The 72,089-nt window shown below is 45.5% G+C and overlaps 1 long non-coding RNA gene across 1 annotated transcript; it reads right to left on the minus strand.

Annotated features, from left to right (window-relative positions):
* Window positions 1-16,239: 16,239 nt before the first annotated feature.
* LOC129382111 (uncharacterized) lies at window positions 16,240-44,956 on the minus strand. Its single transcript, XR_008610183.1, has 3 exons — window positions 44,831-44,956; window positions 33,719-33,830; window positions 16,240-16,502 (listed from the first exon to the last, which is right to left on the minus strand). It is a non-coding gene; the product is annotated as an uncharacterized lncRNA (long non-coding RNA).
* Window positions 44,957-72,089: the final 27,133 nt, after the last annotated feature.

A 72,089-nucleotide genomic window follows, 5' to 3' on the forward strand; every position in this document is an offset into this window, starting at 1 on the left:
AACTGAAAGTTCACTAAACTGAATATTCACTAGACCAACATAAGACATGCATACAGAGTCAAAAGTTTGAAGTGCAATTCATGGAGCAAAAGATATGGCATCCATAGTGTTAGAAATGTGTGAAATGGAATTTGTACATATCAACAAGTACAATGTTCATAACAGTTATAATGCTGCCTTTCTCACTCAGAAAAAAATCTGTAATCTTCTTCTGCACTTGTACTTTTAAAGCACAGGAAGTAACAAACTGTCCGAAGAGTCAATGTACTTGTACACTTCTTCTGGCACAGCTTGCTGTTGAGACACAAAGTCTTTCAACTTTCCAATGTACCCTACAACCTCAGCTAGAGTTATAGGGCTTGAAACTGGCTCGGCAGTTACCTCTTCTTCGTCGCACTCTTCTTCTTCTTCTGCAGGACGAACACTGGAAACAATCTCCAGATCCGTCTGTCCAGCACAGGTAATCAGTGCACTGTCACACTGTGCATAGTCTTCAAACGAAGTATCTGATCGTAACTGATAAGTTACGATCAGATAACTGAGTAACTGATCGTAAAAATAAGCCTTGGTTCTCTGAGCGAGTTTGTTAAACTGAAATATTGACTTCCGAAATTCGGTCAAGGGAAACATTTTTGCATAGAATCTATAAGAAAACTGCCGGGGACTTTTAAAAAGTTCGTTATTCTGAAATATTCGATAAACCGACGTTCGTACAACTGAGAGTTTACTGTAGTTATTTACTTTCGGCACCCTTACCAGCATACCAACGTGCAGCTCTCGTGATTTGTTTTCAATATTACATCCGGCTTATTGACATGGCATAATCTGCAATCTGTATATGAAATAGTGTGACTTGATTCCTTAGAATATGGCAAGATAACCACCTCGCGGTACACTGCAGAAGCTTTAAAGGCGTTTGCTTCAGACTACTGCTAACACGCAAGCTACACGGAAAGCCCGTGAAGTGTAGTCGATAGTGCCACGTTGAGTTCGCTTGATTATATGGTGTGACAACAACAGCCTCATTTACTCCGTTCGCTACCGACAGGGTTAAATTATTTCGTGCATTCGCCTTTAAGTTTTTTTATTCGGGATTTTAACATTCGTGGTGCAGGTACATGTACAATATTCGTTCCAGTAGTCGCACATCAGATATTTCCAGGTGTGGGGTGGCATCAGATAAGTCCAGGTGTGGGGTGCCATCAGCTATGCAGGCCTCGGACCAATTCACCGTGTAACACGTGGAATGATGTTTGATGACTACATGGACATGTTCCAATATACCCTGATGCTTGAAGGACGATGTCCTGGTGGTGTTATTTTGGATTTAGCAAGATGAGGCATCGGTGCACTAAGGCAGGTGCGTCAAAGAATTTCTGGACAAATTTCGCAGCTCAACGTTTGAGTGGTCAGCACGAAGCCCTGACTTAAACATAACAGACAATGTTTGGGACCTGATGAAGCAAAATTTTAGCAGAAGTGTGGGTTTAACGACAGCCACAGCTGACGGGCTCTGGGCATCTATACAAGAGTAGTGGGAGCGCATTCGACTGCTGCCCGTCAATTCGCTTTGCGATTCCCTCCCTCGAAGAATTGCGACTGTGAACCAACGGCAAGGTTCTTTACTGAGTTCATGTATTTCAGTGGTGCGCTTATATATTCTGTCTGTCGTTTCGCTTGATCAGATTTACTGAACGCGTTACTTCATTTTATTTATTTATTTTAATGAGAGGCTTAATCAGTCTTGTGTGTCATACCCACTTGAAACACGGCCTCATATATGTCTGCCGAGCTACTCATTTTCATTTGTTGAAATAACCGCCGAACAAATGTTTAAGACAGCAAATTGATGCTCGCTTGGAATGATCCTGCGTTAGCGCAAATCTTAACCGAAGGGCAAACCTCAGTTTTCACATTCAGTGGCTCGGAAATACCCATATGCTTTCAAAAATTATGTACCTTACTCGAATAAGATCGTTGAAACCATTGAAATAATTTTGTAAAGTGCAGAAGAATATATAATTATGTCTCCCGGCACCATAGCACATCTCCTTGTTTTGCCAAATTCCGTATTTTAGAGCATCGGAAGAGGATAAATTTGACGTATACAATAAATAACCGATGTTTAATGGTTAGAAAGCTTAGTACCCCAAAATTATATTCCCAACTTAGTGGTGTAATTACGAGCTCCGTATAGTGCACTATAATTCGCTTTATAAGCTTCCACAGATGCTACAATTTCTAAAAAAACTACATTTTTATTCCTTTGCTTCCTATTGCTTTTCTATTGGTGTTAAATTGTGCATAAGCATGCTCCCCTATGCAATAGTATTTTGAAGTGTAAGGGTTCAATAAAAGGTGATGAACTAAATCTAAGTGCAAGGGCTTCTTTTTCACGTATGACTCGCATCGAAATGCGACTTCCATGGATGGCAAATCAACCCCTCGTCTTGTGTTAGCAGCAGAATGCTATAGCCACAGTGCAGGTGAACAAATTGAAGAACATTTCTGTCTATAATTTTTTTCTTGCCTGTATGTAAGTAAAGTTTGGAATAAGTTTGTCATTGCAAAAAAGCCCGGTTTGTGGTCTTTTATTGAATAAACCACATATTGCGTATAGTTGAAATGCAGAAATTTGTTCTTAAATCCTCAGGTGATATATGTTCTTGCAAGTAGCATGGTATTTAATTACCTATAAAGATAGCAATTGCAGCGGATATCGTTATATGGGTTTACACACTAATACATGTCATTAAGGGTTACCGACTGGATTCCGAGGGAAGGGAAGCGTAGCAGGGGGCGACAGAAAGTTAGGTGGGCAGATGAGATTAGGAAGTTTGGAGGATCAACATGGCCACAATTAGTACATGACCGGGGTAGTTGGAGGAGTATGGGAGAGGCCTTTGCCCTGCAGTGGGCGTAATCAGGCTGATGATGATGATGATGATGATGACTAATACATGTGATCACAAACTTATCAGAAACTTACTAGAAACATGTAGGGACGAATGTTTCTGCACACTTGATCAGCTGTGAACGTGCAAGAACTGCTTGTACTGGCTGAACTGGCTGACTTCACTGCACAGTTTTGATTTACTTTTCTTCAGCGTGTCGTTTTATACTGTCTTATCCCCACAAGAACAGGCCATTTGCCTGCTTTTCGCATTGTTGCACGAGCTCTACATGATTGTGCAAGAGGGTACGTTGTCACTGTGCCACTATAGAAAGCAATTTACTTAATCTACTAGCTGTACAGTTAATTACCTTCCAGAGCAAGTGTTCACACAGATGCAGTAAGGATACAAAGTCCGCAATATAGTCAATGTTTATTGGTTTCTGTGCAAGAAAAAAAATTCTCCAGAGAAAAGGTGCAAGTTAACGTGCATTTAATATTTTATTCAAGCCGGATCGGTCGGTCGCAGCCGAAAATCTGGGGGTCTGCACTGCGACTGCGATTTTCATCGCAACGACGGAAATTGCACTTCCTGTGCTACGAAAATCGCATCATGCGAAACAGGCTTTGAAGCCTGTTTAACACCATGCGATTTTCGTCGCAGCGGAAGTGCGATTTCCCTCGTTTGCGACGAAAATCGCAGTCGCAGCGCCGACCCCTAAATTTTTGGCTGTGACCAACCTGTTGGTCTCACTGTCACAGCAATCGCCGTGATTTTCCGTCGAAATTGCGCGGAAAGCCATTTTGCCGGTTTCTTTTAGAAAAGACGCCTCGCTGAACCTGTGCGCGTAGACGTGTGTTGCCGAATTCAGTACGTGCGCGAAAGGAGAATAAAAAAACTACCGATTCCATTCCGATTTCTATGGGTTCGCCGACACGCTACGAAGCAAATTAACTGCGTGTTCATTTTTGCTTCGCATGCCTTTGCGAGTTGGGTGGTCGATGACCTTTTGGGATTGTCACAATTTTCTTTTGTGGAGTAACATAAAAAAATCGGGCGTACATCATCATCAGCAGCAGCAGCCTATTCGTGCCCATTGCAGGGGAAAGGCCTCTCCCATACTCCTCCAACTACCCCGGTCATATACTAATTGTGCCCATGTTGTCCCTGCAAACTTCTTAATCTCATCCGCACACCTAACTTTCTGCCGCCCCCTGCTACGCTTCCCTTCTCTTGGGATCCTCTACGTAACCCTTAATGACCATCGCTTATCTTCCCTCCTCATTAATGTCCTGCCCATGCCCCATTCCTTTTTCTTGATTACAACTAAAATGTCATTAACTCGCGTTTGTTTCCTCACCCAATCTGCTCTTTTCCTATCCCTTAAAGTTACACCTATCATTCTTCTTTCCATAGCTCGTTGCGTCGTCCTCAATTCAACTCGAACCCTTTTCGTAAGCCTCCAAGTTTCTGCCACGTAGGTGAGTACTGGTAAGACACAACTGTTTTACTCTTTTCTCTTGAGGGATAATGGCAACCTGCTGTTCATGATCTGAGAATGCCTGCCAAAAAAACCCCAGCCCATTCTTATTCTTCTGATTATTTCAGTCTCATGATCTGGATCTGCGGTCACTACCTGTCCTAAGTAGTTGTATCCTTTACCACTTCCAGTGCCTCGCTACCTATCATAAACTGGTTTTCTCTTCCGAGACTGTTAAACATTACTTTAATTTTCTGCAGATTAATTTTTAGACCTACCCTTCTACTTTGCCTCTCCAGACCAGTGAGCATGCATTGCAATTCGTCCCCTGAGTTACTAAGCACGGCAATATCATCAGCGAATCGCAAGTTACTAAGGTATTCTCCGTAAACTTGTATCCCCAATTCTTCCCAATCCAGGTCTGTGAATACCTCCTGTAAACACGCTGTGAATAGCATTGGAGAGATCATATCTCCCTGCCTGACACCTTTCTTTATTGCAATTTTGTTGTTTTCTTTATGGAGGACTGCGGTGGCTGTGGAGCCGCTATATATGTCTTTCAGCATTTTTACATACGCCTCGTCTTCACCCTGATTCCGTAATGCCTCCATGACTGATGAGGTCTCGACTGAATCAAATGCTTTCTCGTAATCAATGAAAGCTATATATACGGTTTAGTTATATTCCGCACGGCTCTCTATCACCTGATCGATAGTGTGAATATGGTCTATTGTTGAGTAGCCTTAACGGAATCCTGCCTGGTACTTTGGTTGACAGAAATCTAAGGTGTTCCTGATTCTTTTTGCGATTACCTTAGTAAATGCTTTGTAGGCAACGGGCGGTAAGCTGATCGGTCTATAATTTTTCAAGTATTTGGCGTCCCCTTTATTATGGATTAGGATTATGTTAGTGTTCTTCCAAGATTTCGGTATGCTCGAGGTCATGAGGCATTGTGCATATAAGGTGGCCAGCCTTTCTTGAACAATGCTCTCACCATCCTTCAACAAATCTGCTGTTACCTGATCTTCCCCAGCTGCCTTCCCCCGTTGCATATCTCCCCAGGCTTTCTTTACTTCTTCCGGCGTTACTTGTGGGATTCCAAATTCCTCTAGACTGTTCTCTCTTCCATTATCGCCATGGGTGCCACTGGTACTGCACAAATCTCTATAGAACTCCTTAGCCTCCCCAGGAATTGGCCGTACGGAGCAAGTTAAATAATTTCAACCTCGGCAAGGGCAAGTGACAAGAAAGTTGAGTACCCGAAGTTTCAACATTGTGGTGAACTCGGGGCTGCTCAGTTGCATTTTCTTTTCGGTTTTGAAGTGTGACTTTCCTGCTGCACATTGAAAGGTTATTTTACCTCACTTATTAGATTTGACATGACAAACGTGCGGGCAATCATAGTGCATTTTCTGGGATAGCATTAACTCTATGGCTTGAATAAAGAGCGTCATCAATTTGTTTTTTGAATATTTCATGCACGTATAGTTGCATGTCTGAAGATTTTTTTTTCCTGTACGGAAACCAATAAACCTTGAACATGTTGCACACTTTTGTATGCGTACTTCACCCATATTACCAGTTGCTTTGAACGGCAGTTAACTCTACACTTAGTAAATTATTGGCTTGCTTTAGTCATCCAGTGAAAACGTACCCCCCTGCACATCATATAGAGCTCGCGCAACAATGCGAAAAGGAAGAAAACAGCCTCTTCTTGTGCAGACTAAACAGTAGAACATAACACGTTAAGAAAAGTAAATTGGAACGCTGCAGTGAAGTCAGCCAGTGCCATTGCTTTCTGTGAACATTTTGGTATCGTCATCGTCACCCATCATGCACCTTTTCCCTCTTTCTTTCCCTCTTCCCCTTCCCCCAATGCAGAGTAGCTGGCTAGAGGAATATACCTCAGGCCGACCTCTCAGCATTTCGTATCATTAAACTTCTCTCTCTCTCTCTTGGTATAAACGGTACTCGCACGTCCATCGCTAATCAAGTAGGCAGAAACATCCATGGTTTACGTGTTCCTAATAACAGTTTCCAATAAGTTAGTGGTCATATTTATTATTGTGTAAACCCATATAACGATATCCTTAGTGATAACTACCTTTATAAGTATTGAAGTACCGGGCTGCTTGCAAGAGCATATCACCTTGGGATTTAAAAAAAATTCTGCATTTCAACTACGAACTATGTGCAGTTTATTCAATAAAGGGCCAGAAACTGTTTTTGGCAATGACATGCTTATTGCAAGTTTTACCTATATACACGAAAGAAAACATATCTGTGGAGAAAGAAATTGTTCAGTTTATTCGCCTGCCACTGTGGCTATAGCGTTCTGCTGTAAACACAAGGCGAGGGGTTGAATTGCCAGCCATAGCAGTCGAATTTGGGTGGGAGTCATAAGAAAAACGAAGCTATTGCGCTTTTATTTAGCTCATTATTATTTATTTAACCTTTCTACATTGCAAGATGATTGCATAAGGGGGCATGCATATGCAAACTCCAACAAGCAATACTAACACCAATTGATGTTTCAAATGTGAAAACATTCAATAAATCAATATTAATGGTTCAACACCACTGCACAAATGAGCATGGTAACGCATATTAAATACTTTATCAGGTAGCTGGTTCTACAGATGTATAAATGTCAAACGAGATGATGAACGAGAAGAAAGGGGGGTGGTTAACTGTGGGGCCCGTTTTATTAATAATATCATGAGAAGCTAACAAACACACCAAGGACAACAAACGGGAAATTACTTGTGCTTAATAATTGAATTAAAGAAATGATAAATTAATAGCAATGAAAGTGGATGAGAGAGAGAGAGAAAATAATGCAGAGAAAGGCAGGGAGGTTAACCAGAGGTAGTTCCGGTTGGCTACCCTGCGCAGGGGGAAGGGTTAAGAGGGATAAAAAGAGAAACAGAGTGGAAGGGGGAGATAGAAAGAAAGGGAGACAAGCACGAACAAAGCGCGTACACTACAGAACGGTAGGGGGCGGCATTCTTAGAGTCTGTCGTGAAGCCCCGTAGACCGCAAGAACGTTAATAGCGCGAGTAAGGCCTTCAACGCGGATGTTCTTTCGGAGCATTGGCCTAAAGCTTTTAGTTCTGAAAGTGGACGATTGTCCAGCTGGTCCAGTACCCTGCACATCACTTGTCTCTCAGCACTGTATCGCGGGCAGACACAGATAATGTGTGCGAGCGTCTCGACGATGTTACATGTGTCGCACGTGGGGCTGTTGGCCATTCCTATGAGGAAAGCATAGGCGTTTGTAAAGGCAACGCCTAGCCACAGACGGTAAAGCATGGTTTGTTCACGTCGTGGTAATCCAGGCGGGAGGTGCATCCGTATGTCCGGAGACAACGAACGCAACCGACACATGGTGAAAACATTTGAGTCCCACAGGGGCAAAGTACACTCACGGGACATCAATCGCAGCCCAGCCGCAGCGTCTGTTCGCGAAAGCGGAATGAAGACTCGTTGACCACTTTCATGTGCCGATCGGGCAGCTTCGTCGGCTTGGTCATTCCCGCTGATGTTACAATGTCCTGGAAGCCACTGAAAGATTATGTTGTGTCCCTTATCATAGCTTTGATGATATATGTGCCGAATTTCTGAGGCCAGTTGTTCATTGGGTCCGTGGCGCATTGGGCTTCGTATGCACTGAAGGGCTGCCTTGGAGTCACTGAAGACTGTCCATTGTTGCGGTGGTTTTCGCTTAATGAAATCAAGTGCAGCACGGAGCGCCGCGAGTTCTGCACCCGTCGATGTGGTCACACATGAAGTCCTTAATTTGATTTCCTCAGATTGTGCCGGGATGATGACTGCAGCAGCAGCGCTGTTGAGTTTTACTGAGCCATCTGTGTATACATGTTTCCGGAATCTGTGCACGTTGTGAATGTGCTCCAAAGTTGCTTGCTTCAAAGCTTGCAATGGCGCTCCAGCTTTCTTTCTGACTCCTGGAATTGTCAGTTGCACTTGCGGCCGGTGCAGACACCACAATGGATCTGACAATCGTGAAGCGGGCGTAAATTCTGATTGCAAGTACGACTGATGTCTTACAATAGTTTTAGCAAAAGTTGAAAGTGGCCTTTTTGCTGGCAAGCAAGCAAGATGGTGTGAGGGAATCCGAGTCAGGTGTCGGATGTGCGCTCTCAGGACATCTGTATCAATGTAGACTGTCAAAGGCGCGTCTCTGGCTATGGCCACTGTCGCAATCGATGACGTTGTTTTGGGAAGACCGAGACAGGTCCTGAGAGCTTGGGCTTGCACGCTCTGGAGTTTGCGAATATTCGTAGTACAAGTATTACCTATTACAGGTAAGCTGTATCGCAGGAAGCCCAAAAACAGTGCTTGATATAGTTGCAACATTGACGGTACTGTTGCGCCCCAGGACTTCCCCCCGAGAAACGCAAGAAGGTCCACAATGGCGGCCAAACGCTTTGTCATGTACGAGATGTGAGGGCTCCAAGACAAGTCTCTATCAATGATGACGCCAAGAAATCGGTGCGTTCGTCTATATCGTATGATTTGGTCATTAATCCGCAAAGCATACGGGGACATCGATTTACGAGTAAAAGCAATGACTGCACATTTCTCAGCAGAAAGCTCCAGGCCTTGTCTTCTTATATATCTTGACACAGCCGTTGAGGCTTTCTGAAGTCGTGCACGGACTTGTACACGTGTCACGCCTGAAGCCCATATGCAAATGTCGTCTGCATATACGGAGAGCTGTACAGTTTGCGGTAACGAATCAGCGAGACCAACGAGCACCAGGTTGAAAAGGGTAGGGCTGAGTACTCCGCCTTGCGGTACACCACGACTGGTATAGCTAGATGGCGTTGGTCCGTCTTCAGTCAAAATAAAGAAAGATCTTCCGTGCAAATAGTTGCATATCCAGCGAAAGGTGCGTCCACCAATCCCTACAGCTTCTAAGGCGTCCAGAATTGCCTGATGATCTACATTGTCGTACGCACCTTTAACATCAAGGAATAGGGCCGCAGTGATTCGTTTCAGATGTTTCTGTTGTTGTACGTATGTTACCAGGTCGATAACGCTATCTATTGACGAGCGGCCACGTCGAAAACCAGCCATTACCTCTGGATAGACGTTGTAGAATTCCAAGTACCATTCTAGCCATGCAAGTATCATTCTTTCCATTACCTTGCCGACACAGCTGGCCAGTGCTATTGGACGGTTAGATGATAATTCCAACGGGGATTTGCCAGCCTTGAGGAGTGGAACAAGCCGGCTGGATTTCCACGTTGTAGGGACCAAGCCGTCGCGCCATGATACGTTGTATAGGCCAAGAAGGGCATCTCTGGCCTCTTGACCATGGTTTACAAGCGCAGAGTATGTGATGCCATCGTGTCCTGGTGACGAAGATCGCCTGCAACCAGCAAGTGCGGCCTCCAGTTCTTCGATGGAGAAAGCAGCGTCCATACGAGGATCCCGGGAGCAAGGGGGCACAATGGGAATAGGTGGGCAAGGTGAATACGTGAGCGCCGGACCCGCGATCCTTGCGCAGTAATCTTCGGCCACCTCGACTTCTCGGCGTCCTTGATGTAGGGCTAGAGACTTAAATGGATGACGCTGTTGAGGAGCTGTTCGAAGACCACGGATTGTTCTCCAGACAACCGACAGAGGTTTACGTGGGTCGAGAGACTCACAAAACGACTTCCAGCGTTGATTGTGCAGTACAGCAAGGCGACGCTGAATTTTCTTTTGAATGCGTCTGGCCTCTCTAAGGTCGTAGAGTGATTTAGTCCGTCGGTACCGTCGCTCCGCTCGCCGGCGGATTGCACGGAGGCTCTGTATTTCCGAATCAAAATCTGTGTATTTTTCTAATGGCCGAAATGAGCGCATAGCATCCTGCATAGCCTTGGCGATCTCAAATTCTAGTGTGGACGAAATGCCTTCGTGGCATGCGTCTTCCATAAGGGATTTAAACACGGGCCAATCTATTGTTTGTTTAAAATTTGATGGAACGGATTTGGTGAGGCCTTTTATCTTCAGGTAGGTAGGAATGTGGTCGCTTCCGTGGGTTTCTATATCTGCGAACCAATGGACGCAGCGAGTGAGGCATCGCGAAACAAATGCTAAGTCTAAACAACTACTGTATGTCCGGCCGCGCAGAAACGTGGGACTGCCATCATTTAGACAACAAAGTTCATGGTCGCAAGCAAAGGACACGAGGTTTCTTCCTTTCGAATTTATCTTGTTGCTTCCCCAAAGTGAATGATGCGCGTTGAAGTCTCCAACAACAATCCATGGACCAGGTGTCGCATCTATAATGTCACTCAGTCTCTGCCTATCAAAACGTCTTGATGGAGAAAGGTAAGCGCGCACTAAAGTAAACGCAAGGTTTTGTTGTTTCACGGTCAAACACACATACTGATTAGTGTCATGTGGCCGCACTGGATGAACAACATAAGTCAATTCACACCGTATGTAGATGGTCACCTTGCTAATGTCAGTACAAGTCGATGACACATGAGGTTCATAGCCTGAGCTCCGGACGGGTGTCTGTAGCTTCGGTTCACAGACGACAACAATGGGGAATCGATTGGTGAAAACGTAATGGCGAAAATCACTGCGGGATTTCAGGCCACGGGCATTCCATTGCATAATAGATGCTTCCTTGACTTGTCTGAAGAACGGCTGACGCGGTAGAGCCATTGTGCGTGCTACTCGAGGCTCGCAAGAACCGGATCCAGGCCGTCCAGCACTTGTAGTGCACCTCGAGCAGATGGCGTCTGCATGTCGTTTAACAACACGCGAATGACATTCATTAGAGATCTTATTATGGCGATTACTTGCTTGTCTTGACCTCGCACGTGATCTGTGCCCTCATTGGTTCGTCGGTAGTCCACCGTCGACCTTTGTTGGGCTGGAGGACTTAATGTCGGAAGTGCAGGCCAGTCGTTTGTAGTAGAGGTATTCACTGCGTCATCAGACACCGTGTTGTTAGTGTGGGTGAGCGCCTTGGGAGCACCAGCCTCAGGAAGTATTGGCTGTCTTGCGACGGTATCAGCATTTCTAGTAGACGAGGATCGTCTACGGTGACGGCGGACACTACGCCGTCGTACTTTGGTGGCGGCCGCCCTGTGAGTTGAGTTGTCTCTCACCATTTGTTTGAGGACTTTCCGCTCTGTCTTGTGTCTCGGGCAGTCTTTCGACGATGCTTCATGGGGACCGGAGCAATTGGCACATTTGAAGTGAGTCGCACGGCAAGCATCTGCACTGTGCTGCTCAGAACATCTCGCGCACACGGTCGAATTTTTGCATATGCCGCTGACATGCCCGATCTTCAAACAATTACGACACTGAAGTGGTCTTGGAACGAACGGTCGCACTGGATGACGAAAAAATCCAACTTTCACGTGGGACGGCAAGCTACCTCCCTTGAAAGTTATCCTCACACAGCGTGAATCTCCTAGGCGACGGATTTCAATAATAGGAACATCTGCTGTGGCGGGTTTGACCAAAATAGGCAGATCGTTGTCGTCGATAGACTCATCGACATCATAAATCACACCTGATATAGTATTGCTGTCCTGTGGTATTATGGTGCGAACATTTATCTTGCCCAGCATTTTCACTGTACTCAAGATATCCAATGCTGCTCTGTTCTTGACATCAACCGCGAGAATGTTCTTACGGGTGTTAACTCTCATATCCGTGATCTAATTTGGAACAACAGCCTCTAGTGTTACAGATACGGCTTGCCTGTTTAGCCGATTCAGGTTGTCGGTCGGCGTCACGGGTAAGAAGAGGATGGTATGAGCCGTGTCATGGGCCTTTGCTGCCGCCGTCGTCCTTGTTGAAGACGAGGAGGCAGTGACGATTGTCCTCTTTCCTTTTTGCCTCACAACTGTCAAGTAGTCGCCGTCATCCGACAGATCTTCTTCTGAAGCAGAGTTGTACAGCAGGGTGTCCTCGCTGCCTGTGTCGCTCATCAGGTGATTGCGCTTCCTCGGAGCGCTCGACGCTGTGACGTCGGTCTCCTGCGGACGTCTAGCTGACTCCGCTTCCATCGCCGAAGGTCTCGGAAGCGGCGCCTCCCGAAGACACGCAAAAATACTCGCAAAATGAGAACAGTAGAAAACGGGGTTCCACACAAGAGCCACTTCTTCGTCTTCCTCTCGCAGTCATCAGTGGATGAGAAAACAACTTGCCGCAGGTGGGGAGCGGTCACAAGTCCTCCCATTACGCGTGCAAAGCTCTAACCAATTGAGCTACCGCAGCGCGGTTTCCCCATCCACTTTCTTGGGTATTTATGTGTTGTTATACCAGAACTAACCTTGGAAGTGTTAGCCAATGCCACCACTCACAAATCTTGGCGGCGGATGAGGGACATCCTTTCTGCCGCAGGCGTCACGACTATGTGATCTTTTGAGTGAAGGCAACTGGTCAATAAACCCACACATGCTGCCTGAAAGCATCAATGTTGCCGGATTCGAGACCCTCGTTATGTAAGAGCATCCCACGCGTAATGCGAAGCCGTGGGATTGTTCCCCACCTACGGCAAGTAGTTTTTTCATCCACTTTCATTGCTATTAATTTATCATTTTTTTAGCTTAATTAATACGTACAAGCAATTTTCTCTATGCTGTCCTTGGTCTCTTTTTTTATTGGCTTTTTATGAAAGACGTGAATGCTTGTAATAGATCATGCACAAAGTACACAGAAAACCTGTTTCAAGAGTTGTCCCTTCAGACAGATAAGTGTTGGCCATAAGCAGCAGCAAATTTACTAGAGAGCATTGTTTAATACCACTAATGGTAGAATAGAATGAAGAGGCTTTTATTGCAATACCTCACGCTACTCTAGTAGGAAGCACGATGAGCGAAGAAATGGTGGTAGAGCACGTAAGTTAACCCGTAACTTTTTTGCTATAACACTTCTTTCTGGGTGAGCACTTGTGTCTCGTCCTTGTTTCTCTGTGGTTGCATTTATTAGTGCTGTTAAATTTGCCAAATCACGTAACTTCTTGCAAGAAGCGAAATTCCTGGTGAGAGTTGGAGATAAATTTCACCCACCTACACTAACAACACAGGCATACTACAAGGAGTACTCCAGTCTATTGAGGACTACAGTGTATGGGGAAGCTATTTGATACAGAAATCAAGAATGATGCAACAAGCTATCGATAACATGGCAGACTTTCTTAACCAGTCTGTCCTCTCATTTTCTGATAAGTAAGCTTTCATCGACATCTGAAGTAAGACCAGTATCAAGAACTACCCCAGATTGCACATTGTGCGTCACATAGCTCGACAAATATATCCGCAAGTCAACAGCCCCAAATTCTGGGCTATCGTAAGGCCAGGATGGCAAAGCCAGCATGTGGGCGAAACAACTATGCCATGCCTGGACACAAATTCTTCACCCAGTGAAAAGAATAATATCAAAATTATGGAGGGTAGAAGACCGAATTCTACGGAAAATCGCATATGCTGTACTTGTGTCCAAGGTATTGTTCGGTATGAATTACCTGCAGGGCACTAAAAAGACAACTCATCGAATACAGGCGTCGGGTACTGAGAAGTCTTTGCAACTTTACCCTGCTTGCATGCCCTCTACGAGAAAGAGCAAACGAACAAGCACCTAGGCGGAGTAGAGTTGCAGTCTGCAGCCCAAATTCTTTGCCTCGAAAGCTCGGAACCAAGTTGCAAGTTGATATGCCCGCTAGCATGTGAAATGTAATAACGGCTACCACTCCATTCAGAAACGCAACCTCAGGAGCACCTGAACTTGAAACACAAGAAGGTCATACCGTGGAATATTGGTTTAAACAATTAGGACAGGAGACTATAGATAACATCCAAACAAACAGAAGAGGTAGCTAATCTTGTCGACACAAAGATCAGGCACATACAGTACACTGATGTCGCAATAACAGTGTAACAGTAGTAAGATAGTACGTAAAATGAAATACTATGCAGCCAGAAAAGCTGAACTCAGAGCAATAAAAGCAGCACTTTCAGGGAAACTTGCAGACTTCAGCATCCTGCATGCCTACATGAATTCATCAGAAACTGTCAGGGCCTACCTATATCACACAAGATTGTCAGGAAAATCGGGAGATTGACACATGACTTGCAAGTACATGACCAAGAAATTAAATTATGCGATACATAACCATGCAGATATTCCACGGCATAGTGGGCGCATGAGCACAACATAAGAAATGAAAACTGGACGCGTTTGCATGAATTCATTAGTTACAGCGAAACACCTAGACAACGGACAAGATGAAAGCAAGCTCTGCGTTCACTTCGTTCTTGCCTATTGTCTTTCTGTCGCGCTGTAATTAATGAATTCATGCGGCTGCACAACATTAGAACAATTACCCCACTGAAGGCCCTGATTTCACATCCAAATCTAAGTGTGCAAACACACACACACACACGCACGCACGCACGCACATACACACAAATAAATGTTGCAAGGACGCTTACCACGAAGCAGTATCAACAGGATGACTACTAGAGAGGGATGAGGGCTAACTTCCGACTAAGATTTATGGTGAAAGTGAGGCAATTTGCACAATTAACAAGAAAACAAAATTGCAAGAAGACAAGGTCAAAGTTTTTGCTTGTTGCAACGAAATGCAAGTAAAAATGTTACGGAAAGGTAACACGGATAAAAATTGCAAGTGCAGGAAAAAACAAATCACTACAATCGCCAATCATGCATGTCAGCTCCTTTCAAAAGACACTGTTCTTCTTCCAATAGAAAGACTGACACCTTGCTCATGCAAGCAGAATCTTCCAGGTCCATGCCACTGGAAAAAAAGAACTTCTTTCTCGGAAAGTAGTCGCATGCGCAGTTGGTGATCAGTCTTTTTTTCCCCTGGACTTATATAATTATTTGTTTTCTCTGTCTCCTGCTTTTTATTGTTTGCTTTCATCAAACACAGCTTTATCAAGCTTTCTTGCTTGAGTACTTTCTGGTAACCTTTATAAATCACTGCATTCTCACAATAAACAGTTTAATTAGAAGTTAGTGCGCCCTGTTCTTACTGCTTAACACAATACACTCTTGCAACATTGCCCAAATAAAAGATTTTCGTTGAGTGAATAGGTGTGTGACCTCTAATCATTACCCCTGTTCTCCAACCGTTTCCTCATCCCACCTCAGAAGATACATTGAATACTAATTATAGCTGGCGGTGACCGACTTTAAGATAGTGCGATGACGCGTCGACGGAGCACCGGCTCGATAGCGCCGGATCGCGGCGTGTACTGCCCAATCCGAAACGCAGAACCGCCTTCCTTCGGCACTGCGTGTTTTGTATGCGGTTGCCTGTTCTTGATATAAGGCAGCAGCTGCGCTCAACGAGCGCATTACCAAGAAGCGTAATCGGCGGCCAATTTGTTCGTTCCATCGTTCTTTGCGTAGTCCTGAACGTGATCGCGAGCTTCTTTGTTGATCTCCAAGGAGCTGCGCCATTTGTTTGTCCCAGTACAATGCAATGATTGTAGACTTGTCAACGACAGTACACACACATAGTTTATATATATATATATATATATATATATATATATATATATATATATATATATATATATATATATATATATATATATATATATATATATATATATATATATATATATATATATATTACTTACAATACCACTTTGACCTCTCATCAAGCGAGGCTTTTCAAGGCACACCTGCTTAGTTATTATGTTGTGCATTTGATATCACACACAACGAACGCAGCAATATAGGCAGTTGAGATGATGTGGATGCCTAACAGTCATCTTCTGCATGTATAGTTGGTCCATGGTCCACGCAGTCTTCACATTATGCTTCCAATACTCTATGGATCAGTAGTGCAAACACGCATTCCGAACACATGTATTTATCTTTATTGGTATCTGTAACAATAAACAGCCTAAAGAAAGCCTTATTCCGCAATTCACGATGTGTTTTGCAGATATTTTCGCTTCTAAACACTGGCAAATTGTTGAACACGTATGAATGATCACTTCCTTCCGCCTTGACGCGCAGGCAGTCGACACTCATTATTACAACACCTCGGCCACGAGGTTTGCGGTTGCACGCCAGGCGCACCAGGATGGTTGGCGTCTCCTTGCGGGGGTGGACACCTGCATTATTTCAATAAATTAGGTAGCCGTAAGCCGAGCAGCGCCATATTCGCAATTTCTTGCTATAGTGTTTTTTTACTGCGAATATATATATGTAAAAGCCTACAGTAAATATTAGGGTAATACGACCACAGGTGAATTACGGCCCTTTTATTACCTTATTTCCATGACAAGTCAACGCAATTCACTCGCTGACTTTACAATTCGAAAATTCAAAAGCTGATGGGTGCCCTCAGAGAAATCCACTTTGTATAGTTGAAAATGTCCATGTCACCAAAAATAAAGGGCGTAAAACAATTCGTTCAATTTACCAGATCGCAGACGCGGCACCTGAAAGCTGGGCTTGCCACCGACATCCTCCTTTACGTCGAAGGTTATATCAATATAGATTTATAGCTTAGCGTGTTTACAGCCAGGGGCCCAGCGGGCGAGTGAAGGCGCAAGTGCGCGTGTTGTACCGCGCATGCGCACTAGAGTATACGCTGGCCGGCTGGCCCACTGGCTGAGCTATACCTCTCTTATATCGGCGCCTCCTGTAAGAATGGAGTGACCTTTGGCTCAGTCTTCGCCACTTTTCGAAAAGGGCAGCGCCATAGTGGTTTTCTCGGAGGCGGTCTCACGCTGTTATTGCCGCTTGGCGGAGGCCTTTCTCACGCCCGGTTTTAGCTAGTTTTACGTGTGCACAAGCCTGCCATGTGCGTGCGCCCGTTATTATGCTTATGAAGGTTGGTCACATACTGAAGGGAATCGCAAACGATGCGCTCAACATATTACTGTATCGAAGTTGTGCCACCATCAACGAAATTATGCAAGAATGCCGGCGTTTTCAGCAGGCCAAAAAGCGAGCGTGTTGCCAGGACACTCGTTCGGCTACGTAACACTGGTCCGACGCCATCATGTGAAGACGGACAGGTTTCTCGTCTGCAGTTCTCACCGCCGTCGCAACTTACACGAATCGTCCGTCGGGAAATAGAAGGAATTGCTCATGCTCTGCCTAACATCGGCGATGGCAATTTAAATCGCCACATTTAACTGCCGCCGTATCGGTCACTTCACCCTCCATTGCAACAACTATTGGGTGTTACTGTTCCCCCGAGACGACACTGCTAGCCACACCGACAACTACTATCGTTTTCAGCGCATTCAGCCGTGAAACAGTGATAGCTATCGCTGCTTCCAGCCTCTTGAGCCGTACAACGTCGACGCCACCACCACGCCTCACAGCGGCTCCCCATCGCCCCAAGGTCACCAATTCCGCTCACCTATACCGTGTCTTCCATCGTCTCCTTCGCCTCTACGACATGACACGACGTCGCAGGCACAAGAAAACTAAGGGGGACAGCTCTTAGAGGTGACGCTGCATTTGCCACTTCCACCTGAAATCCTCTCCTTGTATTGCCGACGCGACAGAACTTGATAGACGTTCACGTTGACTGCTCAGCTATACGAAGACTAGTAGATTCTGGGGCAAAAATCTGCGTGATTAGCAATCAACTTCGTCACCGCTTCAAAAAAGTATTTATGCCGCAGGTACTGGTATCATTCGCATCGGTGATGGACGAAGTCCCGCAGTCATCGGAATATGCCCCGCTCGTATCACCATCGAAGGCCCTTATTTTTTTTTTTTTTGGTGTACTCTCATCGAACAATTACCCAATGGCAGCATTCTCTGACTCGATTTCTTGTCGGCTCATGCAGCTCCCACCGACCGTTTAACCAGCGTCCTTCAACTTGACCTTCCTCTACTTGCTTATGTTCCACCTCAACCGTCACAACACCTATGCTCTGTCGATTACGTTCGGTTGTCACTGCAACGCTCCACATGTGTTGCCTTGACGACGGCACTACCAGGAAGCGACGGCGACTCCCAGTATCTCCACTAGTTGACGTAGTGTTGACCCGAAATATTGCTGTGCCGCACACCTTTGTGACTATTGTGGACAATCACGCCCCGCTGCCGTTCCTAAACTTCAGCAACTCGACCCATGCTTTCCAACAAGGCATCTCAGTGGCCAGCGTATCAGCGCCTAATGCATGCAACACCGCGCCTTTAGATGCTGAAATTTTTTCGTGCTTAGTCGCAACCAGCCTGGCGAGTCCAGTCCCCTACGAAATTGCCAAGATGATTGACCCTGACCTTCCGATCTGTCAAGCCGCGGAACTCCGCCACCTCCTAGCGACCTACAGAAATTTCTCCGACGTCGATGACCGCGCTCTGGGTCAAATATTTCTCGTAGGTAATCGAGTACATACGGAATATGCTATTCCTACCAGACGGCGACCATATCCTGACTATATCCGGGGACCTTATCCATATAGCATAAAAACACAAGGGCACAAGAAACGGAGCCGAAGACACTTGCTCAAGGCGCTTGTCTTAGACTTCGTTTCTTCTTGTGTCCTTGTGTTGTTGCACTATACAAATAGCCTTCAGTGATGCCCAACCAACAAGACAATATCGCCGCCATCGTCGATACAACGCGAGGCATATAAGATGCTCACCAAAGACGTCATAGAGGCTCCTTCCAGTCCGTGCGCGGCCGTCTGTCGTCTTAGTCAAAATAAAGAATGGCAGCCGGAGATTTTACGTCGGCTATCGTGCCTTGAATAAAATAACGTTTCTCGCACCGGACGGCCTCTGTGAATTTAAAGTTATGTCCTTTGTACTGTACAATGACCCCACAACCTTGGAACGGTTGATGGATTCTCTCCATCGTGGTTACTAATGGTCGAAGTGTCCGTGCTTCCTAGATGACATCATTGTGTTTTCTCTAACGTTTGAAATTCACCTTACTCGTTTGACGACCAGTATATGTCTTCCGTCGTGGGGGACTCCAGCTAAAATCTGAAAAGTGTAATTTTTGGCAGACGACAAATCCATGTGCTTGATCATCTGGTAAGTGCTACAGGTGTCCAACCTGACGCTGACAATATTAGCGCTGTTAAGAATTGCCCGGTGCCTTCGCCTATTAAATATGTTCGGAGTTTTGGGCGATTATGTTCGTACTTGTGCTGTTTTTCACGGAATTTCACCATCATAGCCCGATCGCTTACTGACATTCTAACGAAGAACGTCCACTTCTGGTGGGGCCACGACCAAGCGGCTGCATTGTCGGAGCTTACCAACTTGCTCACGTCACCGATTATATTGGCTCACTTCGACCCATCCGTGACTATGAAGTTCACACAGACACTAGTGGGCATGGAATCGGCGCTGTCTTCGCTTAGCACCTGCACAGTCAAACACGTGTCCTTGCATACAATGCGATCCCCATTCTATCGACGTCTGAACAGAACTGTTCATTCACACAATGCGAGTTCCTTGCGTTGATTTGCGTTGTAGCAAGATTTTGCCCGTCTTTGTACGGCCACATATTCTCGATTATTGCACACCTAGTTGTTGCCTGTCATCGCTGAAGGAGCCAACTGGTCTGCTTGGTAGCTGAGCTCTCAGTCTACAGGAACATTCATTTGAGGTATTTTATAAGCCTGGCAGGCTACATCACGATACCTTTGTCTTTCGCGCCACCCGGAGGACTCTGCTATAGCTTTGCTGACCATGATAATCATTCCTGTGTGCTTGCTATATCTGATTTACACAACATCGGCACCGAACTACGTCGGGATGAATCCCTAAAGCTCATGATTCAGCAATCCTCTTCCGCACGTTCCGACCTGTCTCTACGTTAGTATGTCCTGCATTAAAGTTCTATACCGTCGCAACATGAAACCTGGCGGGTCTGAATTTTCGCTAGTTATTCTTCGACACCTGCCAACCACACTTGTTCAACACCTACGCGATGCTACAATTGTGAGACACCTCGACGCCTCACTCACCTACGACCGCGTGCGACATCGGTTCTTTTTTCTTGGCTCGATCCTTCTGTGCGCCGATCATTGCTGCTTGTGAGCGCCGACAACGGCGCAAACGTCCTGCTCTTCCACAGCGGCCCAGCTTCAACCTGTCGACATTCCATTGGACCATTTCTTTTCCGTCGGCCTCGACTTGCTCGGACCTTTCCTTACGTCCATATCCGGCAGCAAATGCATTGTCGTCACAAATGATTATATGTCCAGATATGCCACCACTTGCGCCATACCCAGTAGCGGCGCTACAGGCCTTGCAGACTTACGGCTACATGAAATCATTCTTCGACACGGGACCCCGCGCCAGCTTCTTACAGATTGTGGCCGCTGTTTTCTAGCAAAGGTCATTGCGGATATTTTTCGTACCTGATGTACATAACAACGAGATACGACAGCATACTAACCATAGACCAACGGTCTTATCGAGCGCCTCAGCCAAACTCTCACGGACATGCTGTCTATGTACATCTCTGCTAATCACCGCAATTTGGACGCCTCCCTACCCTATGCTAGTTTTGACTACAACTCGTCTCGGCCTGACACCATCGGTATTCGCCATTCTTTCTGCTGCATGGCCGCACCTTTGCGTTGTACTTCGAGACACTCCTTCCTGGTGATCTGCCCGTGCCCACCGCAGATCCTCAGGACATGAGCTCTAGAGCCAGAATAGCTTTCCAGGTTGCTCACAAAAGGCTATGTGCGTCACAGTTCTCCCAAACAGAGCGCTATGATAACGGGCACCGCGAAGTCGAGTACCCTCCTGAATCCCTGGTCCTACTCCGGACACCGTCTCCATGCCATGACTTGTGCAAGAAGCTCCTTTCTCGCTGCACCGGACCTTACAAAGTTCTCGGCGAGCTGAGCAATGAGTGCCGTGCAACTAAAAACTTTCTACTCCGATATATGCGACAGCGATATATGCAAGCTATGCAAGTGTGTTAGAGGCATCCTTCAACACATGTTGTGGGGATGCGAAATATATCAAGATAAAATGGCAGTCTTCCCTGAAAATTTATGGGCTCAGCTCAGAAATCCAAGACCAACTTTGAACCGTCCAGCGAGCCATGAAGGCCGCACGGGATCAGCAGCTCCCAGTGGCCATCTAGGCGGCCCCAGGCCAGGACCTCCCAATCACTTTATTCGAAATAAAGTTATCTGGCTCGCTCGCTCGCTCGCTCAGCGCCATTGACAACCTCATCACTCTGCTTCCACATCAGCCGTGTTCTCCTGTTATGTCTACTACTGATGTCGTTCATGCGTAGCAGCGAAAACCTTACTTCACCAGCAGTTCTCACTGAATTTATAAGGCGCCGTGACGGCGATCCGACCGCCGATAGATTTTACTATTGTTCACATATGAGCATGCCCTTGAAGGACCGCTCACCAGGCCCCTTTGCAAATTTTGGTTATACGCTGGAAGTTGTTACGTGTCCTGTAAGGAGGGTTCTCCTGCAAACTTTTTTCAAATCGCCTAATGTATAGCCGAGATAGAAACATTTCAGCGCCGCGAACCCATGGTTTCAGAAGGCGAGCTGCACGGCAGAGCGAGGCACTCTATCCACTCACCCCGTCTAGCCTCCGCGAAGTCCCTCCCTACGTTGTCCCATACCGGACCTCGCGGATCTCGTGACGCATGCGTTACGGGCCTCGCCTTTATTTTTTCATCCTGGCTTTTTTTTCGGCGCTGCGTATTTTCGCTGACAATGGAGCTGGGAAGCTGTTGCGTTGTCTTGTTTTACGCAGCGCATGGATTTCCGCGCAGTCGAAAAGGACACATGACTAGGTGTATAATTCAGTGCTACACAAATACTGAGGCAGAACAAGCGGGTTGCAGAGCATGATGACGCGTTCGAACACAATAGAAAAAGGTATGTTTTCAGTACTTGCGCACTTGACTGCGCGACCATGCGAACATTCAGACGAATCTGAAGTACATCTCTCTTGCTTCGGTGTGAAGTAAAACACAAAAAAACATGCAGAGATTCCGATTGCGTGCTTCACTGTTTCTATAACCTTTAATTCGCGAATTCAAGCAACAGATCACATAAATAACGGATGTTTCCTTGAAAATTTCTCGAAGTCACCTGTCATCACGAGTGATGTCCCACTGCGGATAGGAGTACGTCACCGTCCAGCTCGGAGCACCGTCTCCGCGAGGGAAAGGGAAAGCGGCGTTCGGATTGAGATCTCACACCTTACCGTGCTGCGTAGCGATGTCATTCTTTGCAAACACGATCGTTAGCGCGCATTATATGAGCTACGCTTGTAAGCTCGAACTGGCCAGACCTGGTGAGGGGCCCTGTAAAGGACCACTTCGCTCCGTCACGAGGAGGAAAGGAGGCATGCTACGTGAGGTGCCGTCTCGTCATTCTGCGGTAGCAGCAGCCTGTAAATATTGTAATATAAGATTTCGCCTCTTTTCCGCGTACTCCTGAATCCCCGTCATTATATTGTGCAATCCTAGGCTTAGGAGATGCTCGGTAGGAGTGGCACGAATGAGCCCAGCTTCGCCTCGTACACTACGTATGAGGTGGTCGACTTGTGCTGTTTCGACTTGGAGAAGATGTAGGTAGAAAAGGGTGTAATGGTGCCTTGGATTACACGAGTGAGCTCCTTCTACTTCCCGCCTTGCTTGCGTATTCTCACTCGGGCGAATAGATGCAGTATCTGATTCAATGCTACGGTAAGACGACTTTTTGTGTTGTTGTGGTGATTATTTTGTGCAGAAAGGCCCCGGACCCCTATGTGATCCATGTGTTGTAGTGTCATGTCGTTGACATACATGTTATAGTTGCGTAGAGGGTCTTTATTCGGCGCCCGTGTACAGGCCGAACTATTAGTATCTCCGATTCGCTCTACGAGCACTCTAAACCCGCGTCAGTGACGTACTAGATGACCATGTCGGCTGCCTTCTGATAGGTTTCTTCGACTTGCTAGCCGGATCCCGTGTTTGTCTAAAGCGTAATGTAGCCGGTGTAGAGAGGGCGTCGTACTGCGGCTATTGTGTCGAGCTTGAGTGCTAGCGACTATATTGCAAGGTTAAAAGGAAAGGTGAGGGAATAGCTCCTTGAGGAGTGCCGCGATGTGCAACATTGATCGGTTCGAAGAAAAATATTGCCCACCAACTGTTTGGCGGCACGGTTGGAAAGAAACGTACGTATGCAATTACGTGCGTTCTCCCGGGCCAACACAGCGGGGCTGTATAATAGGCCGATGCCTTTCACGTTATATGTTTCTACGCCGAGCAAGGCTTTGGCCTTGCGCCAACCTCTGGTCTTAGCAGATCGTGGCGCAGTTGGATGAGGGCAACCTAGGTGGAAAGACGAGCCCGGAAGCATGGCTTCATGGGGGGAGGGGAAATAGGTTGTGCTCTTTCAGGTTGTTTGTGGAAGCAAATGATTGTAAACTTTAAAAAATGCTTCAAGGAAACACTGCCAGAAAATGACAGCGATAAATTTTATGCCAAGCCCTCATATTTCTGCTGATGTTCTCGAAGCCCAAGGGTTCTTTCGCATCTTTATCGGGCAGACGTCTTACTGCTATTTATTAAGGTCATGTTAGCGAGTACTAGGGAAGATGCACAGACACTCTGATTCCTGGGCGATGTAGAATAGAAGAGTTATAACCTCTCTACTACAGGGAACAGGGGTGCATGGGAAGCTCGCATCTGCGGCTCTTCGTCTTTGTAATTCCTCGGCTCTGCGCTCCCTCATGGCGAGGTCGGCACGTCGAGGACGAGCACTTTCTCGAGGGAGTTCCTGGCGGCGTTCATGATATGCCGCATGTTGTTCAGCCTGACGCACGACGCACGGCTCGCTCCCGCTGCCGTTCCTTCAAAGCAACCTGATATTCTGCAGAATGAACAAAATGCGGCCTCTCATCTGACTGAGAGGCCTGAACTGGCGGCAAACGGCGGACGCGAGGCGAGCGGACACGCGATCACACCATTTCCCTCCATTTCCCTGCTCTGAAAGGAGGATACGTCTGTGATTGGCTCACGAGGTGCGCTGCGTCTTCTTCATGCATATAAAATTCATCTTTAAAGGGCGCGTATGATGTACCGACACTGGCTGAATCCTCTAGCGTGGTGGTCTCGGAACCCAGAGGTCGGTGGTTTGAATCCGTAGCACGAGAAGCAATCTTTACTCTATCACGGCTTGGGCTTTTCGTACGGTAACACAGACACCAGCCCGAGTGAGGCGATTAAAACTTCCCTTGAAAAAACGAAAGTCGTGGCTTCTCCGAAAAGTGAAGCATGGATGGGGATAGCGAATTAGTAGACAGCTGTCTGTCGCCTCAACGCAAGAGCGGCTAAAATATGACTTACACACAGGATTGAGGCGTCGGATATGCAATTCAAGAAAATTTGGAGGATGCCTAGGCTTAGCGTTTAAGAGTAGAACGCGATAGATCGGATGGGATTAAAAGATCCCTAACTGCGTCTCACAGCTCCCGGCAACTGCAGCTATGTAACCGCAATCTTCACCGGGAAACGCTCACAGTGAACATGTACGAAACGTTGCCTTCTGGTAGAAACGGGGCTTCTTGCATGCGACGCGATGCGCGAAGGCGATCCCCATCTGGGGGTGCTGCAAGTAACCGGTCGCACCGATCCGTGGCATCCAAGATATTCGCGCGCCGGCGCGTGCAATAGGCGGACGCCTTGAACGGTCTATGAATGGTGGAAACACTTGAAAAGGGGTTTATCTCTCACCTAACAGAATTGTGTTTTCTCTCATATTCAAATTACAATCCCACGCAATAATGTCTGCAGCCTTTGTGTAAATCTTAATTTACAATTTTTCTACGTAGTTTTCTGTAGCAATACATTCACATAATTCTGTAACTTTTCTGCGCCATATGGAGGGCCTAGGTATGGGTGCTTCGAAAACATTTTTGTCAAAATGTCGTCCCACTCTGGACGTCAGATGTCGACGTGCGACGCTGATCGCTGACGCGGGATTTTCAGTGACACAGGACCCTTAACGCTATCACGTTAATACGGCGCACGCGACTCCGTGTGACCCTGCAAAGTTCTTGGCGGAGCTAAAGCTTTCCCCGCCTTCCTTGCGCGTTGCCTACCCGCTTTGCTATACATATGGTGCGCCAGATTGACCCGCGGTAGTCAGTTCACTTAAGCCCGGTCGCGAAATGCGGAGTTGCTGCTGCAGCGGAACGCCCCACCCCTCCCTCCCTCTCTCCCTCCCTCCTAAGGGTTTTCGCGGAACGGAAGACCACATCCCTTGCATGCTTTCGTTCATGCATAAAGCATAAGATGTGTGGGGACTGTGTTATCGCCCTTTGATTTTGAACATCAAGGCAACGCGACCGGAAAAGAAAAGTCACCGTGATTACTTTTTTGGCAATGCGATCTTTGTGCACAGCTGCTGATATATTTTAACAACAGACAATCGCACACAATATACGCAGTGCCGAACTGAGGCGGTTCTGCGTTTCGGATTGGGCAAAACATGCCGCGATCCGCCGCTATGGAGTTACGCTCCGGCGACCTGACATCGCGCCATCTTATACTGGGACACCGCCGCAGAGAGGGGGGGGGGGGGGGGATTAGCTAATATTATTTACTGTTTCTTCTGAGGTGGAATGAGGAAACGGGAGGAGAACCGGCGTATTGAGTAGAGGTCCCACACTCAATCACCCACAGACAATGTGGCCGCACAAAGTTTGGGTGCGAAGTAGAAATAAGAGGACGAAATGCTATAACTGTCGTTCGAGTCACCGCAGGGTTACTGCGCCAGGTAAGGGGAGGTATGGGGCAAGAGAAGAGGCGGGAGAAGGACAGCCAGGCGCAAGCACTTCCAGAGGCGACAAATGCCACTGAAGGACGCGCCCGTCAAACTGCGAATAGAGAGACACGGCTGAGAGCCATACAGCCATGTGACGCTGAGACGAAGGAGCGTAGAGCTGTGAATCACCAACGAGGCGGCGAGGAGCGCCCGCCGCCAGCTCCGCGGCAGTGCCGCGACAGCGGGAGAAGGGACAGCGAGGACTGAGTGGACCGTAGTGGCGAGAGTCACCGCAGTAGCGCTGCGCTGAGGAAGGGGAAGAGAGGTTAGGCGAGAACACGTGATCCGGTTTTGGAGGACAAGGAGCAAGACTCGCGCCCGGTGGGAGAGATTGTAGCAGGAGCGCGCGTAGCTAGAGCAGCGCGCCGATGATGATGATCTTGGTTACGACAAGGCCAACGGCTACGCGAAACGGGGGCACGGGTGCCAAAAAGCTGCGCTCAAAAATATGGATGAAGTGTCCATACAATTGCTATCGCAATAAAGTATGTGGATTCCATACTCTCTGGGAATGTAAGCTAAACTTTTGGTGCTGTTTGTCTCAATTGACGGCATTTCGTGGAGATTTTGACGGCATACGACAGTGGTGATGTGGTGTTAAATGTTCCCTTACGTGCACCATTTGCGTTTGTCGAACTAGTACACAGAATGAATAGCGAGACGTGTTCGCTCTAGGCATCGCTGTGCGCCATTATCCTTAGCCTGCGGGACGGTTAGCAGTGCAATTCCATCACATGTTGCATGATACGGTGGGCGAGATGCACAACTCATTTTATGTGAGCGTTAGGAGAAAAAGCTGCTTCTAGGTCTAGTGACTTACGGATCAGCGCTGGCTCGCCCCACGGCCTTCCATCACATAACGCGGCTTCCCAGTGTTACAGAGTAGAGACAACGTGGATACTTGACCAGCACTTGCGTATAGTCATTTATACCCCCCGTTGCTTGCACGCCCTGCGTTAGTTCTCGGCATGGAAGAGCTTGCACTTTGTTTGTTTTTCTGGAATAGCAGAAATGTGCCGTACCATGCCTTGATTTACTATTATTAGTATTGACCATTTCTTTTCCAGCTAGCGCTATGTCTAGTAAAAACATTTCTTTTAAAGAAGAGACCCCCAACGAACCATGCTTTCTGATGGTGCATTTTCTTTTTCCCGAGATAATCCCACGTATGCAAGCTGCCACGGGCGTGTGCAAGGTCGTTATTCTGCCGTTTCGTCACGGCTTTGGCGTTACACATTGTTTGTCTATTCTGCCTCCCATTCTATCTCTACTTTGGGCTGTTGAGCGCAAGTACGAAAGTAAGCGCTTATCTTCTGCAATGGTTTTCCGTGTTGCTCACGTGTAATTATAGCCTTCCAGAGGGGACTGTGGTAATGCCCAGAGAGTTCCAGAATGCGTTGTGCGGACGCCCCCGAAGTTATTTTTAAAGGTACACGCGTTATAAACCACACCCCGGCGCGGCGTGCAAGACGGCAAAAGGAGCAGTAGAAGCGCGAAAGTCGAAGAGGCAAAAGCAGCATGTCTTTAAAACTTAATGACTAATGGCGGCGTTTGCCTCCTGCTTTTGGCCAGACAGCCTTCTTGGTCCAGACAGCCGGACTGACATCCGGTAACGGTCTTGAGTGACGGAGAATATATAAGTGCTAGCGAAAATACGTGTATCCTAAACGTAGGTGACATTATTTGGTGTAAAATAAAAGCTTTATGCAAATTATTTAACATGCGTTCAACCACTTCCTTTTTGGATTTTCGGGACCCCCTTCTGGCATAAGATCCAGTAAAGAAGCGAAATAAATATAGTGGTGAAAATGTTGCCTTTATTACAAAGTTTTGTTGCTTATATAAACTTGAAAAAATAATAAACATTCAGTATGGCAACAAGGTTTTCAAATTGTTTTCGGAGTTCACAGTCATTTACATGTCCCAAGATTTCCGCTGGACCTTAAAGTTATGTAGAATCGACATCATTTATTACAAAAGCAGATTTGTTTTTTGGCGTGTCATTAGTGCAACTGCGGTAGTTATGCATATTCGTGTTGATTTTTGTGAGCAATTTTCACGTTACAGCAGCGTAGAATCGTAGGCCAGTTGCTAGACCATTGTCTAAAATAAAATAGCACAATATTAAGGACACAGAGCGTTCGTGCTGCTTTGTCTTGCTGTCTGTCCTGTGTATTGCGCGGATATACCTTTGCCAAAGGTTGCGTTAGGACTTGCCGGAAGGAATGACTAGTTTAATTTAGAGCATAGTCTTACTTTATTAAAATGTAACTTAAAAATTTTACGCGACTATTCGTAAAGCCGCCGCGTGCTTTCTTATTGTGTTGTGGATATCAATATATAAGTAAATGTTGGCTCCGACATATATCATTCATTGCCCCTTTTCACCGAGAGACATAAAAATGTATGGCACAATATCACATGATAGTACACAACCCGTATACCAACAGATGATATCACAAAATAAAGGAAACCCAATTCATAATTCGACATCTTGAACTCACCCACGTTAAGTGTCAGCAACAGCACTTAAAGAGTACAAATAAAAAGAACCACTATAGCAAAACATGCGCGATAATATTGTTACCTGTATATGTAAAATACACTACTGATCAAATACAGATGCACCAAATGCCACATCTGCGCAGAACACATTCACTAAGTATGAAAAGAATGCGCATACGTGCATTGTGTTTGTTTTCACAAGACAACACTGAGTATTCCTGCAATAACAGTGATCTCCAAATGCAGTTTAGGAGCGATGGGTTCACGTTTTTAAGGGTATTTGTTGGCCGTAGTCTCAGCAGAAGGCTTAGGCTAATCGTTTTTGGATTGAGGCTCATATGTTTTGACGCCAGTCGGTTTCCTAGCTCAATGTATCTTGCATTCAATGTATGCTCAATATATTCATTTTTGAACTAGATATTGTACTTAATGTTCAGCGCTACCACTTTCGCAGTGACGGTTTTTAGCAGTGTCCTAACGATATTAAAAAAAAATCTTTTTGTCGTAGGATCTCGTCTCAGAAAATGTAAATCTTTCTTCAGGCTAGTTGAGCTGTATCGGAAATGAAATTTAGTGAAGCTATTCATGTAATAAATATTTGTAATCTTATCAGTTCTAACTAATCATTTCATTTTCATATTGTGTGCAGATAATTATTAAAGTCTTTAAGGGAACCAACGGATACTGACAGAAAATGCAAACTCTGTCTACAATACGGCTCTGGACTTACTTAAGAGGGTAGTTGAACTCTGCCCTCTGAAACTCTACGAGTGGCACTTCCGACAACGGAAGATGTTAAATATCATGCCAACGCAATAGATCAAAGGAGACAAAGGTGTAAAAAAGCACACAACAGGGGGGACTACCGATGTTAGCCTTCATGCGTTGCGTTCGCCGTGTTCGAGTATCTTTGATTTTCGACAATAAATCCGGTACGATGGTATTTTTTGACGCAAGGCGCACATATTTTCACAAAATGCACATATATATATGCAATAGAGTCTCACATATGTCTTAATAAATTGCATTCGTAAAGATCAGCCTTTCTTTCTCCAGTGAAACGTACATACTTCCACCTCTAAAACGTCTGGCAAAATTTATCTCACGATGAATATCATCGTTAATTGGATTAGCATTGAAACTGTGCAGCTACAAACCGTATTGCCAACGCCGAAACATGTAGAGTTGGGCTCCTTTGGCGCTTGGCCCTCTACACGCGCGGCGTGGTCTCGATGCCGGTGAGCACGGGAGAAATTTCAAAAGATGTGTTTTGACAAGTGTGGCTCCCTTGCTCGACTGTGATATAAAACCTGTGCTTATGCGAGGTTTGACTTCCGTTTGCGAAGAGAACAACCTTGTAATGCCCACGAACAGTTGTGAAATGTTATCTCGGATTACTGAAACTTCTGTCATTCTTGAATCTGGCACCTCAGATCATCAAAATTGTTCGGACACACATATTCGAGGAAGCGCTCATGCAAGTCTCAATAGAACTTCCGTTTCTGTGTTGCTCCTGTCAAGTGGGCAGTCTTGTTCTATTTAACCAAAATTATTTCAAGTCATTGTATAGTTATATATAAGGCTATGTGAAAATTTCAATGTTAGGTTGGGCCGCATTGAGTGCTCATAAAACATAAATCCGTGCTCATAAGTGATAAGGAATTTACCATTCACGCGTGCGATGGCTTTACAACTTGTACTACTGATAATTCGCCTTTATTTGCTCCATGAGGCTCTTTAAGCAAAAGGTGTGCACAGCCGCTATAGAACTGATCTCTGTGAGGTTACCTTATCAAATAAATTAACAAACAATGTGGCTGTGTAGGCGTTATTATCCTTTATGAGCTGGAATCTGAGGTAGTCGTTGAATTCATGGAAAAAATTTGCCGGAAATAAATATGAGCTAAAGAGACACTTCATAACATTACAGAGATGCCCTAAATCGCTCGTGCTACAGTCGTGCAATATATTCAGAGAACTAACCCGTCATGTTTTGGGGCTTTAGCACTGCCACGCAAAGCCGGAAATGTTTCGAAAATGTAGTTTATTGGCTTCTTGGTAGTAAGTATACATATTCATATGAAGCGATTTCACGATACCTAGAGTGAACAGTTTAGCGATAATTTACGTGCTGATACTGCTGAACTTCAAAAGCATTTCATCTCTTTACTTTTATGCCGTAAGGGGTCCTTCTGCTCAGCATGAAATCGAACTTATACCAAATATATCAGGTCCTGACGGAAGTTAAGCCGAATTTTATAAGGCATTTAAATGCCGTCTTTGCCCCATTTTATTGAGAATTTTCACATTGTGCTTCGAGAGCGCGATCTTCCGACAGTCCCTCAATAATATGCACGAATTTGATGCCATGAAGTTGAGATCGAGAAAAACTACTTTACGCTAAGTGCTAACGGTTCCATAACGTTATGAAAAGTTGACTATAAAACGTTTGCCATTATTTTTCAAATGAATTGTCATTTTTAATGTCCATTGTAAATGGAGATCAATAAATTTATGGACTAGAAGGACGCTCTAAGAAAAATAACGCCCATACAAAATAACAGTCAGAATCAGAAACCATTTTTATTTTCCCCAAGGAAAAATGGACCCCAGACTAAAAGCTGCTCATTGAGTAGCTTGATGAGGTCGCTGAGTAGCTTGAAGAAAAATGTTTCGCAAACTATTTTTGAGAAACTTGATGTACTTCAAATTGAACTCAGAAACAAATTTATTCGTGTTTCCTACGCATTTCTATTTTCTCTTGCATAGGTGTGCCACTATGTTACATTCATTGTTCTACCCACTTCATTGTAAACGGAGATGTATTGGAGCCTATATGGACTTAAGCTTCCGTCAAGCATGACTGCCCTCTGTCAGCTATCTGCCCTATGTCGGCTCTTTACTTTAAGCCCCTGCGCTTACGCAACAGTGAATCTCAAAGCATACATGGTTACAGCGTGCTAGGACACGACGTTAAGGTGCTAGCACATGCGGACGACATTTCTTTTTTCTTCGATAAACCGATCATTAAATCGTAGGTGATGTAGGTGAACTGTTTGCTGCAGGTGATTTGTAATTGTTGCAGTTGCGCATAAAAATTAAAGCTTTCAACTATGAGGTTCGAGTCATGGCGGCTCACACTTGCGCCGCTCCTTGCTATACAATAAGATCTGATGTCTTGGCGATACATTAAATGTACACAAGTGCTCGTTGTTGGAAAGGAAGGGATCCAGCCCCTGAACGACCTTTCGATTTCTCGTAAAACTGATGGTTTGCAACATGCTGCTAGTACAAAACATTTTCATGTATAAAAAGTGATTGACGTTGCAGGATCGTAATTTAACGTTTTCAGCGCGTATTTGCCACTCTCATATGGACATCTGGTTTTGATGCTATAAAACAAGCTAATCTTTCCAGGTTGAATAGTGCATCTGGACTGCACTTAGTACATATGTGTATATGGCAACTGGTATGTTGCTGCTTTCTTAGTAAGAATGCTCACTCTGTACAAGATTTCTTGTGGATGAAATGGGTGCATGAATTAAATAACCTAAATGTTCCAACAATATTTGTTTTGTGTTCATGCCTCCAAGAGGTCATGCGTGAAGTGTATTCTCGGCTTTTCTTTTAGCAGTGAAATTTTCAAATTAATATATGTACTCTTCATCACGAAAGAAAACTTAACAGCCTTTATCACAAATTTTAGGAAACATCTGCAACAATTCCACAGCTACCTTGTTTCTCGACTAGAACAGTAGAAAACTACGTATCAGGAAAGAGGTCGCGCAAGGACACATTACCTCTGCAATGCTTTTGACGGCATGCTTAGAATAGTTATTCAAGATGCAGCACTGGGAAGACTTAGAAGTGAGTATCAACGGCCAATAGTTCAATAATCTTCTGTTTACAGATGATATCGCATTGTTCAGCAACACGGGCATGATTGCAGCAAATGATAGATGGCCTTAAACGGGAGAGTGTACAAGTAGGGTTGAAGGTTATTATGCAGAAGGCAAAAATATTGTTCAATATCCTGGCAAGAGTACAATAATTCATGACTGTCAGTCAACCTCCAGTGTCTGCGCAGTGCTACGTTTATCTACATCTATTACTCGCGGGGGATCCTGACAATGAGAAGGAAATTTGTAGAAAAGCGAAAATGGGCTTGAATGCATACGCCAGGCATTGCCTCATCCTGAGTTTACCACTGTCACTCAAACCAAAAGTATACAGTCATTTCAGTCTACCAGTGCTATGATGGAGCAGGAACATGGACGTGAACAAAGGTGCTTGAGAAAAGGTTATGGACAGCGCAAACTGCGATTGAACTTAGAATGTTGGGCCTAACCTTAAGAGAGAGGAAAACCACGCTGTGTTTAACAGAGAAAACGAAGATAGTTGATATTCTAGTTGACGTTAGGGGGAAAAATGAAGCTGGGTAGGCTATGTAATGACTAGTATAGATCACTGGGGGAATATTAGGGTTGGGAAATGGGTGGCAGCAGGCAAGCGCAGTCCAGGACGTCAGAAAATTAGGTGTGATGATAAAATTAGTAAATTTGCAGGCACAAGTTGGAATCAGCTAGTCCAAAGCAGAGGCAGTTGTAAATCACTGGGAGACACCTTCGTCCTCTAGTGGACTTAAATATAGGCTGATGATGGCGATGATAATGAACTTGGGGACACTGGACTGATGTGATAAATAATTGGGGCTGCGAAGAAGTAGCGCATGTCATACCCCATATTTTTGCAGTCACTAGTTCAGCTTTCTTATGCGAATTGCCATTGGTGAATGGAAGCGGCAGTGATAAGCAGAGTATATTGTTGGGCAAGTTACTCCTATTCAGCGTATAACGTGTGGCTTATTCATATTGGCAGGAGCTAAAGATTAATTACCTAGTTCGAATTACATTACTGTCTTAGAAGTGCATTGAACCTTTTTATAACAGTTTCTTTATATTTCCTGATCCCGAAATGCAAGGAAATAGTTCTGAACACAGTATTCTGGAATCCCTGTGGTCGGGAAATAGAACTTACCCTTTAAGCAGAACTGTGCGTCTATTTGCGTCGCACGTGATGGAAACGCAGGGATCGATAGATTGCATTGTTTGGCCGTGACCAACAATCCGACCTAGAAACTCACAACGTCCTGCGTAAAAAGAAAATTGTAGCAGTCAATTATTCTGTGTGTTGCTATAAATGTGAAGACAAAATGATCAACCTTGAAGCGCGGTTGAACTTTGCCGAATTTAGCATAGTATCAAATGCATTATGGTACACGTGTTGCCCAGGCGTTGTGAGGAAGATCTGAAAATATGAATACTGGTAAGCTGAATCAGAATATGGGCACAACGACAATTATCGGTGCTTCAAGCAAACATACCAGGTTGAGCAATAGTGCTTACTTTCTGTCGCTTACTCCACTGCTCGAAGAACAGAACGAAAACAAGGTGAAAGCGGGAGATAACGTTTCACAAGTGCAGTTGTCGAAACGTTGACTCCTTTTTTCAACTTGTTCTCGTTTCGCTCATCGTCTTCAATTTCCATCTCCCGTCTTCCTCGTGTTTTCCATGGCCGAAGAAGATGACACACGTATTCCCTTTTTATGGAAGTTAACACCTTTCTGACGAAGACCAGACATTATTCTTTTATTGCTCAACATCGCATCACAGCTTTTGGAGGGACGCTGTCATAAAATTTGTGTGGTCGCAGCGCAAGAAACTTACTGTTTTCTCTGCTGAAGTTACAATGCATAAGGAATGACAATATTGGTGTTTCTGAGACTGTCTTACCCGCCGCGGAGCCTTAGCGGCTGTGGGGTGGTGCTTCTGAGCACGAGGCAGCGAGATCAAAGCCCCGCCGTGGCGACCAAATTTCGGTTAGCCTAAATGAAAAACGCCGGTTTCCTGCGCATTGGGAGCACGTTAAACATCCCCTGGTGGTCAAAATTCATCCGGAGTGCCGCAATACGGCGTAGAGAGACACCATCAGTTATAGAGACATTACGTAATCAAGCAGTGCCGACCGCCTACGTAAATATCATCGAAAATATCTACAGAGGTTCTACTGCTACCTTGCTTCTGCTCAAGAAAATTAGGAAGGTACCTATAAACAAAGGGGTCATAGAAGGACACAGAATCTCTCCAATGCTATTCACTGCGTGCTTGGAAGAAGTATTCGAGCTATAAAACAAGGAAGGCTTAGGAGTAAGGATCGACGGCGAATATCTCAGCAACATTGGGCTTGCCGATGCCATTGTTCTATTCAGCAATACTGCAGACAAGTTACAACACATGAGTGAGGACCTCAACAGAAAAAGTGCAAGAGTGGGGTTGAAAATTAATACGCAGAAGACAAAGATAACGATGAATAGCCGTTTAAGGAAACAAGAGTTAAGGGTTGCCAGTCAGCCTCTAGAGTCTGTGAAGGAGTGCGTTTACCTAGGTCAAATAATCACAGGGAACCATGATCACGAGAAGGAAATTCATCGAAGAATAAAAATACGTTGGATCGCGTCCGACGGATATTGTCCGCACCTGACTGGAAGCTTCCAATATCACTGAAAAGGAAGGTGTACAATCAGGGCATTTACCACTGCATTTACCGGTGCGTACATATGGAGCAGAGCTTTGGAAACTCGCAAACAGGCTTGAGAACAAGTTAAGGATCGCGCAAAGAACGATTGAACGAAGAATGCTAGGCATAACTTTTAGAGACAAATACAAAGCGGTTTGGAACATAGAGAAAGCTCGCATAGCCAATGTAATTGTCAATAAAAGAAAAAAAAGGGGCTGGACAGGTCATCTAATGCGCAGGTTAGATAACCAGTAGAACATTAGGGTTACAGAAGGGGCACCAAGAGAAGGGAAGCGCAGTCGAGAGCGGTAGAAGTTTAGGCGGCGTGATCAAAATTGGTTTGCACAGGACAGGAGTAATTGGAGATCGCAGGGAGAGGCCTTCGTCCTGCATTGGACATAACATATGCTGCTTCTGCTGCTGATGATGATGATATTGTTAAACGAATGGCTGTTTTGTAACGTAAGAACCCTGAATTCTTGAGGTTATATGATTTAAAACGTTTATGTAATATGGTAAGGCTGAGCCATGCAAAACAGTCCAATAATTTTTACAGTAACTTGTGCTCTCCTGTCAAGACTTATTTAGCGCATTGATCAACTTTGTAATAACTTTCAGAAATATGATTTGATGTTCAGTACTCAATGTCATGAACTTTCGCAATTGAGGAAACGTGTAAGCACGCAGCGATGTTCGGAAACAATGAAAAGAAAGAGGAACATGATAGGTTCGAATCGTTGCATCAGTCCCAGGAAGCCCGCCTTGCCAACAGCCTTGATCACGTGTCACAAGTCCAATTTTTTTAAGAGGAGCATCCGTCGCGTATACATGTCGTTTATGCAGGAGATTCGGGGGGTTTGCGGTAGGCATCGCGGGAGAACGTGCCTCAACCACTAGAACTTTGTCGGAGCCGCTACCCCACAAGGCATGCGTCAACATCGCTCCTAATTGCGGACAGAGATGAAAAAGAACACTTTACGCCTAGTAGATCTCCACAGCCGCAGCGCTATGCCGCAGAGCTTCATCTGAAGTGTATAAGACGACAAACCTTCGAGGGGTTGGCCAACTATCAATTGGTGAGCCGCTCAAGCTCTGCGATACTAGCGTGCATCTCACCTATAGGGTTGTTTTAAATGGGAAGCTTTTCATCGCCCGGTCGGAGCCTATATTTGATCATGGTCATGCGCAATGACGCCGCGATTTCGGTGCCACAAAACCTGGGCAGGTACGAAATTGCGGGTTGATTCCAAGGGCACTGCACTCCAAAAGAAAGGAGAGAAAGTAAACTCCTCAGAGAAAATCGCCAGAAATTAACAGCGCCTCTCAGGATTCAAGGAGATGAGACCCCTGCTAGGTGCAAATTTGGATGCTTAATTGTATCGACCACGTGTTCACCAGACAGATGGATCTGGCTGCTTGCCAGTACATTACTTTTTAAAATAAATGGCATCAGACTGGCTGAAGAAAGATCAAAGAAAACATCGGCACTAACATACTGCGTCAGGTATGTGTCTTCCTGGCGCAGCTCGAAGAAGAAAACGATGCTGTCATTCTTAAGGCTAAATAAGCGCCAGAGCTATCTGACGCCGCAACTTGCAGAAGCGTGTAATGGACAGCTACGGTCAATGCTGACACATTGCTGTTGCAGGCTTGGTGAAATCAAAATAACGCACACAACTCGAGAAAAAGTGGCAGCCATTTTGACTAGCTGCGATTCTGCATGCAAATGAGCTACCCAGCAGCATAAGGTGACGTTGTACTCCCGCCGAGCCTTCGCGTCGTGGGTAGATTGCCCCAGCGCGGCGCGAGAATAGGGTACTGGAGCACCTTTTCATCCGAGAATAATTTTACCGTGGCTAAACTACTTAACTCCAGGAGACCCTTCAGCGATTTTAGCCTCAGTTTACTAATCATGTTCAATTAGCAATTTTTCATCTTGATTTTTATGTATGGAAGAGAGTGAAATAAGGGCCAGCAAGCCTGACGAATAAATTTAGGTACACGGGTACGACCCTGATACAAAGAAACTTCCGTCGTTCCCCATAACCAAAAGGATGCTAGGGATATCAGCAGCTCGACAGGTTCTAAACTCTTCATCTTTGTTGGCATTCACGGCAATGTGTGTCAGAAATTTGTCCCCAGCAATCAGACAGCAAACTGAGAGGTTTACTGTTATGATTTAGGCAGTCTGAGAAAATGAGCCAATCTAGGGTGCACGAGGAACTGGAGGCTCCTCGAACGCAATGCATCCTGTCACACATCACACTGAAAATGCGAGTTTTTGCGGGAAACAACATGGCTCCTATGCGTCTCATCATGTTTACTTTCTTTTATTTCTCTCTCATGCCAAAACTAGAAGTCCCACTTCAAATTCAAATTGTTCGCGCAATTTTTTAATCAAGCTCCAATATCTGTCGGATTCCCCATTGCTTCCAGGATGAGGAGGGCCAGGACATATTCGCAAAGACACAGTACCGCTCGTAGGGCTGTATATCTGCGCAAGTGTACTATTTCGAGGGTGAAAGTGCTTGAATACCATTGTATTCATTTCGTCAAACGAAACTCTGTCACAAATCATTTTCATGCCGCCTCATAAATTTAGGCATGCTGCTGGTAGGTATCGTATTAGTGTGTTGTTTACCGCGAAAACTAAACTAAATTTAACCTCAGAAATAACTAGAAATAATGAATGCCACCGTTGCACTGCAAAGCACCGCACCAGAATAAACAAATGATTATCTGGCTTAGCATACATGGTTCTTCTTTTTTTCGGTATCGTGTATGTGGGACAATCAAGGTTCCTTAAAGATCGCCTCATAGAGCATCAAATATTTTTTTGATGCTCTATATTTTTTTGACACGGCAACTAAATATATTACGCAAAGTATTAGACTGGCTAATAAGCGTCGCATCCCGTGGTGGAATGACGAATTTCCGACAGCAGGCAAAAATCAAAACAACGGTAGGAGGTTGTTTCAGCATTATCCAACGCCGAAAGCCTTCTTAATTTCAGACAGGTGAAATAAGGCAGCAGAACACGTCGATGTGCAAAGAGAGAAAGTTGGGATAGGTACATCTCCAGTACAAATTCGTATACCGGTGAAGCAAATCTTGTACAGGTTAAATAAAGTAATCAGTCCGGAGTCACATTCTTTACCCTTTGTAAGTAGCCAGCCTGATAGCCTTGTTTATTCTAGCACTTTGAATACCTATGAAGTACATCGCACTATACAGAAACATTTCTGAGGTTCAAAGAATGCGAAGAGGAGAGCCTCTTAAGCACAGAAGTCCATGGAGTGAGGCATACAAATGCCTATTTATTTTAGCTGAACTTAAACAATTTCTTGCTTGTTGCAACAACTGGGCTCGCGGTGGCGAACGCATCATGTACGAAATTATTAACCACCTATGACGTAAAAACATGAAAACAGTCCTATCTCTTTCCAAAAAAAGCATATTTCTGGATGTTAGAAAAGCGTTTGACACTGTGGATCATGACAAACTGCTAAATAAGTTAGAATGCCATGGTTGCCGAGGTATAACTCTTCAATTTTTCCGCAGCTATCTCAATAACAGAAAACAACTAGTTTCCATTGCAGATACCAACTCCGACGTTTCTGACATTGTTACAGGGGTCCCACAAGGCTCAGTACTCGGGCCAATATTTTTTTCTTTATTTGTAAACGATCTTCCTGATGCCTTGTAAAACTTCTCTACTGTGATCTATGCAGACGACACTGTTCTACTTTGTGCGCTAGACTACTTGGACAAAACATTTCAAGTGGCTAATAATGAACTTCGGAGTGTTAAACAGTGGTTCGCGTCAAATAAGCTAATTCTGAGTATCAAGAAAACTAAATATATTCTCTACTTCTTCATGGAAATCACCACTAAGAGACTGTCATTCGTTTTCTCTAAACCATAATATACTTGAGCGGGTGAGTTCAATTCTATATTGGGTGTCACGGACCATCAGCTTCGTTGGAAGCCTCACATTGCATTCCTGTGCAAAAGGTTGAGCAAGGCTTGGTTTATGCTGTACAAAAGCCGTTATTACTTCGACCCTGCCACTCTGAGAACAATTTACTTTACCATATACCATAGCCATCTATCCTACTGTATTGCATCTTGGGGTCTCAGGTATGTTTCATATGTTGAACCCATTATACTTCTTCAGAAAAGGGCCTTGCGATTTATGTCGTTTTCGGATTACAATGCTAAATCAATGCCGTTGTTTCAAAGTTTAAATAAACTGCCTTTTAAGTTATTACTCAATCTTAAAACTATATTGCATACTTGTAACAGCATAACCACAATCTGTCCTTTGAGTGTATCAATTTTTTTACATTCCAGAAGCAATACACGCAGCGCACTTAAGGGAAATTTTCTCTTGCCAAAAATGCATAATGTATATTGGAAGGCGAAGGTTAAGCAACACTGGAGCACTCCTATGGAACAGCTTACCATCGGAAGTAAAACAAGCAAAATGTTTTTCTCTATCAATGAAATCCCATTATCACTCACTACTATTATCTGCATAGTTTTCATCTGGATGGTGTACTCATGTGTATCTTTTTCACTTGCAGTGTATGATTTACTAAATACAAATTCCTTTCTGTGGGTTTCTCGTAGCTAATACACGTACCCCGCCTTGTGTCTTAAATGAATGTTTATGAATAAATGATTTCTTTATACTTCTTCGTATTTATGTCAAAATTGTGAATTATAACTAGCATGGATCCCAACTAGCCTTGAGCTAGGAATTCAGATGTCCTGTACAACATTTCCTGTGTACTTTCACATTTTGAATAAACTTAAATTTCAATTTCAATTTCAATGCCATGTGGGCGGTTGGGTTTATTCTATCGTCGTGGAAAGAAGCCATATCCATCCCGGTACCTAAAGAAAGGCATAGACCCGCCCTTAGCCGGCAGGTAAAGAGCAGTTTCGCTAAGAAGCTAGCTAAGCAACGTGTTTGGAAAAATAATAAACCGGCGCCTCGTCTGTTTCCTATAAAGTAAGAACGTACTAAATCTCCTTCAATGTTGTTTCAGAGACGGAAGATCAAGAAATGACCACCTTGTTCTGATCGAAATAAACATCAGAGATGCGTTTATTCATAAGTAGTTTTTACTTTTACTATTTCTAAACCTAGAGGAAGCGTACTACAGGACATGGCAATTCGGGCCTCTCCGTGACCTTTCCGCGACTGACATTCGTGGGTACATCTAAATATGAGTTGAAAGCTATCTGTCTAACCCAAGTTTTCGCTTAAAAGTGGGCATTGCTTTATCTGGACCATTCACCTAATGATTGCTGTTCCGCATGGGGGCATTCCTTGTTGCACACTCTTTATTGTAAAAAAGGAACTCACAGCATACAGTCTTTCCACGCGCAACCTATGATTTCAGGCCTGTCAGTGATGTTGTGATGTGTGTGGTGCGCGACATGGTGCGGTGGTAGGGATGGACAGAAGCAGACGACAAGGAGTGCGCGCGCCTAGGCGAATTTTGTGCTGGAGGAAAACGACGACGCCGAAGAGCGCCCGGCACGTGAATGCGCGGCGCAAGAAAAAAAAACAAGAGTAAAATGTCAACCAGTTTGAAAGACCACGGGGCGTCAGGCAGCCAATCGGAAAATGACTAATCGGCCAGAGCGGAAGAAAAGGTGAGGCGCGCTGGCAGAAAGGGGGAGACGCCGGGAGAGTTCCAGGAATCGAAGCCAGGAAAAGGTCGGCCACCGGACCGGGAGTTGAAGTAGTAAAGGCAAGGCGCAGAAGACCAGGACTCAGGAAGAAGAACACAAACGACAGGACCGGCACCTGATGTTGAAGACGGGCCGTCGGGTTCCGGACCCGAGCCACTAGGACTTCACCCGACCGCGGCCTCCTGTCAACCCGTTCCTGTGCCTCGCCAGTCTACCCGAACGTGCTGCCAGCTGCTCAAGGCCGGCGAGCTTCTGTGCCGTGGGCAGGACGAGAGCAGTCGGGCTACGGGCCCGAGTTCTACGCCCCAGCTGCCCAGCCGGAACGCCGGCCCCGTCTGTCGTGGCACCTGCTGCCCGAGGGCGGCGTTCGAGCTTCTGTGCCCGTGGGCAGTACGAGAGCAGTCGGGCTACGTGCCCGAGTTCTACGCCCAGCTGCCCGTCGAGAACGCCCCCGCCATCTACTCATGCCGCCTAGCCGCCTACCTTCTATATCCAAGCCAGAGCTGGCGCGCCTCGGTCGCCCGGTCAACCATCCTATACCCCGACCTTTGGTGAGACCGGCGCAACTTCTTTAATCAACTTGTCGCCGTGTCTCCACGTCGAGACTGTTATGCGTCCCTGCCGTCGTGGCAAGCCCGGACACGCGCACTAGTTAACGTCATACTAGCCCCAAGTGTGTTTCTTACAGCCGTGATGTCTGTTTGAGTGTTTATTTTATGCTTTCTATTTCCTTCTATTTATCTTAAGCCTCTTTCTAGTTTCATTAAAAGTTTGTGTGTGTGTTTTCGAAACCAACGGCTTTGTCCCCAATTGTGCATCACAAATTGGCGTCCGCGACAGGACAAAGCCGTTCGTTTGGACTTCTTTTATATTCTAACAGCTCGGAACTACGGCTAGCACACGAGCCCTGTTAGCCTTAGCCGAACGCATGGGGCTGGAAGGTGCGGAGTTGAGGGCATGGTTAAACGAACAGGAAGCGCGTGCGCGAGAACAGCGGGCAGCGGAGCGCGAGGCTAGCAAGGAGGAGCTTGTATTAAAGGAGAAGAATTTACAGTTACGGCTAAGAGTCGCGGAAGCTGAGGGCAATCGTGGCGAGACGAGCCAACGACAGCTAGAATTGGAGGAGCGAACACTTCAGTTGTGCCTTCAATTGGCGGCAACGGATGCTGCAAGGACAGCTGGCCGAGGGCCTGGATGGAGTGCGCCATTCAGCGTGAATCCTCACAGTCTGATACCGGGATTCAATGAAAGCCGGGACGACTTGGATGCCTATTTAAAAAGTTTCGAAGGCGTTGCCGCCGGACAAGAATGACCCAAAGACAAATGGGCCACGGCTCTAAGTTCATACTTGAGCGGAGAAGCTCTGAAAGTTATCGGACGTCTGTCTCCGGAAGACTCCCTTGACTATGATAAAGCCAAGTAGGCGTTGCACGAGCGTTTTCGTTTTAGGGCGGAAGGCTACCGGGAGAAGTTCCGACAGATCAAACCCCAAGATGGCGAAATTGTAAAAGAATACGCAACTAGGCTGCTGAGTTTCTTTGATCGATGGGTGGAAATGTCTAAAATCGAAAAGGAGTATTTGGCACTTCGCAACCTAGTGGTGGCGGAGCAGTTTCTGAACAACTGTCATCATCGGTTAGTACTCTTCCTGCGCGAGAAGAACTACCGCCAGCTAGATGACATGGCCGAAGCTTCCGATAATTTCTTAGAGGCTCAGAGACAGCCCAGTTTGTTAGTGTTTCGGCAGAGATCGGAAGGCATTAACCCTACGGAGAAAAACGCAAGCTCATCCGAGAGAGTTCCAATGCGATGCTTCGTATGTGAAAAACTGGGTCATGGGGCATCGGACTGCCGATCTAAGCTAAGGCAACCATACTGCGGATATTGCCGTAAGCTCGGGCATGATGTCAATATCAATTCTAAAATGTCACCTTTCCGTCCACAGATAGCCTCCCCTGCAGTTTAGTTCCATCTTCGTCTAGGATATATTGCTGTAGCGTTCCAGACTTTCTGCCTTATAGGTGTATGTGATTTCAAAACATTCTAGCTACGGGCTTATTTTCTCACGTATTTGTGGTAATCAACATTCATTTTAACCGTCGAACTTTGCTTGATCCAGTATTTGAACAGATTTTTTTTCTCCCGCTATACCTCCCATTTTCTGTCTATTTCAGACTGCGGCAACTGCACGTTTTTTCGCTTGTCTATAATCTCGTGCTTCTTCTGTCGTTCATCGATCGGCTACCGTACCACCCTGTCCCATCATCTCTAGGTTTCCTTTTTTCCTTTAGAACGAACATCTTGCTTCTCTTTCCTTATTTATCTCGTCACAACATTAGCAGCTCGCCATATTCCAGCTCCTTGCTTGGCCATTTGCCAAGTTCTTTATCGAGTCCTGTAACTACCTTTGTTAATTGTTCAGCGTGTAAATTTGGACTGACCATTCTTCGCTCATTGCTGTATTGCCCAACTACATGTTCCATTTTCAAAATTATAGGTTTATAGTCAATGCCTATGTTTATATACCCTTCCTCACCGATGACCACTTGTGTCAAATTGCAACAAAGACATTATTTAATCCGAGATTAATCAATCGTCCACTGGCTATTTCCGGCTTCCGATGTGGTCTGGCCATTATATTTAGGTGCCATAATTAAAATAACGAGGCTACGTTGCTCAGAGAAATCTGGCGTTACCTTCGAAATATTATTTGGCGCTATAAGGCTCCAGATCCTGTACGTGGGCGTTCATCTCATCTAACAGGATACTTTCAACATCATTCCCGAAACCCTTAATATTATCACTCAGGCATTCCACTAACTCTTGGTTCTGTTATTTGTAACCTTTCTCCGTCTACAAATACGTTACGCCCAGACAAGTCTTTTTTCCACTCACTGTGCCTGATAAACAAAGATGCTTTTGACATTTTGAATTTACTTTTTCTCATTTAGCTCCCTTATGTACGAGCATCCCGACTACACCTCCCTTTTTTCAGATTTAGTTCGTCGCCCCCTTTCAAAAGGTATTTTCAGTCATTGATGCATCTTGTACTTATTGTGCGTTTTTGTTACCGCATACACACCAATTTGTTTTCTATTTAACTGATCATTATTCTCCAAGAACTTTTCCTTTATTCTGCAGTCCTGCATGTTAGGTAGCCAACTGCAGGCCGAGCTCCCTCTGTCTATTTCCTAGCTTTTCACTTATTGTTAGTGAGGCCAGTGTGAGGTTCTCGTTAAGCGTGGAGAGAAACGACACCTGGTGGTGTTCTAGGAAACCAACATTTGCTTCCCCATGACCAAACTGCCCTGTCATTGATAAAAGCGCACGTGTCATCACGTGTGCTTAATCCAATGGACGTACCTTCAAGGTCTTTGCCTTCGAAAGGCACAAACAGCGTGAAGGTAATCGACACGATGTTGCATGCTTCTTTGTTAACCTATCTCGTAATAAGGGTCCCTCTCCAGCTCAGAAAAGCCAAAGCTTTAAAAGTGCAAATTGTGTTCCAGAGGCAACTTGCTTCGTGACAGTACACATACATATTAGAGGTGGTTCTTTAAGATGTTTGGAAAATAAAGATGAACAAGTACAACAAGAAGATGGCTTAAGCTAAGTATGCAGCAAGTATTACCGTTAGGTTCTACTGCAAATATATATTCGCATAAAAACTTCAAATTATGCAACGGACCAAATAGCCCAAAAATAGGCGCAGTAGCAGGAAAACTAGACCAGTCCGCATACATGCAATTTGTTACTGTTTGATATTTAAGCCTTCAGTTCATATGAATATCCCGTGCGTAAGAAGTCACAATTGTTATTCACTTGCTAAAATATGCCACGTAGTATCCAATGAAACATTTTACTTACCATCAGTAAATCTCAAAGGGCAGTGCTGGTCAGTCTGGGATACAACAAGTGCAAGACACGCAGCAATTGTAAATGCCAGGATAAAAAATTTCACCATTATGATGCTTTGCTTCGCAAATAGACAGGAGATCTGAAAAGTATTCATTAGCACAATTATACTGTATACAAAAGGCCCAGCACAGATGTCTGACAGAAATGTTATTCATGAGGATAACTTGATATTCACACAGGAGAATTGATCGTTTAAAGCGAACAAGGTGAAAAATACATGTGAAACCACAGCAGAATTCATCTGACGACAGATGTCAACGATAATGCGATTAGTGCTGTAGTAATGTAGCGACACACATCACTACGACGACTGAAACGCATCATATATGATGCGTGTATGCAGCCTAGCTCTACTCTCGCGCTTCTCCTCATGCCACGGTGTGACAACTGCAGTCACCGCCACGCAGTCTGTTCGAAGTGCTTATTATGAGAGTTCCATTTCGCCATACACAAACAATGTTTTTCCCGTCAGTTGGCGCACATTCGAGCCGTAGCTTCGTGATCTTTCCGCCAACCCATTTGTTCGACAACCAAAACGGAATCGGGTTAGCATTCTTGGACCCGGCTACGGAAATCGGCTTTTCTGGACTTAGTGCGCCAACGCAAACCAGCTCGGAGACGACGATGAGAGCCCCGGGAAAAGTTTTCTTTCCTCTGTAAGGAGATCGTGTCCCTGGAATGGGTTCACCACGAGATAGGGACGGTGGCTCCGTAGAGCAGTGCGGCTCTTGCGCTGTCCGGTGCGATCCTATCGGCCCTTGAAAATCCGAGCGAGGGAGTGTGATTTTAGTGCAGGACCGTATCCATATACACAGCAGGCCTCTAAAGTGAGCCGTCTAGTCGATAGACCAACGTAGGTAACGAAAGTCGGCAAATCGGATCCTTAACCTTGGCAAACGAATTGGCTCTGAGGGTTGAGCCGGTTGGGCTGGGGTCCAGAAGCAGGACCGGCACTGCACCGGCACTGCAAAGGCGCTGGACGAGGTCGCCGCCCTGAAAAGCGCAGCAGCGAAGCCCGGACTAGCGTTGGGACCTTGCTGTGGAAAGCCACAGCTGTGCATTTTCCGTGGGCTTCGCGCCTGTCGTTCTTGCTTCGGAAAGCAGAAAACAGCCAACTCAGAACTGCCACGGACCGCGGGAATCCAACTCTTTAATTAAACCAAAGCATTGCTAGGACCGTTGACGGTGCTAACGCAATGTGATTTCTGCCCAGTGCTCTAAATGCCAACAAAAAAAAAAATTCACGAAAGCCGGCGCAGACGGCGCAAGTAACTATGACTTGCGGGTGGTATGATGTTGTTGTAATTTCGTATTGCATACTCATAACAGCATAACCACTAACTGTCCTTTGAGTGTATCAATTTTTTTTACATTCCAGAGGTAATGCACGCAGCGCACTTAAGGGAAATTTTCTCTTGCCAAAAATGCATAGTGTATATGGAAGGCGAAGGTTAAGCAACACTGGAGCACTCCTATGGAACAGCTTACCACCGGAAGTAAAACTAGCAAAATGTTTTTCACTATCAATGAAATCCCATTATCACTCACTACTATTATCTGCATAGTTTTAATCTGGATGGTGTACACATGTTTACCTTTTTCACTTGCAGTGTATAATTTACTAAATACAAATTCTTTTCTGTGGGTTTCTCGTAGCTAATACACGTACCCTACCTTGTGTTTTAAATGAATGTTTATGAATATATGATTTATTTATACTTCGTATTTATGTTAAAATTGCGAATTATAACTAGCATGGATCCCAACTAGCCTTGAGCTAGGAATTCCGATGTCCTGTACAACATTTCCTGTGTACTTCCCTATTTTGAATAAACTTCAGTTTCAATTTCAATGCCATGTGGGCGGTTGGGTTTATTCTATCGTCGTGGAAAGAACCGATATCCATCCCGGTACCTAAAGAAAGGCATAGACCCGTCCTTAGCCGGCAGGTAAAGAGCAGTATCACTAAGAATCTACCTAAGCAACGTGTTTGGAACAATAATAAGCCGGCGCCTCGTCTGTTTCCTCTAAAGTAACAACGTACTAAATCTCCTTCAATTTTCCGTGGGCTTTGCGCCTGCGGTTCTTGCTTCGGAAAGCAGAAAACAGCCAACTCAGAACTGCCACGGACCGGGGGAATCCAACTGTTTAATTAAATCAAAGCATTGCAAGGGCCATTGACCGTGCTAACGCAATGTGATTTCTGCCCAGTGCTCTAAATGCCAACAAAAAAAAAAAAAATTCACGAAAGCCGGCGCAAACGGCGCAAGTAACTATGACTTGCGGGTGGTATGATTTTGTTGTAATTTCGTCTGTTCCGCTGAAACTTGGTGGCATTTTGTGGTGTTCCTTGCGTTGGTTAGCTTGCACCGTACGGTGCACCGTGGTGCGAACGGTGCACCGTGTTTAGCTTGCACTGTTTAGCTTATACGTTTCCTACAGCTCCCTAAGTCAGTTTAAAATTCCGAAAACTGCAGCTGGAACATCACTTCATCGGAGTTGATGTTCGCCTCGATGTCAGTGAGGGAAACTTGAAGATGTTGCGGATGTCGCGAAGTCACATTGTAGTAGGCAAGCCAGTGACGCTGAGTGCAAAGGGGTTAACTGTTTATTAGGATGCAATAGGCAAGCAATATATTGCATTGACAATATATTACAAGGACATCAAAGTACGAGTCAAAACTAAGAATTTCGTCTTCTTTCTCTTAGCCGAATCTCCACCGAATCCCTCTCCAACGGCCCTGCACGTACCTATAAGCGTCCCCAGCAACCCCCTCGCCTCATCGCTCGTCAAAGCACACTGCGACGCGCGCAGTGTGCGCAGAACGAGGCTCGAGGGTGCCACTATCCGGAGTTCTCATACGTCAAGGCCGTCTCCACATATCCTTTGCAGTGCAACGAGTCTCTTGTCTCACAAAGTCACAAGACACACTCCCCGGAAGAAAACACTTCCACGTCCCGTTGGGGCATCTGATTCGTCTGCGGAATGTCCTGCCATGGTGCGCTTCAGCAGCAAGGGGTTGACTTCACAGCCACGGCACTGCTTCTGCGAAGTGACCGGCGGAAGCCCCGACTCGAAGTGAATTCGCTTACGCGCTCTTCGTACACCTCGGCTCCCCCACCCCCGATGACTATAACTCTCCGCCGCCGGCTTGGTGTCGAACCACGCGTCTCTTCTGACTACGCAACGTGACCCTCACATGCAACCGCCCACACAAACAACGCTGAACTTCACTATCAGTATATGCAGCAGGACTGTATCTGCGCTACAGCGCTAACTCGCGCTCTTATTAACCTCTGTGTTTGATGACTTTGTTGACTAGCGTACGCGTTTACACCAATGAATTCGCAATTACTTTTCTTGAGGCAACTTTGACGGCACGTATTCAGCCATGTCACATGTATTTCTCGCCCGAAAGATCACTGCTGCATGTACAGGCATCGCACCGTGCGAATTTGTTTGAGACATAGGTCTGCACTAACTACGTGTGCCCATTATTGACGTATCGAAGCAGTATTAGGGAAAGGGTTGAACTAAGGAAAAATTGATCCCGACGTTGCAATGCTCAACAAAACCTAGCAGCGTGTTAACATGAGCTCCGCGTCGTGTAAATGGGTTTCATTTCCTTTGCTTGCAGGACGCACCTGGCACGTATGTGTACTCGGTTTTCCGAAACATCGTTACCATCGTGTTCATGTCCGCTCCCATAGAGGCCGTCGTCTTCCTTGCAGCTGTCACCGTAGAAGAAGCATTCTGGCACCCGAACAAAGCAGAAATTGCAGCCGCGAACTTCAGCCAGGCTTGATGCAATGGGTCGTCGTCTTCTACTGCTCCCAAGAGTACTGTTGCAAGCGAGCGCTAGGTAGGAAGCGCACGTCCCATAGGCGGTGTGCTATGCGTATAAATGATTTAGTTGTAAGAGCATTTGGAAGTGTAATGTCTGAAGTTCGTTCACCATTTCAGCAGTTCAGTATACGCCATGAAAGTGTCATCACAGTCGCAATGTTTCTATCGCGAGCATTCATTTTGGAGGAAGGCCCAAAAACCTCGTTTGTTGGAGCATTCATAGTAAAATGCACTTTTACCGGTGCAATTATTGCCACAGTGGGGACAACTATGACAAAAACAAAACCATGAAGACCATTTGTTTATCAAAATATTTGTAACACTACGCTGAGCAAGATGGACCATGATAGGATAAAATACTTTCACGCATCTGCAAACGCCAGAAAAGAAGTAAAAATACGAAGTAAGGAAGCGGGTTAAAAGGCAAACAGAAAAAAGAAATGAAACCAGCCCTACCCAAATGTGCGCTTGCGGCTAATTTATAGGAAATAAAAACTTTAAATCACCGTATCCCAAAATAGCATCTTTCCTTGACAAATGCATTTTCTCTGCAACAGTTATACCTTCCAAATCGATTTTTCAATGAATTGTCCTTCAGTGCTCGCTACACCTAAATAAACAATCAAATTTGTCGCCACCCGAACTTTGACTTTTATGAACAGCTTTGCCGAAGAAAATGCGTTATAATTTGAACCTTTCGTATGTAAACTGTTTCACCATACAATGGCAAAAGATACAATTAGTCCTTTTGGATGAGATCATACCAGCGCATACAAAAAAAGAAAAAACTTAGTTCTCTGCCAACATAAAGCTTGTCAGAAATGTTCCTTCAAAAAAAAACAAAAATATATCTCAGTATTTTTAAAAGATATTCAGTATTTTTGCAATGATGTACTCCCTTACTAAGACAACTATTACAAACAGTTTGAAACTCTTTAATATCACTCCGAAAACCTATAAGTTTGGAGGCAGGTAAAGCTGACTAGCAACGTTGGCCATCAATTCCGTCTAAACAATTCCGTATCATCTGGGCGACAAAGGCAGTTTTCTCGCGATCACTTACGTCAAATGGAACCTGAAAAAGTCTACGCTTCAAATGTATTGATGAAAAAATGACTGGCGCACCGCAGTCGGTGTAGATCATTATCAATACGGGGTAGCTAATAAACATCTTTTTTTTTCCTGTAATTCAGTTTCCTGCAGTCGCCACAGAGCGTTGGGGTTTCCTTTCACGTTAGTGCACACGTTGGCCCACGAATAACGACCCTTAGAGGTTTGCATAACGTAGTCGTCAAGCTTCTTATAACGTTGGACATGTATTACGTCGCGTTGACTTGATCAAACGTGGCGGTGGGGTGGGGGGGGGGGATGCGTTGTAGTTATGCATGGTTTAATGATGGGTCTGTGACTAATTCCAGAAGACAACATGAAGCGCTGCTCAAACCAACGCAGGAATTGGCGTAGCGCTGGCTTTCTTTTTGCTAGGTCAGGTCTGAATTCATATGGCAGTTGCATAGTGAGCTGTATTTGCTGTACCTGGTCATTGACGTAGCGCTCAGCAAGGTCTTATGAGGCGTCGGCGATAGAGAAAGCAGTACAAACAAATTAGGGCTTTATCCGTTGTTTAAGTTCAACTCGAGAAGCTCAGTAATCTCATCTCAAAATCTGCAGAGGCTGTGGCTAGCGTAGGTACCTTAGGTTAGGATTAGCGTCAAATTACCGGCTGAACCTGCTTCGCCATCAGTGAGAACGTCATGGACGACCGACAGCAGGACACCTGCGTGTTGTGGTAAGGAGATACTGTCGGCCTGAGCTCGAATCGCACTGCGTCTGGAATTGAAACCCTTGTTTAATCTCTCTAGAAGGTCTGTAAGGTCAGCATATTGCCAGTGGAAGTCTGCATCGAGCATGATTTCGGAGATCATGGACAGAGTTTAAGTCAGTCGCTCAGAAACGTAGACATGCAAACGGAAAATGATCAGGTCCTCCGGCTTTATGAATTGGCGCTGAAGAGCAAGGTGTCGCAACGTTTCTGAGATTCCTTGCTTTATTCTGATAAGGAGCGCATAGTTATTTGTCGATGTCAATGAAGCTCTAATGCGGTTATATTCGAGGAGATGAAGTAGTCCGAGGTTAACTTGTCACTGAATTTGCTGCTGTCGCCTTGGAATGAATGGAAATGTGTGCCCCCGTCGATGGCAGGCCATTCAAAATGTCGATATTAAAAAGCTTTGCCCACGGAACTTCCTTTGCTTTGATTTTCCTGCAGAAGTTAGATGACCACCGTTCCACGGCGGTTGGAGGGTTGATCTGACAGATCTAAAACATCTTCGCCCCTTAATTTCTCATCTCTCAATCGAAGAACTTTACTATGTTTTAACAGGTGCTTCTAGCAGGGCTTAAAACTATAAGCGTACACAAACTAACAGCTACATGGGCTGTTTCAGCATACACTTTCAAAATGTTTAGGAATTGCCTGCGGTAGATGACCCAGTTCTAGCCCGTGGGTTGGTCTACCTTAAGAGATGGACATTACTTGCTGAAGGAATAGAAGTGCATAAAAATACTTACCGAAAATTTATTAAATAGGTATTTGCCTAATTACCTTATGGTGCATATTGCAATTTGCAATTTCTATCTCTTAAGACTTCAAGGCATATCCACTCGAAAATAATGATGTAGATGACATCGTTTACGATATAGGTGTCATCAAACTTGCCTCAAAAATACACTGTCGTTCTATCTACTTTCTGAAAACAGCGCCGTTTTATGCATTGAACGAGAAGAGTAACTGGAACACCAGTGCATTTCTCTGCAAAAGTCGGTAATTTATATGTCGAAACTGGTGTCATCCTGAGAATTCCTTCCAGGTGGATCCGTCTCGTGAACTCCCTAGCTATAGCTTGTAAATTGCTCTATGGGACATATGGTAGTTAGTTAAAAACTGAATTAGTAAATTTTGGTTACCTTGATGATTAAGCATATCACTTTTTGTGCAAGTAATGTCTGCCTCTACCAGTACACCAGCTAAAGCACTAAAATTGTGAATTGTGTTATGTGCCACAGGCAGTAATAAATAATTTTTGAAAGTGTTCTCTAAAATTCCCGGTATGTATTCTACCCAACCGGGCATGACTCATTCGTGAAAGGGTGCATGGCATAGTTAACAGTCCCATTTCACGGTTACCCTGATACCTAGATCATAACCTCTTTCTGCCATAAAATGAGAAATAAATATTGACACGAAAGCGTCAAATCTCTCAATCAACGAAAAACCGCCGCCCGTCGTTTGTAACAGCGAAACGGCACCTAAATTGCCATTGGCTGTGACGCCACCTAGCGAGCGCGCCTCGATGGAGCAGGGCGGGCGAGAGGGACCACTAGCTGCCGCAGTAGCGCGTGAGGTGTGCAATGAGGAGAGAGGGCGTCGCCAGACTGGCCTCGCCACGCCGGTGTCATGCGGTGTTCGCACCTCACACTTATGTTGCTTGCTGGATAGGGTAGCAGTTACCGGTATGGCACATTACACGCAGAGGAAAGGTAGAAGGTCTGCTGAGAGGCGTTGACTAGGACATTAACACTATCGCATTCACAAATCATAAGAAGTGATTAGGTGTCCTTGAATTTTTAATTGAAGTTTGAGCTGAAACTATTCTAAAATGAGTAAATGCGTACGCCATCAAGAGGATAGTGCTGAAGAGGATTATAGGGCACCATAGACTGCCGTATATATGTAACAGAAATTTGTTTTTGCCTAAATGTCACCTACAGGGAACCGGATCCTCGAAAACGCACACGCACACCACTGCACGCCTTCTTCAAGAAAAAAGTAGGTGCTAAAAAACTCTCGGAAATTCCCTGTAATATACTTCCTTGTTGAGGAATAAATTCTTGTAGCATACACACGACAGACAGGAAAACCCCAAATTTTCCCAACTCACCAATAGCTCCAGCCACTAGATAACATCAACTTGCGTGCTTCCAATCGGACATAGTGAGGACAGTTGCTTGAATATTTCACTTTAGCGTTGAAGTGAAGACCAGTATTGATTATTGTTTTTGTAAGTAATCGATCGGTTGTATAAGTGGGTTTTATAGTTTGTTAGATCCAGTACATTACGGTGCAGTACTGTATATCGAGAGCATTTTCTTCTCTATACATAACTACACTATTGCTAAATTGCGGAAATACGTGCCACTGATGAATATGCAAATCATGTTCTCGTACACACCATCCTTATGGTCATTAACGATTACGAGGTAATTGTAAAAATTTATTTGTTTCCTGGAGCAAATAAACAAGATCGCAAGCTCCCACTACCGCTATGAGACGGAGGAATTAGCGGTTTTGTGGGAGGCATCAAAACCCCAGCGGCGGTTATGCCTTGGTGCAGGTCCCTTTAGGTGAATGCACAGGTGAGCGTCGATTCACACACCATGTTCGTTAATTATGATGAAGCAAGTGATTTGCGTAGTCCGCTCCCAACCGCGGAATTCCCTTAAAATTACAATGAAAAGTATCACCTCTTTGTTCTCAGGGTTCCTAGTCTGCTGCGTATAAAAGGTGAGGTCACTAGTATCGAATAACACGCGACGGGTTATCCTGTAGCCTGCAATTAGCTAGCAGCAATGACACATAAAAAAGCCTCAAAAATACAACTCATGCAAAACCACCACCAAAGGTGAGAAGCAAGAGTGAAAGACAAAGAGAGAAGAGGTCCGCTTCATTATGTAACATAAACTTGGGCTCTCGGTTCCTCTATGGCAGCCTGAAGTGAGTTCTTATTTCTTTTTCTTTTGTGCGAATGCTGGTTTACGCAATGACAGAGAGCCTTTTAAGTTATAAAGCAGAAAGCGCACACACAAAAATATATGAACAAGACTGAACAACACAAGCGGTACGCATCTGTTAGATTGAGGATGGGAGAAGCGAGGTTGCACGAAACGTGCAGTTCACCAAATTCTTAGGTCTGATAAAGGACTGGCGGACTTTGTTTTCGTTTTTGGTGCCCCTGTGACGTTTGTGTCACGCAGGTGTAACTCTGAAATCTGACTTCTGTTTTTTCCCCTTAACTGAGAGGGTCGCTCACTTTGTTTTATCGCAATACTCAATTTTCTTTCTAACTGTTGCGATACCATTTCCAACGCAGGGGCCAGCCATGGCGAAAACAGCGTGCCATATTGGCTGCTTTGGGTGAGAGAGGCTGTGACTAATATTTCAGGGACTATTCGTGTGCATACAAAACCAGAAACGTTAGCCAGTGGATGGCTGTCGCATGATTAATTGGTAAAGAACCACGCCGTCATGCCACGGATGTGGGTTCGGCTCTCACCTTCCTCAAGTAATATTTTCGTCTACTTTCATTTTCCTAGGTCTATCTGATGACTTCTACGCTTTATTTAGCTCTAGCAGTATCTCATCTAAGCTTTGTTTGACGATTTTTAAATAATACGACATCAGGAAAAAAGGACAATTCGGAATAACATGGTGGAGACGATTACTATTTCAATGTATCCTACAGTCGCTGAGCGAATAGCTTTAACAAAAACATAAAACATGTTTCTATAAACGAGCTCTAAATGCTGACAAAGAATGTGAAGGCAATGCTTACCTTTGGTATCAAGTATGTACTACTGCAGCAGGCTGTGAGTTTAGTGAAGAAAGAGATCATCGGTCGTTACTTTTATAGTGCCCGATACTTGTTGAGCTGCGCTTATTCGTTGTTCTGCTCGCACATAAAATATTTGTCTATATGACACCTGATCATTCATCCATGTTAGATACGTTACCACTGCCGAATGTTGTTAAAAGGGAGCAGATGCATGAGTATATTTTATTCCACGTATCTTGACGAAGAGCAACGGCGTCGCGTTTTTCTTTTTTGTTTTCAAAAATCCAAAAGAATTGATTCGAAAAGGTCACGGGCAGTGCTTCTGGTATTACATTTATCATTTTGTTGCAAGTATTGTGCACTTTTCACTGTACCGTATTATTTCCAATTATATAGAAATGCAAATTTTAAGTGAATTGTTTCGTCGGACACCTAAATTCTCACTTCTTATATGTGAAGAAATATGCCTAGTCAGAATATTACGTGTCATTTTCTACACCTGTTAAGTTGTTACCAGTTATCAACTTCGCAGAAAAGAAAAATGCTTCGGCTATCGCAGAAAACATGGGAAATAATCGTACGTTGGTGGCAAAAGAAAGTATTGTTTTGATGCAATTGATATTGAAGTAAAAAACGGACAACCAAGATTTTTTATTGCCACACAAACCCGCCGAGTGTTTTTAATAGCCACCAACTTCGTATTCGTTTTCCGAGTAATTTTCTAGCTTTTTGCACGTCGTCTTTCTTTCCGGGTCTTTCTTTATTTTTGTGAGGTGCCACGCGTCTCGATCAGCAAAACGTGTTTGAGTGTGGTGAATTTCCCACAATCATATGATGGCGTTGCGGAAAACGTTTAATCACCAGGACTTCAAACTCAAAAGTCGCGGTATAGGCATTGGCGGTAGACTTGACTGGCTTCGCCGCAGTGATAGCAGAGTTGGTGGTGGTCAAGAGCGAGTTATATGTCTGTCTTTCAAAGGTAGTTGCGCTGGGCGACAGATGGACGAGCTCGTGGCGCAGGCGGTCGAAGGAATTGCAGTGTTACGGGGCCCTGGTGCATGCGTGGACAAAGGCCTCGACGGTAGACGATGGCAGCGTAGGTGAAGGCTTCCAGTTAAGAGTCTTCCAGTTAGGCGCTATTGGTGGCTATCTTGCTGAAACATTGGTTAAATCAGTGCGTGTAAGGACGGGACATAGAAAGAATACAAGTAGGAAAATCGACAGTCAGCGATTATCCACCGTGCGTTCTTTGTTGGTCTCGTCCTAACATGAGTGAGTGAAATAACTTTATTTCGGTCCAGAGAAGACGCAGGGAAGACCCCGCGCCACCCGGCTAGTTCCACGTAGGGACCGCCAAGCCGAGCTTGACGGCCCGATCGCGGGCACTCTGGACGGCCAGGGTTTGGTCGTTGAGTTCGGGGCTGCCCAAGAGCGCAGCCCACCTATCCTCGCTGAAGGAGGAGCCGATGGCTTCACACTCCCACAGCACATGGTCCAATGTTGCCCTCAGTCCACAGGCAGGGCAGTCCGCACTGGGATATCTTTCAGGGTATATGGCATGAAGAACCGCGAAGTTAGGGTACGAACGGGCTTGTAGAAGTCGAAGGGTAACCGCCCGCGCCCTGCATAAGGCGGTGTGCGGAAGGGGGAATACCCGTCTTGACAGATAGTAGTGTGTGGTGATTTCATTAAACGTAAGCAAGGGTTCCCCGCGGGGCTGGGGTACTGCTGAGGCGGCGCGGTCAGTGAGTCCTCGCGCGGCCTCGTGTGCGCCCTCGTTAGGGTTAGAGGGAGAACCCTCAATCGACCCCAAGTGAGCGGGAAACCAAATGAGAGAATGCGGAGAGATACTTTTGGCGCTTTGGAGAATGCGGAGGGCCTGGGGGGAGACCATACCGGTTTGGTAGGCCTTAATGGCTGCCTTTGAATCACTATATATTGCCTCTCTGCGACCATCGAGCAAAGCTAGCGCGATTGCAACCTGTTCGGCTACCACGGGCCTCGAAGTGCGTACCGTAGCGCAGCAAGTGAGCCTTGAATTGGAGTCTACGATGGAGACGGCGAATGCCTCTTGTTGGACATATGCCGCGGCATCCACGAAGCTTGCTTCAATGTGGTTATTGCGGACATGCTCGAGTAGAGCTGTACCCCTGGCCCGACGTCTGCCGACGTTGTTTGCGGGGTGCATATTGCGGGGAAGGGGCGCGATGTGCAGGTGAGACCTGATGTCGCTGGGAATCCGCATGGCCTCGGGGCACTGGTCGACAGGATTGAGGCCCATCTCGCCGAGTAACTTGCGGCCCGTCGGGGTGCCGGATAGCCTGAGCAGCTGTGAGTGCTCTTGTGCCTCGATAATTTCTTCGAGCGTGTTGTGGACTCCGAGCTTCAACAGGTTTTCGGTTTGGGTGCTTGCAGGTAAGCCGAGGGCGAGCTTAAAGACCTTTCGGATGAGTGAATTGAGCTTCTTCCTCTCTGCAACATGCCAATTATGCATCGCCGCCGAGTATGAAAGGTGGCAGAGAGCAAAAGCGTGTATAATGCGGATGAGGTTGTCTTCCTTGATTCCCCGGTGCCTGTTGGCGATCCTCCGAATGAGGCCGAGAGCACTCTCCGTCTTGGCGGTGATCTTTCTGAGTGCTGTTCCATTGGCACCGTTAGACTCGATATACATCCCCAATAATCGGAGCGAGTCGACTCTGGGCACCGGAGACCCGTCACCAGTGAAAAGCCGTATTTCGCTTTCGGACGCCGGTTTCCAATCACGATGGCCGCCGCATCTGGGTCTTTTCTTGTAGAGAAGTAGCTCAGATTTCGATGGAGAACATCTGAGCCCAGTGGGGCGGAGGAAGCGCTCGGTCGCATCGATGGCGGTCTGCATGGCGGCTTCAACTTGGCCGTCGCTCCCGCCGACGCACCAGATGGTGATGTCATCTGCGTAGATGGTATGATTGATTCCTTGAATCTTCGTGAGCTCCTTAGAAAGCCCAATCATTGCGATGTTAAATAATGCTGGCGAGATGACTGAGCCCTGAGGCGTGCCGCGTGAACCGAGGTTGATCTCTTGCGAAAGGTATCCTTCGATCTTGAGCTTGGCAGTTCTCTGGCTAAGGAAGGATCAGACGAAGTCGTAGGTCCTCTTCCCGAGCCCGAGGCCGGCAATAGACTGGAGAATGAACTCGTGTGAGATATTGTCGAACGCCTTCTGCAGGTCTAATCCAAGAATGGCTCTGGTATCACTCGTGCTCCGGTCGATGATCTGGTGCTTTATCAGCTGCATGGCGTCCTGTGTCGAGAGGCCGGCTCTGAAACCAATCATATTGTGGGTATACATGTCATTGGCCTCGATGTGCACCTTGAGCCGGTTGAGCAGGGCATGCTCTGCAACCTTACCGACACACGACGTCAGGGAAATTGGTCTTAGATTCTCTATTCCTGGTGCTTTACCGGGTTTGGGGATGAGTACCGTGCAGGCCGCCTTCCACTGTGTGGGGACCTGTACACTACGCCAGACTTCATTAATCCTTTCAGTGAGGAAGTCGTTCGACTCATCATCGAGATTCCTTAGCATCCTGTTAGTGACGCCATCTGGGCCAGGGGCAGATTTGACGTTGAGTGAGAAGAGGACATCTCGGATCTCGGCCGCGGTAAAGTCCTGGTCCAACTCCGGCACCGCACACCCCGCGTAGTCCGGGAACTGGGTAGGGGCAGAGCTATCCGCGACCGGCAGGTACTTGTCTACGAGCCTGTCGACAATCAACTCGTCCGGGGTAGAGTCCGTAGCGAGGTGGATGGCTCGTGCTAGGGATCGTTTCTGGCTGGATCTGGTGCTGCCCTCATCGAGAAAGTGTTTGAGCAGACCCCAGCTCTTGCCTGATCTGAGCTGACCCTCGACGGATTCGCAGAGCTCATCCCATTGTTGCTTACACAGGTTCTTGCAGTGGTGTTCGATCTCCCTGTTAACCTCCGAAACCTTCTTGCGGAGCCTCCTGTTATGCTTCTGCCCCTTCCATCTCGTGAGGAGGGCTTGCTTGGCTTCCAGCAGGTGCGCCAACCTGCTATCCATCTTGTCAACGTCGAGCTCAGTGACGACCTCCTTGGTTGCCGCCGCGGCGTCATCCCTGATCCCTTTGCACCAACCTTCAAAATCTTTCCCGGCCATCGGTGCGCGCTCGGCTCTGATCTTGCGGAAAACGTCCCAGTCGATCAACTTGAATTTTCTCGTCTTATAGCGGGCAATCGGGAGGGAGACTTCGATGACGTAGTGGTCACTTCCGAGGTCTAGAGCCATGTTTACCCACTTGACCTCCCCTACATGCCGGGATTTAACCATTCTCCAGCAAGTCAACCCTTCTGGCACGGAAGGCGTCAATTCAGACAACTTCGGAAACTCTAATTGACCGTCGCATTTTGTCCTTTACCATGTCAGTAGCTACGCCACCCGAGGCTGCGACGAAAATAAATATTTCCGCAGTTTTTCGCGCACGATGACTCTCATCGTCTCTCGGAGGTCGTCGGAGCCCAGTGCTTGGATATTGGACTATGGTGTGAGCGAGCACTTGGTGGTAATATTGCCTAGTTCGCATTTCCAGAGTTTTCTATATCGTCGCCACCTCTGTCGAAAACACAGCTATGGTCTTCAGCGTGTTACAGATCAGTCCCTCGAAATCTTGTTGCTATACGTCACGCATGAGGAAACTAATTTTATTCTTCTGAGGCATATCCGAGACGGCATGGTGGCAATGTCGGCTAACCTCTCCCGTAAAAACTGTGATCTTTCCCTTAGGCAGCTCCACTCGGACTTGCACTGGATGCTCGGTCCTTTCTCTTTTGAAGGCGCTCTTGAATGCCGTTAGGAACTCGCTGTAGAACAGGTACCATGTCGTTAACGAAGACTATATTTTTGAATGAAGTTCTTGTGGCTTCTTCCAGTGGAAAATAGACGTGGCGCAGCTTGTCCTCAGCACTCCACTTGTTGTAGGTCGACACATTTCCGAATGGCTAAAAGCACGTAAAAGGCATGTAAATACAGCTCCATGGAAAGTGGGGGGTTCCGGGGTTGCTGAAGCGCACTGGAGGATGCTGGGGCCGCCATTGTGGTTCTTGACTTCGCCACAATCACCTGCCGTGGTCGCTCAGTGGCTATGGTGTTGGGCTGCTGAGCACGAGGTTGCGGGATCAAATCCCGGCCATAGCGGCTGCATTTCGATGGGGGTGAAATGCGAAAACACCCGTGTACTTAGATTTAGGTGCACGTTAAAGATCCCCACGTGGTTGAAATTTCCGGGGTTCTCCACTATGGCGTGCCTCATAATCAGAAAGTGGTTTTGGCACGTAAAACCCCATAATTTAATTTTCGACTTCGCCACAATCTTTCCAGTGGTTGCAGGTAGAAGCCCGTGCTCCGGGGGCAGGTTTTGTAGCCTGCCGCTTTCTACATGGTCGGAAGAGACGCTGGTATGGTGTACAGTGCGCGTGGTTGACGTGGGAGTTCAGGATATGAACGCAAAGGTGCCTCAACCAGATGTCACGTTGTAGTGGCGATCGAGAACACCCAAGTAAAACTGTGAATGTTGAAAGTTACCATTTATTAGGTGAATTTGCGCCACTCAAAGCAAGCGACATTCAAAGTACAACGATACCGTCGAGCACAGTGGGCGATAACTCAAAATTTGATCAGTGGGTCAAGCGCGTCGGCTTTTAAGATTAGTTGTGGAATCCTCCAGAATAATCCCTGGTGCCTTCGTGCCTTCCAGAAAGTGCTAAACATTTCGCGCCGCGCATACAGTCAGATGACGCCAGGTTCACTGACAACAGACAACCCATAGAACCATTGATAATATTCGAGAAATTTCTGGCACATGTTCGCTATTGAACTTACCACCGGGCTTCACTATTGCAAGCTCTTGCTCGAAACTTACGAATGGGCACATGACTTCTTTACTTCGCAAATAATTGGCGAGACAGCGACTGACTCTCCAAATCCAGGGGAAGGTCGGGAAAAAAAGCCTCGCTTTCCGCATGCGTGCTTAGCTGTTGCAAGAAATTTTTATGTGCACTTCTCCATGTCTTCGCGCGAGTTATTTGTGCTCCTGAAAAACGAACCGTGCAATTACAAGGTTGTTTCAAAAAGCGAGCTGCTAATCGTTTATTTTGGCAAGCACGGAGCTATTTAAGTGCAGCGGACGAAGCATAGTGGATAACTTACTTGTTTATCTTTTGGGGGACAGCTTGTGCGTCGATTCAAGCTTTAAAAGACAAGTATGGCGCGCCACATGCTGGATTTCCGGGAATGTTAGATCTGACGTCATATTTTTTCCTGCAAATTCCTGGCACGTTCTTTACAAAAAAAAAAAAAAAAATACAACATTCACGGTGCTTGGAAAAATCAACCTTCTCAAGTGTGCGAAATAGACACAAATCAATTGATTATTATCAGTGAATATAACTTGGTTTTTGAGCTGAAGCCTGAGAGGGGTGGAATGATACGAAATTACACGATATATGAACTGTCTGCGAAGCGTAAACGTCCTCGACATGCGCTGTAGGTATCGAAAGACTACCCGCATAGCAATGTCATTCGCTAAGAGAAGTGGATTTAAGAGCTGCATAACAAGTCTCACGCAAAGGTGCAATAAGGGCAACGCTTTGCTAAAATTTCATTTCTTCAACCTATGTGGATCCTGTGAAATATATAGAAACGAGTGATATGTAATCATATTGACGTACTTCTCTCGCTTTAAAAGAAAAAGTCATTTTTGTCATTTTATCTGTCAAAACCGCTTCGACTTCCATGGAAGAAGATTACCTATTGTGCAACAAATATACCGACGCAGTTTACAAGAACGCCCTCCATTGTAATACTTAAAGGTGTCTACTCCATACATTCTTATGTGGCCTAATTAAAGTATTAGGAAGGAAGAAAGTCAGTTGCTCAATGAAAGTAAAATCCGACTGATGCGATTGGTGGCCCTGTTTGGAAACGCGCAATCGGATATGCCATTGCAGTTTTTTTTTTACTTGTACTCGGCAAGGGAGCCGAAGACGCTGACACTCCGAACTGCAGAGAAGTCGGCGAAAGAAGCTTCGCTTTCCGATTAAATGTATTGCTCTCCTCCAGATTTTTCAATTTTTATTTTGCCATCTCTTCATCACATGGTATTTATGTTCCTAGAAAAAGGCCGGGGAATAAGGGTGCACATGGGAACGGTGGGCTGCGAGTCTTGCCTTTAGCAAGTACATATGACGACTAGCGGCCATGAACAAAGCTTTTTGGTTAACCTTGGCACTTTTGCTCTGTTGCATTGCAAATTACATTGCGCAAGGCATAAACTCATAAAGGGAATGCTGCATTTTTTACGTGACCTGGAATGAAATGATTCAGCGGAAGTGAAATTAATAAGTATCGACTAGCCGCCTTTTTCAGCTAAAACCTCAGAGAGCTGGTGTTGCCTAAGCCATACTGCATCAGACCTTCCTTGATGTCATAAATATACTTGACGTGTGCTCTTTGTTTGAATACAGTACCCATGTAGCAAAGTCGTTTGCGAAGCAAAGTTAAAAAAATTTATGAGGTTTTACGTGCCAGACCACGATCTGATTATGAGACACGCCGTAGCGGAGGACTCCAGAAATTTCGACGACCTGGGGTTTTTTAACGTGCACATAAATCTAAGTACACGGGTGTTTTCGCATTTCGCCCCCACTGAAATGCAGCCGCAGTGGCCGGGATTTGATCCTGCGACCTCGTGCTCAGCAGCCCAACACCATAGCCACTGAGCAACCAAGGCGGGTACGAAGCAAAGTTCACTTCAGGGATGTGTAAGAAGCATAATGCGTAGGTGCAGTAAGCTTAGCGTTTTACTAAGGTGGCGTATTTACAGATGCGACTGATACACTGTGATATTATACGCGCAGCCGAAACAAGTGACACATCATGATGATGTACTTAATCATCTTGAAATGTAAGCATCGCTCTTTCTATGCAGCTTTGAGACACCAATACCATTTCTAGTTGCACAAAAATTATTACCCGGTGTGCGAGCACCTAACCAAACAGCCTAACCTTGATGTCTTGCTGCATTTTATTAATTTAAAGTGTGTGAAGAGCAATAACTTTAGATCGCCAGGTATCACTGGCGCACAGTGAAGGTCTTCAAATTGGCGTTCTGTCCGTACCATTTTTCATTGTGCTGAAAACGCCTACGAGCTTGGGCGATCACGAAGCTGGTTCAACGTCGTAGTTTCTACGTGGCACAAACGGCTACGAAAGTGGGGCGGTCCCGGAGAGAGGCACTTCAAAGCCTTGCCTTTCGTAAGCACATATGACGACTACTGGCAACGAATCAAGTTTTTCGGTGACGCATTGTATATTTTTTCTGTGCCATCACCTACTACATTGCCCAAGGTTTAAACATATAAAGGCAATGTCGCAATTCATGCATGACTATTTATGAAATTATTAAGCGGAAATGAAATTATAGGTCTCAGCTCTTTCACATAAAGCTTAGACAGATGATGCTGCCTAAACCACGCTGCGCCAGAACTGTATGCACGTCATCAACATCTTTGATATATGCTGTATACTTCATAACCGTACCCTTGTAGAAATGTTGTTCGTGTAATTAAGGTAACTTCAGATATGTTTCAAGCAGATGCGTATCAGCAATAAGCTGAGCGCCTTGATAAGGTGGCATTTTTGCAGCAGGGACTGAGACGCTGCGATATTATAAATGTGCGAAGGCGCACGGGTGGGCCAGGTATTTCACTACCTTCAGGATCAGCCCACATATGGGGAGTGCTTAATGCCGCTTCACCTCCGCCGTGGGCCGGCCTGGCATTGCATTACCTTAAGGATGGACCAACGTATGGGGAGCGCTTAACACCTACTTCACCTCCACCACGGGTCGGCCAGATATTGTACTATATTCGGGCCGACCCGCGGTGGAGGCGAAGCACTTTACCTTTGAAGCGGTATGAGCCTTCGAATAGAAGATGAAGAAGCGCGAGAACCGGGAGACAGGAGAAGAGAAGAAGGAAGTGAGAATGAAGTGTAGACAAGATGGACGCCAGTTCCACAGCAATGCTTTACGTCTACTGTGTCCTTTAAGTAGGAACGCTACATTATTTTGGCACAGCCGACAGCAGACTCCAACATGTGGGTGACATTTTTTCTTGAGGATATCTCCGCAGACAAGATCATCTTTCCGAGATACCAAGCTGAAGATGAACCAGCGGTGGAACTACCTCGCGAACTCAACTAGGCAGAACTCGTGAACCTGGTTTTAGAGAAGGCTTCCATGGACCCTGATGAACTACGTCGGAAGGGTGCTGTGAACGTGAACTTGCGTCTAGTGATCTTCGATGAATTAGTTGTTCAACCGATGCGTCGAAAGGACTCTGGATCACAGTCGTCGACGGAAGAGGTGAGCCTCGTTTTGAAAGCACTTCGGCTACAACAAGAACAGATTTCGCAACAAAACCAGCTGGTGACATCGCTTATAAGCTCTTTAAACGCTGAGAAGCCGGTGACTAGATTTGTAGAACCCGATGCATTCGACGGCATGTCAAGTCCAGAAGGTTTGCTTGAATTCTATGAATATGCCGCTGGGAAGAACAACTGGCACTCTAATGGGGACAAGATTACTAACATGCGTAGTTACTTAAGCGGTGTTGCACGGAAGTGGTATGATTTGCACATTATTGAAGAGGCTGGCAACTCTTGGAATCAGTGGAAAGAAAAATTCTTGATGACATTCCGAAGCAACCCAGTGCAAAGGTGGAACGCCGCGCTTAATTTCAAATTCAAGCAAGGCTCCCTCGTCGATTATTTCTTTGACAAATGCCGCCTTTTAAAGCTGGTCGAGCCTATGCTTCCTCCGTCTGCTGTAGTAGCACTAATAATGCGCGGACTGCACGCGCAAGTCCTGAAGCAAGTGCAAATACGGTCACCTAAAACTATGGACGGGCTCCTGGAGTGCCTTCACGAGATATCATTTACTTCAGAAGAAAATATAAATGCTAGCTCAAGCGGTCACTTCACACGGTCCGGCGCGGATTGGTCAAGCCGTAATCAGCGAGAACCGCACCGCCTTGCAGGCGGCACAGAGAACTTGGGTTGGCGCGCTCCCAGAGGTTGGGTGCATAACGTCGACAGCGACCCTGTTCCCCTACTTTCGGACGCTGAAGAGGATCCGACGATAAAAAACTGATAAACAAGGGTGATCAGTCCGACCCGATGACCACAACTGACACTGTTTATTTAACTTGCTCTAGCCTACTTCACATCCCTGTCAAAGTGGGAAACAGACATATGATGGCTTTGGTTGACAGCGGTGCTTCTGTGTCTATAATAAATGCCAAGCTGCTAGATGCAAGTCACCTGCATAGTGGAAGGATACTACGGGTGCAAGGCTACGATGGAAAAGTGACAATGCATAATCAATGGGCCTCAGTAAACATCGAGTTCCAAGGTCATGAAATAGAGAGTGAAGTAGTGGTGATTGAGGGGGTGACGTATGACTTTCTGCTATCCAGACCAGATATAAATAAACTAAAAATCAACGTATACTGGGACGATGCGGTTTTAGTGGAAGGACTATCAAGGCAAGGGACACAGCCTGATAGAAAAGATAACCTGCGAGTTGTCAAGTGTGCGGAGGATATTGCAACGACCTATCCTGAACTGGTATGCATAGGAAGCTATCCACCAGCGATGACGTCACACAAGGTGCCTTTCGAACTAACCGACAAGACCGTCATCCGAAAATCGCCTTATAACATGTCAAGAGAGTGCAAGATATGGTTGAAGAAGGAATTGCCTGAGATGCTAGACGCCAATATAATCCGGCCTTCGGTGTCACCCTTCGCCTATCCCATAACTATTGCGCCGAAAGAAGATGGAGCTTTCAGACTGTGCACAGATTACAGGGTTCTCAACCGACAGACAGAGCTTATACCATTTTCCATGCCGAAGATAGACAAGATTATAGTTGAGACAGGTGGTTGCCGATGTTTTTCACGTATTGACTTGTGCAAAGGTTTCTGGCAGATCCCGCTGACCGAAGAAACAAAAATGTGCACTGCTTTTATCACGCCCTTCGACCTGTACGAGTATAACCGGCTTCCTTTCGGCTGGAAGAACTCACCAGCATGGTTCCATAAGATTATGAACGAAGTCCTGAAGCCTTTCCTAGGTGTCTTTTGTAACGTGTACATCGACGATATTATCGTCTTCTCCAAAACAGAGGCAGAGCATCAGGAACACCTGTCCCAGGTATTAAATGCCTTGAGCTTGGCACACCTTAAGGTAAATTTTAAGAAAAGTGCGTTCTTTCAAAGAAAAGTTGTGTTTCTTGGAAGAGTCTTTGATGGGACTACCAAAAGCACGAAACAAGAGTCCGTTGAGAGGATATCCCAACTGGTAACACCATATGACGTCCACTCATTGCGTGTGTTTTTGGGATTAGCAGGACATTTCAGACCTTTCATAAAAGACTTTGCCATAAAAACAAGATGCCTCACGCGCCTAACGCAGAAAGAAGTTCCATTTGAGTGGGATGAGGAATGTGAGGGAGTCTACCGTGATCTGGTGCACAGAATCTCTGCTGACCCTATTCTACGCATACCAGATTTCACTTTACCCTTTGAACTGAATACCGACGCGTCACATTATGGAACAGGTGCAGTCTTGTACCAGAAATGTCCAGAAGCATCCGGCCGAGAAAAGCGACACGTAGTAGGCTACTACAGCTACACCCTCAAGTCACCTGAAGTCAACTACACCACTACTGAAAAGGAAGCTCTTGCAGTCCTTAAAGCAATTCAGTACTTCCGTACGTACCTAAAAGGTGCGAAGTTTACTTTGTTCACCGATCACCAGGCCCTCACTCATCTCTTGAATATGACCCAACCTAAGGAACGTATCGCCAGAAGGGTGAACTATTTGCAGCAGTTTGATTTCACCATCTCCTACAGACCTGGACCCCTTTTGACTGATGCAGATGCATTGTCTAGACTGATGATACAGGCCGACAAATAACAATCTGAAGAAATCAACGAAGTAATATTGTGGGAAGGCACTGAACAATTGATTTTTATAGAAGGTCGCTATCAAGTCCCACCAACGCTGGTTTCCAGGGTTCTTTATTTGTACCACGATAGCCCATAATCTGGAGGACACGACGGATTGTGGCGCACCTACAACAAGCTAGTCAAGAGATTTACGTGGCCTCACATGAAAGAAGACGTCAATCAATACGTTCGTTCATGCCACATTTGTCAAGTCAACAAAGTGAAATATAAGCAGCCTACGGACGCCATGATAATACCTTGCCACTCGAACGTGCCTTTTGAAGTTCTGGCCATAGATGGCCATAGATGAATGCACCAGGATGGTCGCGGCACGGGCAGGAAAAGAAGATGCGAATGGTGTCATCGCCCTTCTCGAACGGGATATGTTTAGGACAACCAGGCCGATTGTATGTGACAACGGTCCAGCGTTCAAGAGTGAAAAGCTAGCAAGATGGGCTCGAGACCACAATATATCAATCAAATTCTGTGCGCCATACCATCCCGCAGCGAATGGGCTTGCAGAGCGTGCTATACGAGATGTGAAACAATACATAGGATGTACGATAGTTTCCCTGATGGTTGGAAATGCTCTTTAGCAGCAGCTGTAAGACATCACAATCGCTCCTACACCAGTGGCTTGGGATGTAGCCCGCAGTTCGCTTCTTCAGGAGAGACCCCTATTCTTCAGGCGGACCGTGAACTGGGGCTGTTAGAAAATCTCAAGATCGTCGAGGAGAGGAAACAAAAATCGCAGGAGGAGAGGTACCATAAACGAATGAAAAAAAATTTTGACAAGAGACATTGCTCAGATATCCCAGACATTCAAGTCACCGACCAGATTCTAGTTAGGAAAGCAGTAAGAGAATCCAGTGCCAAATTTTATGGTCCTTACTCTGTGACAAAGACAGCCACTCAGAAAGGAATATTGAAGACTCTGTGCTACATTGGTGAACGGGGTGCAGTTGAATGGGCTTCGATTGGAAACGTTTTCAAGTATTACCCCAGGAGGGGTAAGCAAAAGAAACCTGGAAGGGTGAAGCGGTATGAGCCTTCGAATAGAAGATGAAGAAGCGCGAGAACCGGGAGACAGGAGAAGAGAAGAAGGAAGTGAGAATAAAATGTAGACAAGATGTACGCCAGTTCCACAGCAATGCTTTACGTCTACTGTGTCCTTTAAGTGGGAACGCTACAGCTTTCGTTTGACAGCTGCGATTCTCGTCAGGTTTCGCTGCCATTCCATCTTCACATAGTGGAATGGTTAGCATTTTGCATCAGCAATTTACTAGTTTTATTTTCAGGCTATCATTATCAACTACGTTAGTATTTTGAACCTCATATTCTCTAGTTGCCCAAAGAAACACGCGGGTGCTTAGAGCCAAGCTGAACATCGCTAAGGTTCCGCGCATTTTTGTTCTCCGGTCTCGCTCGGACGTAGCAGGCAGCGATCGCTTTGGCACTTCTTGACGAAGAGATAACTCAAATGTGCGCTGACTCAAAGGCAGCGGTCAGAGCATTTGCTTCTGCCTGTATCACCGATGAAGCACATAGAATCATTTACGGTAGAGTAATACGCCCACATGCTATCATGTGGTTTCCGGCACATCTCGACTACCGGCTGTATTGCCTCCACAACCTCAACGACATTACACACGTCCAAGCGCGCGCACTATACAACCGCGCGGACGCGAATGACATTCTTTCCACCTTTAACGAGTTTGTAAACAGGGATAAGGTGCCTCAGAAAGGCTGGCCAACGTTTCCAAAGGAGGACCTATCTTCGTCAAAGGCGGCCTCGTCATCCTCGGCGTGTTAGTTTTAAAGGATTAGTGCAGTGACGTCACGTGTGGGTGTTGTCGCTGGCGGCTGGTTTTAAAGAGAGAGACTACCAGAGGAAACGAGCGCTGTCGTCCGACGTCTGTGAGCTTCGTTCCCAAGACGGGGGGACAAGAGCGAAAAAGTGGGAGCGCGGGGAGAAAAGAAAAGAAAGAAAAGCAGAAACAAAAAGTAAAAAAGAAAGAAAAAGGAGGGGGAGGAGGCCAGTGTGGCACCAAGACAGAAAAAAAAGGGGGGAGAGCAACAACAAGAAAGAGAAAAACAAAATTTTAAGAAAGACTCTAAACATTATCACGTCGAAATTCAAAACAAATTCATCTAAGAAAACTGACGGTTCATCGTCCATGTTTCTATTGGTCCGTACGTTCAGGTGAAAACATGTAAAAGGGTTTTTAGAAAAGTGAAATGCCTTAATAACGTATTCTGGGGACACATTCATTGCAAAAGCACTGAATAACAGAAAAAATATGTGCAGTCGACGCAAGCTAGTTAATCCGTTCTAGATCACGCTCGCTGCGAATGTGCACAATCGGTGACGTTTCATCTTCCCTGGCGACAATCTTGCCGCTGCTTGACCAAACAAATTGCCTTTTCACTGCCTTTTGCGCAAGCGCCATGCCGAGAAGATGCTTCAGCGTTGGACAAAAGGTGCTCGTTGACATAGAGTGGCAAACCAGGGGAAAAGCCCAGTTCCTGAGTTGACAGGCGTGAGTTTTTTGCTTTTTGTAGGAGTGACTCGTGTTTTGTACGGCTCTTAAACTCCACAATTATGTTTGGGGTGGCATCAGCATTCCTTGTAGGCACACGATGGCACACTTCAATGTCTGTTTCCATGATAGGTTCATTCCAGATCAGACCAATTTTGCAAAATACCTCAGGAAGGCTTTCACTTGCAGTCAAGGGTGCACCTTGTGTCTCGAAATTGCGATTTGTTGAGTACTGCTCAGACGCAGTAACGCGGTTCGCGTGTTGAGCGACTTGCTTGAAAGCACTGAGCAAACGCTTGCAAGTTTTTTGTTAATTGCCTTGAACTCCTTGTTTTCTTTTGCGATTTCATCTTTTTAATGCCTGACCTTTTCGAGTTCAGCATGACAGAACTCAAGACTTGTCATCAGCTCTATAAGTTCTTTCCTGACCTCGCGTTCTAATTTAGATTTGAAATCTTATATTTCCTTCCTGAGCTCCTCACGAAATTTGGCGGAATCAGCCATAAGATACACAATACAAGAGAACACACAAGCTCTGGTATCGGCAGCAGCTAAGGTAGAAATCAAAGTGTTTTCTGTACTAATTGTGGCAAATAATAAAAACCTGCAAATATACAAAGTAGCTTCAGAAGGTTGTCGGGCTGCCCCCACTGCTGCCAAATGGTTGCGGATCGAAGATGCAGGCCTTTATGTAACTTGTTCTTCCACCTGGTGGGCGTGACGTCACTGGCAGTCACACGTAGTCACTGCAGGTGAGCCTTGCACTTGATGATATCACGGCGTGCTGTAAGCAGCTGTTGAAAAAGTGGTCGAAGCTGCAAATATACAAAGTAGCTTCAGAAGGTTGTCGGGCTGCCCCCGCTGCTGCCAAGTGCCAAAACTTGTGTGCGTGTATTGATTTCACATTATCAAAGAATGTGATTGTAGTTGCGAACGAAATTATGACCACTGAACAAGAAAATAAATGAGTGTGGCTAGTTTTCGTCACGATGACCACCCATCAAGAAAAATGAGCTCATATCTTTGTTAGAAATTTCGTGTCACCTCCATATCCTGTGCTAAAGAGCTTCGCTGGTCAACCAACTTCACAGAGTGGAATGGCTCATGATTTTCTTTTGGTTGTTGCTAATTTCTTGAATGGCTCAAGTTTGTTTCTTCTACGAGACCTACCAGATATCAAATTCACGTGTCGGCAAGGGACTTGATTGCAAAGACACGGTTTCTAGAACAGATTTTAAGATATTAACATCCGTTCTTGAGCGATATAAGCGTACAATTAGGATATCTAGTTGTGATCGTTCAATATGCACAGCGAGACGTACTATTTGAATAATATCGTTTGATACTAGAGTTCAAGACTGTAAGAAACTGTTCGAATTTCTTATATTTGGATTAAAAGTGAGCACATATATTTATTATTTAGCTGCTCAACACAAAGTTTTCTGATCCAAAGTTTGCGCGCCTTAAGGAACTAACTATTATATTTTATTATAAAGAAGCTTAGGTAATTTAAATATAGATCATGGTCTGAAGCGATAACCACAACTTGATATATCTTATTTAAGTACCTGGAAATGGGTAAATCATGCTTCTTGGCAACCACGGCACCGAATTTGATGAGATTGGTTGGCACATTCGATCAGCCAATGGGCCTCAGTCCCAAGAAATAAACCACGCCCGAAATAAAAATACTGTCTCTGGTAGTAACCAAAACATACTTTTTTCTCAATAATGCTGGATATTTTACTGAGAACAATCAAGCGTGTGAGACATTAAAACATTTCTGCATTGCATAGTGTAATCGGTGTTTACCCCTGCGCACGACTTCCCCTCAATGGCATAGGTTGTAATGTTTCTACGCCGGAGTGAAATAAATCAGCTGGCATGTCATCGTAGTCGTCATCCTCTTTATCGTACTGTCTTCTCGTTCGTGTCGATCACGTGCTCGCGCATCGCTGACATGTGGCGCAGTTCAGAAAACGCTTGCACAACTACAAGTGTGCTACACAGGCAGCCGTATCATGGGCAGACACACAACACAATAATGATACCTGGCTTGTAAGAAATGTTAAAAACGGCACCGTCAGGCATTCGACAAGTGTGGTGCGGAGTGCATTCCAGTTAGCTATTGTTAAAAGAAAAAGAGAATAATGAAACGTGTTCTTTGCATATGTCTCTTTTTCAAGGCAATTAGCATTCGTTGCCTACTTCAGGTGTGTAAAGCTCATCTAGCTACCTATCCTAGCTCGGGGACCCAGTTACCCAAGTTGTCTTCCAGCTTCGGCTACTGAGCACGTGCTAGTATTGGCGCCACAGTCCTTCCATCATCGTCATTCCTGATATAAGATCCGACTCTTCGTATGACGTCGTCGTCACGCATTCTACGCCACATCAGCGCACCAAGTAACGTAATAGCTTGTCTCAAATACACTCTTTTTAATGATCGTTGTTCTTGCTACAGCTTATTGGCAGTTCGTCAGTCAGAAGTGTTAAGAAAAACAGTTAGCGCTGATACTCCCCCTCCAGGCATGCTACAATGAACCTTGGCGTATGCGTCAATAAAAAGCAGCAGCCGTGAAAAAAACACAATCGAAAGGTAACTTCGTATAAGCACATGAACCAATGTCCCTGCATTCCCTACTTTAAGTAGAAGAATTGTGTTTATGGAATGGTAAAGTGAATTACAGAACAGTAGTTTTTCTCGCATCTCTCTGAACAAACCTGGAGTGATTGTTATCGGTCAGTTTTAGCTTCGTCTTGCAATGAGGGCTTCATGGTGAAGTTTGTGCAGACTGTACATGTGCGGGAAAGGAGTTAATTAGTTTGGGACGTGAATGCTACAACCACTTTTATTAGCATGTTTTCTCGTGAATTCAAATATCAGCATTATATTGAGAGTGCAAAACTACCTTGAAGCGCAAAATTTTCTAAATGTAATTTTATTTCGCGCATATTGGTGCATATTTGAACACTCCCTTTAGGGCGTTCACTGTCCATTCATTGTTTAATATATTGTCTTAAAGGTGATATCTTTACACACGTGATTCTTACGGAGACAACACGTGGATATTCTGGAGGGAAATCGCCTGCGAAGACAAGCCTACATGTTTAGCCTGTGGAAAATAAAAGGTAGAAATGTA

This window comes from Dermacentor andersoni, chromosome 8 (genome assembly GCF_023375885.2).
Source record: "Dermacentor andersoni chromosome 8, qqDerAnde1_hic_scaffold, whole genome shotgun sequence".
Taxonomy (NCBI): Eukaryota; Metazoa; Arthropoda; class Arachnida; order Ixodida; family Ixodidae; genus Dermacentor; species Dermacentor andersoni.